The sequence below is a fragment of the Silurus aristotelis genome (assembly GCF_946808225.1).
Source record: "Silurus aristotelis genome assembly, chromosome: 14".
NCBI classification, from domain to species: domain Eukaryota; kingdom Metazoa; phylum Chordata; class Actinopteri; order Siluriformes; family Siluridae; genus Silurus; species Silurus aristotelis.
Window position 1 is genome coordinate 24705780 of NC_139587.1, and position 72089 is coordinate 24777868.

Here is a 72089-nt window from a genome sequence, read left to right on the forward strand (position 1 = left end):
GGTTGTTGAGCACAGAGCAGCCATTCTACACTGATCATCGATGGATCCTCTGTGGAGATCGTCAAGAGCACCAAATTCCTTGGTGTTTATCTGGTGAAAAACTTCACCTGGACACTCAACACCAGCTCCATCATCAAGAAAACCCAGTAGTACCTCTACTTCCTGAGAAGGTTGAGAAAAGCCATCTCCCTCCCCTCATCCAACCATGTTCTACAGAGGGACTATCAAGAGCATCCTGAGCAGCTGCATTATTGCCTGGTTTGGGAACTGCTCCGTCTCAAATCGCAAGACCCTACAGAGGATATTGAGGACAGCAAAGAAGATCATTGGAGTCTCTCTCGCTTCTATCATGGACATTTACACCACATGCTGCATTATTAGCGCTATTTAATCTATCATCTGAGCTTAATTACATCACCAGTGCTAAATCTCATCATTAGAGCAGTACAAACCATCGCTAGAGCACTAGATCTCATTAGTGGAGGTATAAATACCATTACTGGAGTTGTAAATGCTATCACTAGAGGTGTAGAGCCCATCACCAGAGATAGAGATCCTACAGTATTACTAGAGCTGTAGAGACATCATTAAAGCTGTAAAAGTCCATTAGCAGAGCAGCAGATCCCATTGATAGCACCATAGCTCTCATCAACTGAGCTATAGATTCAATTACTGCAGCTTTCGAGATCATTACTATAGGTGGCGGTGACTATAGACTATTAGACATCTGAGTAGATCTAATCACTAGAGTTGCAGAGACCTTCATTAGAGCTGTAGATCCCATATATGGAGCCCAATAAAAACAAATAAGCATTAGAATAAAGCTGTAGATCCCATCACTGGACCTATATTGCTATAGTGTGATGGGGAAATACAGCAGCTGTACCATGGTCAGTGAAGCAACAGAATGTACACCCCAAGTTGTAGATCCCATTAGAGCTCCAGAGCAAATACCAGATGGATAGAGCTCATTAGCAAAACAGCAAATCCCACCACTAGAGCTGTTGGAGCCAAAAAACTAGAGTTGAACTGCACATTCTTACTGGGACTTATCACAAGCTGGAGCAAGCTGCAATACAAAGCAATGGAAGAAATCAGCTTGGTGATTGTAACCATGCCAGCGAATGAGAACCAGACAAAGGAACTGGCCTTGGGCTGAACATGGTCAATATACATGAGACTTTAAACTGCTCTGCTCTGCTGCCTTTATATACTGACTATGAGGGTTTTAATCAACTGAGTATATTTGATATTAGATTCAGTGGAAACACTGGAGGATACGCCTGGACATTTATTGCGGGTGTCATCCTCAGCCCCACAGCTTGCCTGAATATAGCCAGGGACTTCACTTTGTGTTGGTTTAAACGTGCCTCTGATATTCAGCTACTCAAATATATTCTGTTCAATGACTGTCATGTTGATCTAGACCAGTTTTGTTGATTTTACAGCAACCTAGAAATTACTTTGAAGCAGGAGGCACGTGCATCACACTACATGTACAAACTTATGTTTGGTTTTCTGCATTTGGGGTCTTCTGCATTAGGTTTGCTTTAAAATAAAGGAAGATACTATGAAATATATAAAATATTATATCTAAGTTTTTTTTTTTTTGCTAATGCTTTTTTGTAATAACCTAAAAGAGAAGGTGGCATGGTGTTGCTGCCTGACATCTCCAGGGTCTCTAATTTGATCCTGAACTTCGATCCAGTTAATTTCTATGGCTACATTTACAATTATTTAGATAAACTAGATAAACAGCGTTTTCAATCGTTCCTCAAACGTTTACACTTCACTCATTCACACTTAAATGTCTAAAAAAGGCTCCCGTTGCTGTACCCTTCGACTCTTCGAACTGTGTCGTTCTCATTTACTTTCCGGCTCTTCGAAACAGTTTTTTTGCGACCCAAAAATATATGTTTTCAAACGAAAACGTATTAGTGTGGACATGGCCTATAAGACGTTTCACATTTTCTCCCCTGTGACTATAAGCGTTTTTCTCAGATTCACCTTCTGGTGTTACTCTCACCTCCTATATACATGACCCTAGGTGACTAGACTAGAATTGAAACACGTGATCCTCATACACTGTTTAGATGCTGGTTAGATAAAGTGCTGAAAAATTCTTTTCCTGAGCCACGAGGGGTAAAAACATACTGAAGCAATGGGGATTTTTTTTGCTTTCAATATAAAGTCATACAAATAGCACAAGAAAACAAGAAAAGAAAGAAATATGCACTGAGAATAAAGATGGTACACACATTGTTATTCTATTTGTGCACATCTTGGTCAAATTAGCCCTTTGTAAAAAACAAAAAACAAAAAAAACAAGCAAGGTCCACTTCACCACCTCAATATTCATGAGCTTATTTTGACCAGAGAAGACGAGTGCAAAGCCGCCCGCTGCGATTGTTGTTTTTATTTTATTTCCTTTACGAGTTTGTCACTGATGCAAAATTTAACCTCATAATTCCTGAAACAGGGCTCTGCTAGTCTCGGTCACGTCGCTTGGCCCTGAATTCACCACTCATTTAGATACAAATGCCTAATGGTCCTAACAGCCCATGCTTCAATTTACAGCCGCACAAAGATGTGTATCGCAGAAGCTCACTGTCTAGCGCTCGGCAAACGGGTTTTTTTTCTCCAAACATATACCAGAAAATTAGCTATTAAAATGCATGAGAGGGCTCTCAGTCGACTAAACGCCCTGCACATAAGGGGGTATTTACATGAGCATTCTAGGCGACTCGTAAATTCACAGTGAGGTGTTTCGGGATGGATGACATTTAAGGGGACTCCCTGTCATTGAAGTGAACTGGAAAGTGGACGTGTGTCATTGCTGCAGATTACTGGCTTCCGATCCCAATCTACATCCAGAATAAAGCTTGATGTTTTCCGGCGTTAAGCTGCCCAGCTGTCTGGCTATGCATTAATTGACCTCGAATAGAGTGGAGTTGATGGTAATAATATGGCTAAGCATTAAATTAATGCAACATTTCTCAAATGCACTTCTAGAGATGTACCAGTGCCAATTGGATCCCACTTCATGAAGATTTCAGACATTATGCTTTGAGGATAACCAGCCTTTTCATCAATACTGTAAAAAATAAAATTCTACATATGTTTTTTCTCCGATAGCCATAAAGCTCTCGAGTGGAAAAAGAATTCCCATTAACGTCGGAAATTGAATCTTGACAATATCACAGCTGGTGGCTGGGAGTTTGAGCCAGAGGCCGTGATTTCTGAGTGGGAGGAATGACATTACTCTGCTCTCAGGGTGCTACGATTGTCTTGTGATGTAGCATGAGCAGCATATGATGTCTCGCTTCATGCGTTTCAAAGGAAGCATGAGTTAGCCTTTACTGTGACAGTTGTGAAATCAGAAATGACTAGAATTGGGAGAAATATTATGAACAGTTCTGCATTTAAGCACCCATCTCTGAACAGTACACTTCAACACTCATGGAACTACACCAATCAGCCATAACATTATAACCACCTGCCGAATATTAACTGGTCCCTGGCTACATAGAAACCACACACAACAAACTGTGATGCACTGTCACATTTCTATCAGAGCTTCAATCAGAGCTCTTCTGTTGGATTAAACCACACGGTGGAGCCTTCGTTCCCCACATGCATCAATGACCCTGTCGCCGGTTCACCGCTGTTCCTTCCTTGGAGCACTTTTGATAGATACTGACCCCTGCAGACCTGGAACACCCCACAAGAGCTGCAGTTTTGGAGATGCTCTGACCCAGTCGTCTAGACATCAGAATTTAGCCCTCGTCAAACTCACTTAAATCCTTAAGCTTGCCCATTTTTCCTGCTTTTAACACATCAACTTTGATGACAAAATGTTCACTTGCTGCCTAATATATTCCACCCACTAACAGGTGCCATTATGAAGCGATTATTAATGTCATTTACTCACCGGTCATAACTGATCAGTGTATAATGAATGGACATTTGGTGCCACCCAGGTAAAGATGGGTTCCTTTTGGAATCTGGTTCTTCTCAAAGTTTCTTCCTAATATCATCTCACTGAGATTTTCTTTGCTACAGTCGCCACTGGCATACTCATTAGAGATAAACTTATAAGGAACAAACTTATAGGCCCTAATCTTATACATTGCAACTTTAGAACCTCTTTATCTCTGTAATAATAATAATATTTATTTTATACAGCGCCTTTAAAATCAGCATCTCAAAGCGCTTTCCACACATAAAAAAATAAATAAAAAAAAAACACGGGAGAGAGAAGCGGCAGCCAAAATGTGGCAAACATAACATACTATAATGTTTTACTAGCGGGATAGTAATTTTAAAAAGAGTCGATTAGCATGCTAATCTGTTCTATAGCAAGAACTCGGCCATGTTTATATTCATAGTATGTATATGTATAGTATATCAATCTTTGTTGTTCAACAATAAGTCTAATAGCATCCATGTCTAAATCAGCCTATTGTGAGCTGACAGGCTTTTAAATTAGCCATGGCATGGAATTACTACATCAGAATGCAAGGACATTTTTGAAAGCGTTTAAAGAGCAGAGAATTTAGATTCGTTGAAATGGTTTGGGGAATCGTTTGAAAACTGTCACTACACCTTTAGACCACAGACGAAAATCGGAACGGGGAGAGCGGACAACAATCAAGCGGAAAATTTTGTTACAACAATGCAATTACTATAAAAATTAATAGCATATGCATATAATAAACTGGTACGGGGGGCCTGCCAAGTGAAAGTAATGCCGGAGTTGGAACCGAGCCTCTGTCTCTTTGCACCTCCTTAGGAAGCCGAAGCATTTCCTACCATCCCTGGCACATGTATCACATTCACCCTAGCTCCATTCAGAATCCTCTGACATCAATGATTAATGACAGGAAAAATAATTGAGGCAGCAAGGAGAGAGACAGAGGTCGAGAGATGACTGGCAAGCCAGAGAGAGGCTGGGGGCCTAAAGATCTATATCGGGACACATGAGGCATCATTCAGTCATCTGTCTGTCTATTCTCTCTTCTCTATCTCTATCTCTATCTCTTTCTCTTTCTCTCTCTCTCTCTCTCTCTCTCTCTCTCTCTCTCTCTCTCTCTCTCTCTCTCTCTCTCTCTCTCTCTCTCTCTCTCTCTCTCTCTCTCTCTCTCTCTCTCTTCTTCCCCAGGCATTTTCTTCTTTCTCTGTGGCCTTCAGGAGAAGTCAGTCATTCCCTGCGCCAAACACAAGGTGCAGCCAAGGCCAGAGGGCCATGGATCAATACTTCATTTGCTGGGCGAGATTTAATTTCCTTCGCTGTATCAAACTGATCAGATGTCAAGAAGAAAAGGAACAGGATTTGGAGGAAAGCTACACACATGGCCTTTAATTTCCCAGACATTTGAAAGGTTTTTAGAGGGCACGGCCCATTACAAATCCAATCATGTGCGCAAGGTCAAGACCGAAATATGCTTAAAGCCCAAATCAGGTGTCTTTGAAAAGTGTTTTCTCTTTTTGGGCTGCAAAGTTTTGTTTGTAATAAGTTGGAATTTTTTTTTCGAGTTAAGCATTTTAATTACATTTAAGGGCGTCATTTGGCAGACACCTTTATCCAGAGCAACTTACATTTTATCATTTTATACAACTGAGTAGTTGACAGTTAAGGGCCTTGCTCAAGGGCCCAGCCATGGCAGCTTGGTGGGATTGAACTTATGACCTTTTGATTAGAAGGCGAACGTCTTAAACACTGAGCATCCACTTTCCAAACATTAGCATTTCTATAGTAAAAGCAAACACAGGGGTTTGTATGTGTAATTGTTTTCGAATAATATGTGTAAGTCTGTAAGGAGTCTCCAGTGTCAGTTCTTTTGTAACAGTCTGTGTTGCAAATCTTCAGATTTCAGTTTGACAGGTGCCACTGAGCTGATTCTCTATACAATGTTACAAAAGCTGCATTTTTGTCTTCATTGAGTTCATGTAGTGGCTGTTTATAGCAATTATAAGTGAATTAAAAAACTATATATATATGGCGTGAAATTTTAATAATAACAAAAATATTAATGATAATACAATAACAATAATAATAACAATATTAATAATAGTAATACAGGTAGTCATTGACATAAGATGGAGAAGTGTTCCAATGACCCATTGTAATTTGAAAAAATATTTTTAGGCGAGACATGGCCTAGCCTACAAAGGAGTCTTAAAGTATGGTGATTAGTATAGCGTAATATTTCAGTGTCTGGCAACGCCGATTAAAAGGCTAGAGACAAGAGCTAATATTGGGCTTTGAAAAACCAAAAGCGCAGAAAAAATACATAAAAAAACACCATAACAACTGAATTCTGTCAACCGTAGGGGAGAGATGCGTACATCCCGCCCAACGCATTGAACAAAAATTACATTTACTAAAATTTTTTGTAATGCTCTCGTCACCATTAGAACGAAAAACTGTAAAATTAACAATCATAACTTTGGGACTATACATAAAAATTGTAACAGTGTTAAATTCATGAACATCCTATTCTATTATTTTCTATTATAACCTCCACTCTTCTGGAAAGATGTTCCACTAGATTTTGGAGTGTGCTTGTGGAGATTTGTGCTCATTCAGTCAGGTCCTGATGTAGGTGAGGTGAGGAAGCCAGGGGTGCAGTCAGCATTTCAATTCAGGTCAGATCTCTATAACAGGTCAAGATTGTTCACACACTTCCAACCAATGTAAAGTAATGCTGGAACAGGTTCGAGTTTAAGCGAAGGGAAAAATTCTACTGCATCCAAAGACATCCTATACACTCGTTGTCATTTTGTTAATATAAAGCTAGAACTTCCACTTAATAAAGTGCATGTACTGCAGTTCCAGGAAAATATTAATAAGTTAATTATGTCAGGTTCACATGAGCCTTATTGAATAGAAATATAAGTAAACACAGTAAGGCTAATGCAACAATAATCTTATGTGCTTCCTTTGCTGTATAAATCAATCAAATCCACCTGCTATAGTGCAGCAGGGCACTTATTATATAGTCAGGAAATACAGTATCTAGGCCAAGACAGGATTAAGCTTTTCAGCTTTACAATTGACCTTCAACTGTAGGACAAAACATGTCTTCAACAGGCATGACAGGCTTGTGTTCCTAATCAAATTGAATTTAATGGATCCATGGGATTTAGAGGGAACTTACCAAACAATCAATCAATAAGGTATAAAGCAGGAGCTACACCTGAATTTCGCTTTATTATAAAAAAAATATATATATTTTAAAAAACGATTATATGTAGGCTTTATAAGGAGAAAGGTTTGTGGACACCTGACCATGTGCATTTTGAACATTTCCTGTTTCACATTTTGTCCCCCTTTTTTAGTTTTAATAACTTGTCTAGGAAGTACTTGGAATAACTTGTCCACTTGTCTTGTTCCACTAGATTTTGGAATGTGTTTTTTGGAGATTTGTAAAGATCATACAGCCAAAGAGGTGCTAGTAAAGTCAGGTTCTTATGTAGGTGAGGTGAAGAGGCCTGGGGTGCAGTCAGCATTCCCATTCATCCCAAAAGTGTTCAGGAGCTCTAAAGCAGGCTACTTAAGACCCTCCACTCCAACTCATGTAAAGATAAGATCTTTGTGCACTTTTAGCAGCAAATATTATTAAGAAAAAGTCACTGTTTTTAATCAGAATCCAAATACTTTATTTAGTCGACAAGGAAATTGTTAGAAAAGTAAAAGCTGCATTGCGCAAAAATAAGAACTTCAGCACAAAGCTTCTAGAAGGCATGAACGGTAATAGAACCCATGATCTTTGGTTTACGAGACTGACGCTTTCGCACTAGGTCATCATGCCTGGCAGTGCTGCCGCCACTCGTTATTCATTAGCAGTTTCGTCATTCTGTAGATTTTCATTTGTAGGATGTCAAATCCAGACTTATACCACTCACACCATCATATAATGTAAAACAACAGAAGGAACACATTGAATACTTCAGAATCTTGGATGGAACCTAAACAGTTGAATACCCAATGAAATAAAAACAACTCAATGCTACTAGCTAGTTTTAAATACTACACATACTGTAGCTAGTTACACGCTAATCTTTTCTATCTCGATTACCTCAGCAAGCAGAAGCAAGAAATCAGAAGTGAAGCCAGTTAATTAGCATTGATTTCTTACCAGTGGTTTGGGTTTGCCTCTACTGTTTGTTCCTGATGTTAAATATGTTTTGCATGATGTGTTTTCTCACACTAGTTAAACAAAAGATTTGTGCAAATTGTAGTTTTGACACCCCGATATAGTACATGAACATTTTAGACTAATGATAGTAAAATATACGGTTTTGAGCTCATTTATTTTCATTCGATAGGCAACATTTCGGCTGAGCAAAACAGTTTTTTTTCCTTTCATGGTGGTCCAGGGCCATAAAAAGACAATTTACAGTATACCTCCAGCAAGCAATGGCCCTGATTTCAAGGTTTACAAATGTGATGAATGTAGACTGAAGCAATGCAGCAGTAAATCATTAATTTTCTTTTTCTTGCCATCTTGAACCCATCCTATAAATATCCCTCACATTCTTAAAAAAAAAGATGATACTACTGAACTGGAAAGACAGAACCTATTTCTATAAAGTATGGGCTTCAGCTCCCTTCGACACACAACGACTAACAGCGAATTAAAAAAAATAAAAGATAAAACAAGAAATCATTTCGGGACAGCTGGTATACATTACACAGTGGCACCCCGACCTATGATATATCACTTCATCCTTGCGCTATCATAAATGATCTGTAAAGAGAGTTATGGTGGCTGGAAAGGAAATGGTGTGGTGGTAGTGTGGTGCCTAGTCAGAGTTTCAGTGTTTGGTCTTATGGTCACACACTGTGCGATTTTTATCGTCCTTTGCGATTGTTGCTTGTCAGATTGTACGGACATAATCCACGTCACACTTAAAAAGAAAAAAGACCATCAATTTGTAACACGTTCAGACCCACGTTCTCTTGCTAATGGCTGCAAACAAAAAAATCTGTAGTGTTATAACAGATTGATAAAGTGCTTGATAATAAAAACGTCATACAAACGCTCCTTTTCCCCTTAATAACTCAATTTCCCTTCTTGTCAGCACAGTTTTTAGGTATAAGCAAATAAGGTGGTCGCCGACGACACGACCAGCTAGGAGGGCGCCATTGAGCGTCTTGCTACCTCCCTCGCCCTCACCCATTTCAATTATTTACCATTATTCTTGCTGAAGTTTAATATACAGTATAAGTTTAAATGCTTGAATTCGAGCAATTTAGCAATTTGAGCAATTTTGATTATCAAATGTGTTTAACCTTTTTAATGGAAGGTTGCGAATGACTTGTGGTGTGGGGGTGGACGTTGTGGTGGGAGGGCAAAGCCATTGGGAGGGCAGTTGACATCTTTCCTAGGGTGCCAAAAAGGCTAGAAATGGCCCTGGTTCTTGCTGTTTTGTCCACCTGACTCGTTTCAACATTTTCCTTGAGGCGATTCAAAATCAGGTTCATCGCTCCTATTGGTTCTCGGATTGACTGTCATCGTAGAAGTCATGCTGCAGGAAAGAGCCTGAAATCCTCTGACGCCGCCAGAATTTCATTAAAGGAATTTCACAATTAGCTGTTGGTGAACATGTCCAAGACTACAGATTTTCAAAATTTGGCTCAGGTGCGGAAATCACACAGTGTGCATCTGGCTTTAAAGGCGATTGTAAACGGACCTACAAAAGAACCATATTGATCATTTGGAAGGTCAAACTGTTTAACCTTTTTTGCAGGTTTAGTCAAGTGTATTGTTTCAACGCAGACTTTTTTTATATACAGCTTAATATATGAAGTCCTCGTAAACCCTTTCAGGGTCCTACATGCCCACAGTACTGTTGTTTACTATCCATTTCTGCTTTTTTTATTATGATTAGAGAGAGCTTTACTTAATGCCCCCCACTCCACCCCTTATCTCCAGAGTCCATTTCAGCAATTGCAGATGACATCATTACAGTTTCTGCCTATAAGTATTGACCGAGGTCATAGGTCACGGCACGTCTTTTCCCGAGGGGGTCAGCCGGAATGTTATAGAGGTCGAGTGAACAGCAGTGTTGCATCATTTATGGCATGTTTCGGCCTGTTCGCACTCGATGATCTACGGAGAGGTGAACCGACGCGTCGTTATCGTTATTAAACCGGCATCAATCATGAAAAAGCATAAACAAAGCGCTTCACTTGTTGACCCGATTTGCGTGTTGCTCTCAAACGTGGCTCTGCATCTAGGACTCAGATGTGAACCATTTTTGGTGCCAAGAATGACTTATTTATATTTTTATCTCTAACCATAGTGCATGTGTAGCAGCCTGGTTTATATTTTGCTTCTCTCAGATGAAACATTCAGGTCAGAGTAAATTATTTCTGCGTTTCTTTTTTTTTTTTTTTTTTTTAAGTTTTTTCCCCGTTTTTGTCAACCCCAAACTTTAGCTATTGAGAAATTAAATTAATAAAAGCCAAGACACTTTATATAAATAAACTTATTTTTATACAATTTATACAACTAATACAATATTTTATACAATTTATACAACTTAATCAATACTTCCAAGGCTTTACTGCTAGCTGCTAAATACTTACTGTATGGTTTTATCATTGTTAATAATAATAATAATAATAATAATAATAATAATAATAATAATAATAATAATAATAATAATAATAATGCAGTCTATGGAAGACTTTCATGTCATTTCTTTCTCTCTCGTCATCTTCTCGGGATCTTGATGTTTAAGTATTAATAAGTTATGTACTAATAAACACAATCTAATGTGGACCTTTAAAACAACATAAAAAAATCATTTACACTGCAGGCACTTCCTGGATCATACTTTCAAATATATGCATCACTTCTCCACAGGATATCTGCTACTGCATACCCAAGAGCCTCCACCGTATTTTATTTATTTATTTATTTTATTTTAATCTCAAGGAAACTGGATGTGGTTGTATCTCTTTCTTCAGCCATTCACTCTTTGATAAGTCTGTGCTAATGATACCCTCAGATTCCTGTTCTTGATTGTCAGTTAGGGAACATTATGTAGCATGTAGCTCATCCACCTTAAGGGTCAATATTTTGTGAATGCTGAGATGCTTTTCTGCTGACCATGGCGCTATTCTTTTTTGTGTGATTATATCCTGGAAGGTCAGACTAATCGCACAAGTTTCCTCTGACCTCTTAAGGTGTTTCCCTTCACCTGTTTGATGCACCATTCTGTGCAAACTCGAGACATTGTCCTTTGTGACAATTCAGTTAAATTTTTTAGTCAACTTTTAGACATTGTCTCAAAGCAGATATACAGAGATAAAGTGGATATAAAGGAATGTACAAGTTTGTTCCTTATAATTGGTAGTGTTTTACTAATGAACAAGCAAGTGACGACTGTGGCAAAGAAAAACTCCCTGAGATGGCATGAGGAACGGGAATGATGGGAACCTCTTCCTCATCTGGGTGTCCATTCAATCCCAATCCTAAAAATCCAAAATCCCAATACCAAAATGTTTCGGAAATCTCCAGGTCACGCTTTTTCTTAATTTTGATGTTTGGTTTGAACATTAACTCAAGCTCTTGACTTGTATCTGCATGACTTTATGCATTTCCCTACTGCCATATGATTGGCTGATAAAATGACTGCATGAAAAAGCAGGTGTACAGGAGTTTTATATGTACATTCACAGACACAAGCACACACGTTATATTGTTTTTTCAAGGAAATTGAGATTTTAACATCAGAAGTTTCTACATTTTACTGTCTTCATTGTGTCTTCCTTAGACATCATATGGACACCTGGATTTGTTTAAGGTTCAAAGTGAAAAACATGAAAAACATCAGTTTCAGGTAGAAACTCCGGAGGGGGTTGTTTCTTCGTTCCGTAAGAAGATCTTATGCCGTGTTTATGCGCATGTGTCTATACAGTGTATTTATTCAATTTTGACCTTGATCCAGAGACAGCAGGACACTGATTCAATTCAAATTTACTGTCATTACACTTAATGAAAAATTCACCAGCGTCACAACATGCAAGACAAAGTAAACAACGCGGAGATGCACTACAATGACAAACAGAGCACGGTCTGAAAAAGGAACACTGCACAGAGCAGGAAGAAAAGACAACACTGTAAAATTTATTAAAGGAATGCCCCTAACAGCTGGCCTTGTTCCATTATAAGTGAGTTTTGATTCAAATCTGCTTTCTGTTCTTTTCTCACCAGAGGATAACGCGTCAAAATGAGCACACGCTTTACAGATGCTGTATATAGAAAGTTGGCGGAAAAAACTCTGAGGTATTACTAGAGTATTAGATCTCACTCCTATGACAAAAAGGTATAAAGTTTTTTAGTATAATCAGCGACAAAGAAAGTCTAATGTGGCCGGGAATAATGTTTGATTATTTTACACATTCGTAACCATACATAGTACAACCAGCAGTGATTTCTTTCCTCTAATCGTATACACCAAACTGTTCTATTCCTCTTAGAAACGTCTGGACAAAACAAGTCCTCATTTGCCGTTATAATAGTCTTCACTCTTCTGGAAAGATGTTCCACTAGCTTTTGGAGGGTGCTTGTAGAGGTTTGAGGAGATCATTCAGCCACAAGGGTGTTAGTAAAGTCAGGTACTGATGTAGGTGATGTGAGGAGGCCTGAGGTGCAGTCAGAATTCCAATTCATCCCAAAGGTGTTCATCCCAAAGGGTTGAGGTCGGAACTCTATACCAGGCCACTCAAGATCTTCCACTCCAACCCATGTTAAGCATATCTTCATGGAGCTGTATTTGTGCACAGGAGCATTGTCATTCTGGAACACGCATAGTTTAAGTGAACGGAAGATTTAATGCTAACGCATTCAAAGACTTTGTGGTAACAGTTTGGGGAAGAACCACAAATGGATGGAAAAGTCAGGCGTCCCAATAATTTTGTCCATATAGTGTACAGAGTGGGTGAAAAGTAATTAAAAATTGTTAATAAATGCCATATTTCTAATGCAAATTTATTGAAACTTTTACATGTTATTGAAAATTTTACATGTACTTAATTTCATAGGAATGAAAATTTCAACATAGGTACGTCAACCAGTTTCCTCATACAACCTGGAATGCACAGTCTTTAAAGGAAGTAATTTGGGACATTGCTGAGAACCTCTAGAATCCGTTCCGTGCCTTCAAGTCCTCCAATGTGCGAAGCTTTGTCCTGTACACCTCCTTTTTGTAGCCCCACAGGAAATAAATCACATGGGGTGAGACCTGAACTTCTTGGTGGCCATTCATGAGGTTCACGTCGTCCCAGCCAACGTCTTGGAAAATGCTGGTCCAACCACGCACAGTAAGAGTAAAATATGGTGCTGCATTAAAGTGCTGCTTAAAAAAAAAAAGGTTGGCATGTTCTATAGCTATTAAATACTAAAAAAAACAAGAACTGGTGATGTTTTACGTTACAGCAGTTACATGGATGAAACAGTCATTCCATCACCAGTTTCTCTTTTTTATTGATAAAAAAAAAGCTGACACATGAGACTCCTACCATAAAATATTGCCAGCTATATGAATGAGTGTTTTCTGTAAAACCTTTCTGTATTCATGCCTATAAACGTCAAAGCCGTTCTAAAAAATGAATCTGCACTTTCTGACCAATCAAAATCAAGAATTCAACAGCGGTATTTAAAAAAATGCATCGTTTTTAATCATTCATAATCGATCATAAAGAAACACCACACACCACTCTAGAATGCATGTAGGTTACTCGCCTTTCAAAAAGAAACTATGAATTGTTCCTCAGTCACTGTTACATCGAGTGAAAATGGGGCACCTGTGCGTTTTCTCTCCAGCTGTTATATTATAGACACGAGGCATGGTGCATTCTGGGGAATTGGAGTTTATTGATCAGTTTCCTTGGGATGATGGATCTCTTCTCTTAATCATTACTCCGAAGGTCAATGCACGGCCATCTGTTCAATGCAGCCGATTCTACTGTACTGCTCTAAAATACTGGGTTGGTGATTTGCTGAGTTTTCGGATTTTCTTATCCTTTTATTTTTTTAGCTGTAAACAGGTTTTTTTTTTTTTTGTGCATTACGGACAAATATGATTTTGTCTTGAATAATAATGTATTGCTTTTGGCAACCATTAGGGAAAATCTGATCAGGTTCCAGAATATTGTGGGCGCCAGAGTCAGATGTAGACATAATGCAGAGATTCAATTTTTAGATTCTAATAAGATCTAATATTTTGTCATACAACATGGAAGGAATAGAACACTTGGGGCATCCTGATATAGGAAAATAATCAAGGATTTGATAGTGTGATGCAACCTGACACACGCTGGCTTTAATTTTAGAATCCAAAACATCATAGTACACTTGATTAAAATTGTGGCTTATTAATGAGTGACAAATTGTACTTTTTTAACCATTTCTATTTGCATTTAATGTTGTGGAACAGCACAACAAGTGCAATTTAGTGCATCATCACATAAGATATACTGTGAAGTCAGTCATTCTGAAATACTTTTTAGTCGCCATTTGCTGTTATAATAACCTCCACTCTTCTGGGAAGTTATTCCACTAGAGTTTGGAGTGTCATTGTGGAGATTTGTGGTCACTGAGGCTGTTGAGTCCTGGGGTGCAGTCAGCATTCCAATTCATCCCAAAGATGTTCAGTAGGGTTGAGGTCAGAGCTCTATAGCAGAAGATCTTCCACTCCAACCAATGTAAAACATATCTTTATATCCACAGGGGCATTGTCATGGTGGAACAGGTTGGGGTCTCCTAGTTCAAGTGAAGGGAAAATTGCATGCGTATCCAAGACGTCCTGTAAAGTTGTGTGCTTCCAACTTTGTGGAACCAGTTTGTGAAAGACCCACATATGGCTGGAAAAAAAAGATGTTTCAATAGTTTGACTTATATTTGGTTGGGTGTTATACAGTGTTAGAAATGTGCTGAGACTGGAGACTCCTTCTATCAATGTTAATGAATCAGCAAATAGTTTTTACTTATTTATATTTAAGACATTTGGACGACACCCTTACTCAAAGAGACTTGTGACAATGAGAGACGATGATCTCATATATACATCTGATCAGTTGAGGGTTAAGGGCCATGTTGAAGGGCCCAGCAGTGGCAGCTTAGTGGTAGTGGGATTTAAACTCAAGACCTTCTAATCAGAAGTCCAACATCTTATACAACAAGCAACCCTGGCAAACACCGTTATCCAGAGTGACACACAATTATCTCATTTTTTTCAACTGATCCGTTGAAGATTAAGAGGCTTTGCTCAAGCTTCATTGCTGGGATCCAAAGTCACAACCTGCTGATCAGAAGTCCAACATCTTACCAAGCCTCCACTTCTCTATAGTTTATACATTTACAGATGTGACAATAGAAATGCTACAACAAATGCTTTAATAAAAGAACTGGGATTTGTCTTGGAGCCAGAAGTGCTCTCAGAACTGCCATTGCGAAAAAAAGAATTTAACCCTTTGTGTCCAATCAGAATCCAGTACTGCACCTTAGCATATAGTGTATAAACTTTCTTTTCGGCTTCTCCCGTTAGGGGTCGCCACAGCGGATCCTCCGCACGTTTGATTTGGCACATGTTTTACGCTGGATGCCCATACAATACTATTTACATTAACGTATTGATGTGAAGCTGAAGATCCTGAGGCACTTATTTGCGATGCAGTTTTGTAACCGAAACCTCGTAAATAGGAGAAAGTCTGATCCCAGATCAGCACCCTTGTTCCGAGAGACTTCATAAACACGCTTTGTTGTTACAGTCAGTCATCGAGGAGAGGGAAAAAAAGGAAGGAGAAATAGAATGAAAATCCTTTCAGTTTATGAATAGCCGCTCTGGCTGAAGCGAACATCAGTGTGTAAGTGATGCTCGCTTTTCTCAGCAGCACTGTGTGTGTGTGTGTGTGTGTGTGTGTGTGTGTGTGTGTGGGGTGGGGGGGGGAGGGACGTGTAGGAGAGGGAACGGATGGTGCCACACACTTTATAAAGGTTCCACACAGAAGGCATGAAACACACATTGCCGCCTGGTTGCCATGGAAGTGAAACCTTCTGTCAGTGTGTCTTCCCTGCCTCCATCACCCTGTGCTCCTCAAAGAATAGCTCTGCCATCTCTCTCTCTTTCTTTCTCCTTTTTCTCTCTCTCTCTCTCTCTCTCTCTCTCTCTCTCTCTCTCTCTCTCTCTCTCTCTCTTATACACACATATACACACCTATGTCACATAAAAAAAAAAAAACAAGTCTCTGCAGGACAAAGTAAATGAGTGCTTGATTCAATCATGTGTGTATGTGTGTGTGTGTGTGTGTGTGTGTGTGTGTGTGTGTGTGTGTGTGTGTGTGTGTGTGTGTGTCATTTGCTTTTTATTAAGTGATGATTTAAGTGCAGTTTTTCTGATTGCAATCAGTCCTTATCATCCATTTCAATCCATTTTGGAGCTCATTTCTTAAATCCGATAAGAAAATTGGACAAAATAAAGAAAGAAATAATGCAATTTAAACTAAAGTGACACCAAATAATCACAGAACTCAATCAGATACAGACAATGTTTTTTTTAAATACACAAATCCAGATGAAAATCAGCTCCTTTTTGTGTCTGGTTCTTTTTAAGGTTTCTTCTTCTCCATCTCTGGGAGTTTTTGACTGCCGCTGTCACCACTGGTTCGCTCTTTGCGGATAAAGGTATAGGGAATGATATGTAAATTAAAAAAATATATATTAATATTTGTTATCTATTTCATTCTGTGAAGCTGCTTTCAGACAATGTCCATTATTAAAAAAAATTCCAAATAATTTGAACTGAATTTTGATACATTTGTATGCTTTATATAGTAGCAGTTTACCAGAGTGCACATGGTTGTACTTCCTGCACCTTGGTGTATTATCAGTGCTACTGTTGTGCTCTCTGACCCCAGTGGTAGTGCACACTCATTACACTACTGCTCTCTCGCGCTCCCCCTCCTTACCCTTCTCTGCCAGTAGGGAAGTATAGAAGGCCATAAGGGCCACAACTGATGGAAAAGTAAAAATACACGTACCAATAGAAATAAACAAAAATTAAATATATGAATTAGAAAGTTCAAACATAACCCAATATGACATAGTCTTCCTCTAACATGCATGCTTCACAGTGTAAACTAGGGTGGTTCTTAAAATTCACTGATTATTACAAACCATTTTTCTATTGACTCCACCGTCTGTGAAGCAACTACATTGTAATAATATATATTATAATATATATCATAATATATATAATGTAATATTATAATATTTACAATATTTACATAACAATAAGAACTTGTCATATGCATGTCACATGCCACCCATATACATTCACATTTGTCAAATAAAGGGTCACATTTTTTGTGTGATATTAACATTAAGTGATTTTTTAAAAACATCTGCCAAATAAGTGATATTATTATTATTATTTGTTCTTTTACTAGCTGAAGTTAATACGAAAAAAATGAAAGAGCTTGGCAAAGCATTGACACTGGAGAGTCCGCCGATAAATCTTTAATAGGCAGAAAAGATCACTACCATTTAGAACATACACACACACACACACACACACACACACACACACACACACACACACACACACACACATGCGTATGTATATATATATATATATATATATATATATATATATATATATATATATATATATATATATATATATATATAAATATATATATATATTACACTACTATATATATATATATATATATATATATATATATATATATATATATTGAGCTCAGCTGAGGACTGTTCCACATGAACAGCTTAAAGGTCCATGATGTTACTGAGCAACTCAAAAACTATGAGGATGGATTTGGACTGTAATTAATATTTTAACAGTCTACTATAATGGCTAAGGACTGTATTTTGCATGAACAGTTCAGCATTTAAGCTCATATCACTAAACAGTACACATCAATAATGATGGAACGCTAATAAATTGACATTCTGTGTCACCCAGATGAGGATGAGGTTCCTTTTTAAGTCTGGTTCCTCACAAGGTTTCTTCTTCATAACATTTCATGGAGTTTTTACTTGTCACAGTCAACACTGGTTCGCTCATTAGGTTTAAACTTATTGAAAAGTCACTGTTTTTTTGTAGTTACATATTTGAAAAACAGAAAGTGGTAGTTTAGTGGTTAAGGCACTGGATTAATGATGGGAAGGTTGGGGGTTCAAGCCTCAGTATAACCAAGCTGCCACTTTAGGGCCCATGAGTAAGGCCCTTAATACTCTGTGCATTTGTATATTTAGTAGCTATGTGACAAGTAAAATGCCTTTTCTGTCTTGTAATGAAAATATGTCCTTATTATAAAAACAATATTTTTCTAATAATAATGTGATTCATTCCCACATAATAACATGAAGCTTTGATTGTAATAACAACGTTGTTTATATATAAATATATATATATATATATATATATAGCGATGCCTTGATACTTGTCGGCTGCAGAACTCGTCAACTTTGTTACTCATCAGGTTATGACAACTGAAAAAGTGTTTGGGAATGAAATGAAATTTGTGAGTGCTTTGGTCTCACAATAAAACAAATGCACAAAGAGTTTTTAGAGGCTTGTGAACAGCGCCATAGAGTTCCCTCGAAAATGTGCTTTCTGTGAATTTTAAGCCGAAATCATGGGTCCTAAAGGGGGTAAAAAGCCGTTATACAGTACAGTACTGCATAAAAAAACAAAGAATTTTTTTTTTTTCGGTATTTAGCAGTATTTATCAGTATCAGAACAAATTACCGACAAATACCGAGATATTACGCTGTGTTTATGTATGTATATATATATATACACGTACGTATACTTTTTACGTACTTTTTCATGAAATAAATATACATATATACATATATACATCATATATAATATCATAATCATTTGATTGTTTTCTTGTAAGAACTTGACCATCTTTTATTTATATTTATATGCTTTCCACATGTGTAGCAAATTTTCACAATCTGATTTCTTTGACAGAATAATTATTCATAGAATCCTGATCACAGCATTTTGCGTTTTTTACAATCCTGAGCTCAACCAAAAATCTTATCAAATCTACCCATCCTTCACAAAGATATCTTGCTTGTCCCTTTTGGCCATCCATATTGGTTCACCTCCTCGGTTAATAACATGGGTTAGCAGTGTATGTATGAAGAAAAAAAAATCCACCGGGTTAGACACAGCGCCTGTGCTCTTTTGGCCCTTTAGGCCTTCCAGAACCCGGGCTACAGCTCCGTACTCCCTCCTTCCTCGTCTGTCTGTCGCATTTCAGCCGGAGGAGCCTCGGGGTCGAAGGTTCTGCCCTGCTCGCCTCGACCTCCACCTCCAGCTCCACCTCAGCACGGCTCCCGGATCTGCGATTATTAGCCGATTACGGCCGCGGCGGACACTTTGGCGGACGGAGCGTCGCGCGTTTCGAGCTCACGTTTTAGGGAGAAAAGGTAATAGTCGAACGTTTTTTTCTGGGGGAGAGAGAGAGAGAGAGAGAAAGAGAGAGAGAGAGGGAAAAAAAGAACGCGGAGGCACAAAGCGGCGGGTTAGAGGTGGCTGCTCTGCGCGTCCTGATCCAGGAAGAAAAGATCACAAGCTTTCTTTCTCTTTTTTCCCTTTCATGTCGCCGCCGTTTGTTGTTGGGGGTCTCTTTTTTCTTTTTGGAAACATTGTATCGTTTTCGAGTTGCTCGCGCGCGTCTCATCCCGCATCGCTCTTTCAGATCTCTCTCTCTCTCTCTCTCTCTCTCTCTCTCTCAAAAAAAAAAAAAAAAGAGGGGAGAAAGAAAGGAAAGAGCGGGAATCATTAATAGCGTTTAATCGCGCTATGGAGCTCATTGGCTTCTTATATTTTCTCAACAATGTGCAAAAAAATTCATTTCGGAGATTCGTGTTTGACATATCGGGACATTGTTGACACATTTGCGACCTTGGTGCACCTCTGAGGGCAGCTCGAGATCTTTTTCTTCACCAGAGGCCACGCTTAGATTCAGGGCTCCATAATTAATGATGCAGTCTGGGTAGGGGGTTTTGATGATTACATTTTTTTGACCCTTAAACAATCGATATCTGAAATAATCGTGTTTATTCTGCTCTGAATGATCCCCTGTGCAGTGGTCAGCGGGGTCAAGGTTCAAGTTTGGGGCGGAAAGCCGCCTGGCCTCGGCCTTGGGGCTCGAACGCCTGTAGAAGATTTCCCTCAGAATGACCTGGAAGCTAAATTAGGTCAACTATCCTGCAGAGAACATTCCCTCACAATCATATACACTGTAAACAAAAAGGGTACTAAGGGTAACATCATTGGGTATTTTTATTTTTTTTGTCTTTACCACAGAAATTGCGCATGACATGTACCTGTAAGCTAATTGCTAATTTAAAAAAATGCATTGGATATAAAGAAAATTATAATACTTGCCATCTGGTTAATAAAACAAGTCCACATTTGCTTATAAATATATATAATATAATACATATACACCAGATTTTATTACTACCCATGTGCCTGTGTAGTCTCAGGTGGACATTGCTGATGTTCTAACAATAGGGTTCAGTGGGAGACACAAAAATACAAGAACGTGCCATGTGACGATCAGCATTTGTATCGAGAATAAAAAAAAATTCACAAGATACAGTACAAGGCTATTCAGGGTCTCTGCGGTGTCTAAATGGTCCAAAATTGAAGAAAAATCCAAATTTCAGGCCTTAAAAAGTCTTGTCTTGTCCCTGTAACACTCCCTCTAACGCTCATTGAAACGTCCCTGCTGTACTTTAGAATGTCTTCGGTTTGTTTGTTTGTTTTGTTTCCGTGGTTGTCGTAGTCCTTTATAATATAATTTGCTACGCGTGAGACCAACATGCAACAGCCAATCAGCTTTCTGTTACTGGCATGAATCTTTTTAAGGTTGTACCGCAAGCGTAAAACGGATTTTATTGAAGTGCAATTTTAAAAAAATTTAATGTATTTAGGGCTCGGTTAAGGCCGGTTGCGAACGTGTTTTTGACGTCGTAAATTCTTACAAAGTCTTAAATTTGACTTGCAGAAACCATGCTATTGGACTCGGGAGTTTGACAAAGCGGGGCGGCTATCAGGAGTCGAGGCATTTCATTGTCTAGGTCTGGAACGGAGGTTGAATCATTGAGAGAAAGAGAGAGAGAGAGAGAGAGAGAGAGAAAGCTGGACCTTCTGCATCGTTTTCGAAACGTGGGCTCGATCTCACTGGAGCTCCTATCAGGATGTAGTCAAATAGTAACGAAGAATGAATCGAGACCAACAGAGGTTTCGACTGAGGGGAAAAAAATACGCTCAGAATTTCATTAGACAAATAACATCCCGTGCGTCTCTGCGGATGGTGTATTGATTTTATCGGATATTAGATTAGTATGCAATATGGTCGGAGCGGATTTATCCTTTACTTCCGTGCAAAAGGCGTACAAGTGTTTACTGTAAACCTTTCGAAGCTTTGACCCCAAGAGAGTAAATGCAGCTCGTATTTTACATTCGAAGTAAACGAAAGCTTCTGATGTCTACCATACCTTTGTAATTAAGTGCCCTGCCCTGGGGTACATAACTGGGCTAAAAACAGCCGTCTTTTGTACTGTATGTATTTATCGTTTACAATTGAATTATTTAAAGGTCTGATTGATTTTTGAAGCTATATCAAGCCTGGATGTAAGGACTCCCATTTAACAATGTATCTCAGGCCGTCTAAATTGCGGAATCGATGAACACATTGATTAATAATATTGGTATGTATTTAAATATACACTTATTAAACATGTTCCAGTGTTTGTGTTTTCCTTTAACAAGATTGCAAGGAAACAATTTTACCAGTCAGGACACTTTTTTTTTTTTTTTTGTTGATGAACAAAAATCAGCACAAAGCTCAGTGGAGTAAATGCTAAACGTCATTGTTCTTCCTGGTGTGTGTGTGTGTGTGTGTGTGTGTGTGTGTGTGTGTGTGTGTGTGTGTGTGTGTGTGGGGAGATGCATTGGGTTGAGGATAAAAATAGTCTTCAAATAGACCACACTGTTTATCCTAGTCGGTACTGTGCCGGATTCGAAGCTTGTCTGAGTGCCAGACGGTTACGTCTGTATAATTTTTGACAGCGGGAGGAAACCGGAGAACTCTGAAGAAACCACAGATATTCGGTTTTCGTTTTTATTTCTGGTTACTGAGGAAAATGAATGTGCGAGTAAAATGGATTAGACCAATCAGCTGGGTCGCGATGGTCCTGAAATACAGCGATATTCTCATTCTTCAATGTATAATATTTTGTGATATCGATGTATAAAGCTATTCCAGCTCATCCATACTTGCTCTCCTTCCTCCTTCACTCCCCCAGGTGGAGATTTTGGGCGGCGGGCGTTGAGTGATGCCCGCTGCGTGGCACGTTGACCCTGTTGCCCCCCGCTGACTCGCCCATGACCCCAGGAAGCGGCGTAATGGCGCGCCGAGGCTCCTCCCACTCGAAGGTGACCATCACGGTCGACGAGTACAGCTCGAACCCCACGCAGGCCTTCACACACTACAACATCAACCAGAGCCGCTTCCAGCCTCCTCATGTGCACATGTGAGTGAACGTCACTTCCCTGTCTTTTCCCTGTCTTTTTTCGCTCGCGGAGCCGATTGATCCGATTGATCAACACTCAGGAACCGACATCTGGCAGCTATTCGGGATGTGCAGTGCTCCAGGTGGCCTGGGGGTGTGGTATTGTTGTAAATAGGAGTGAGGTGGGGATGGGTGGAGGGGTGATGGTAAAGATTTTTCTTTGGGTGGTTAAATATTTGAAAGGTTTTTTTTTTTTTTTTTTTTTTTGGCTTGGCTTGTACCAAGAAAATAGGTGGAGAACCGAAAACGGGAATCTTTAGATGGATTTTGATCTTTTCGAATTTATTCTTTATAATCAAGCAGAAATTCCGAGACCATCGTTTTATTTTAGACCTTTTGGGTAATTTTATGTCATAATGACGGCGAATAATACAGAATCCAAGTTGGGTGGTTTGAGTCGTTCAGAAGACAATCGTGCACTTTGATTTCTAAAATGCATAAATAACTCAAAGGACAGTAATATTACAGTGAACTATTTTTGAATGGTCACTACATGATATTATACCGCTGTTAAATTCTAAATTCTGATTGGTCAGCAGTTTTAGCTATTAGACAAATACATTTTTGTAATTTTTTTATTGCTCTTTTAACTACCGTAATTTCCATACTATTAAACGCACACAAATATAAGCCGCACCCACTGAATTTGACAAAGATTTTTATTTTGAACATAAATAAGCCGCACCTGTCTATAAGCCGCGGGTTCCTACACTGAAACTAATGAACTTTACACAGGCTTTAATGAAAGACAGTGTCTGTTACACGGCTTGTATCTAAACAGTAGCCTACCAAGAAAGTCATTCTTCACTGTCTTCCTCCTTCCTTTCACAACAATTTCTCTCGAGAGTTTATCTTTTGGCATCGTGGTGCGTTTAAAAATCACCACCGGGGAATCTTTTCTCCCGATGCCGTGCAGCTCAGAACACAGGTGAAGTGTGTGTTTTCATGCCCGGTTGTTTTCAGCGTGACGAATGATTCGCATTTCCTGTAGACAGTCCGAGTGAGCGGCAGGTCAAACGTCAGAGAAACATCATCCATATTTATGATGTGCTGCGGCCCGATTCAGTGGGAGCGCATCTGATTCAATATAAAGAGTTTCATTGGTTCAGCTGAACCCGTTCCGCAATTTCATTGGTCTAATGTTATTGGGCTCAGTTTTTTGGCTTGAAGCTTGTGAAACCGGGAAAAACCCAGGGCTTGGGGGTTGATAATGGTGTCGTTTTCTGTGTGTTTTGTATTGTGTGCGCGTGTATTCAGTATGTAGTATAAATGAAGGAGTCGGCAGTTTTAGTGGTTCAGGTTTGGATTACAGTTTTTTGAATATTGTAGGTGATAACAGGAATAAACACGCTATTGCAGATAAAATGCAAACGTGAATAGATACAAAAAAAACCCCCAGTGTTTTTTAGTGAATAGAACATTCCAGTCGTTAGGAAATTGCCGTGCCGGAGAACGAGGGATAAAACTTCAGAATGTTGCTTCAACCCCCTTCCCCTTAAAACAATTGTCAGCATGAATGCGGTAAAATATCGTCACTGCTTCGGTGTTAAAGGATTCGGATTGGCTCCTGGTTTGGAGAGAAGCATAAGGATTTTTGGCTTCTGAGCTTCATGTCTGATTCTAAATCTGTCCATTGAGATCAGCTGCAGATATGTAGGTTTATGAATTTTTGTATTTATTTTATATATACTTTTTTTTAAGTTAATATCCATGTACATCATAAAATATGATGCCGTCATAAAAAAAAAAAAATATACATCACAGATTCATTCTCCTTTTTTGCTTTCGATATTGAATCAAATAATTGAAATTTTTTAATCACACACAAATGCAGCCATCGAAATCTCACAATACCAAATATATGATCAATTGTGTGAAAGTGCCCAATATATTAATTGAACATGGAAATATTAGGAAATTTCAGGTTAGAAGTTCCTAGGATTTTTAAAGAGCAGCACCCGAAACCTCCTGCCGAACCTCTCCTGCTGCGCTTGAAAAGCACATCGTGATCCATACGAAGTTCTCGAGAGCATAGACAGAATTTCGGATGAAGCGATGGAATACTGATTGTTGATTTATTTTACATCCAGTTTGTTTTAACCAAAGCCACATTGTTAAAAGTCTCAATATTTTGATGGCAAAAAAATGACAATTTTTGGAATATTTTATATTTTGTGCAAAAATATATACATAAAAATATATATAAATAAAAATAAAAAAATAATATAAACATTTTGGAAACAATTGGATTCAATGATAATATTTTTTATTTTCAAGACAAAAAGCGATCGAAGGCAATGGACGCGGATTTATAGTTTCTTGCTATTTTATTTTTTATGACTTATGTGTTTAAGAATCTCGAACAATCCAGATGTAAAATAAGCGATCAACCATCAACCAAGTTGTTTCATCTAATGTTCTGGCTTCACTCTGAGAAGTTCACATGGATCACCAGGTGCTTTTCATAAGCAACAAGAGTGACAGGAACTGGAAGTCTGACTCGTGTCCTTTTCTTTCAGTGTTCTATCATGCACACAATTTTCAGACATTTATTACAGAACAAATCTTCCCTTAACTCAGTGGTTAAAGCTCTGGGTTACTGATCAGAAGGTCAGGGGGTTCAAGCCCCGGTATTGCCAAGCTGCCACTCTTGGGGCCCTTGAGCAAGGCCCTTAACCTTCTGAGCTCTAGGGGCGCTGTATCATGGCTGAGTCTGCACTCTGACCCCGGCTTCCTACATCGCTGGGAAATGTAAAGAACAAATTTCACTGTGCTTTTAAAGTACAAACACACCAAAATATACACTTTATATAAAAGTGTAAAGATTCTTTCTTTCTTTCTTTCTTTCTTTCTTTCTTTCTTTCTTTCTTTCTTTCTTTCTTTCTTTCTTTCTTTCTTTCTTTTTATAAATTTTTTTATTGTCTACATTTCTTTGCTTTCCTTTGCTTTAACATATTTCTTTCTTCTTAGCTTTCTTGCTTTCTTTCATTTTTTTAAATTTTTTTTCTAGCTTTCTTTTTCTTCAGTTTTCCTGCTGGAAGCACACAATTGTGTCAGGTGGATTTGCATTTGGAAGCAAGAAATTTTCTTGTAATTTGTCCCTTTCTTTTTTCTTTTTTTTTCTTTTCCCCTATGTTCTTTCTTGCTTTCTTTCTGTTGTCCACAAAATATCTTTTCACTGCTTTTTCTTTCTTTCTAGCTTTCTTGCTGTCATTTCCATTTTTTCTTACTTTGTTGTCCACATTTATTTGTTTTTTGATATTTCTTGCTTTCTTGTTTTGTTTTTTGTTTGTTTTTTTTTCTTTAGTTTTCCTGCTTTTTTTTGCTTTCTTTTTTTTTTTTCTGTTGTTTTTGTTGTTGTTATTTTGTTCACATTTATGCCATTTGGCAGACGCCCTTATCCAGAGCGACTTACAGCTGAGCAGGAGATACAACTGGCTTTGGATTGGAAGGTTGTGAGATCAAATCCCATGTAAATCACCAAACCATTATTATTATTATTTTCCCCCTAGGTTAGGATTGAATGATGGCTTTAAAAAATTGTGCTCTAAAGGGCATTGATTATATATAAATGTTCTTTCTTTCTTTCTTTCTTTCTTTCTTTCTTTCTTTCTTTCTTTCTTTCTTTCTTTCTTTCTTTCTTTCTTTCTTTCTTTCTTTCGTTCTTTCGTTCTTTCTTTCTTTTCATTTTGTTCTTTTCTTTCTTTTCATTTTGTTCTTTTCTTTCTTTTCATTTTGTTCTTTTCTTTCTTTCATTTTGTTCTTTTCTTTCTTTCTTTCTTTCTTTCTTTCTTTCTTTCTTTCTTTCTTTCTTTCTTTCTTTCTTTCTTTCTTTCTTTCTTTCTTTCTTTCATTTTGTTCTTTTCTTTCTTTCTTTCTCTCTCTCTCTCTCTCTCTCGCTCTCTCTCTCCCTCCCTCCCTCCCTCCCTCCATGTGCGTGTTCCGAAACATAAAGCCGTTTTCTCCTTTTAATAAAAAAAAAAAAAAAAAAAGCAATCAAGTCATCGTAATTCACATTTTGCTTTCAAATTGATCATTAAACCCCCCTGAATAAACTCTGAGTACACGACCGGATCAGGATCGCGGTTAGGGATTCGGAAATAGAAAATTGGTGCGTGGCCACACGTTCTTGAATAATGTATTACTGAGAACCGAAGCACAAACTTGTACGCTGCTTTGAGTCGTTAAAACAAACACACACATTATATAGGCTGAGGCATTATGTATACTGAGTGATCCGAGGCTCGCTCGTTCGGCTCCAGCACCAGGTTTCCGTCGGCGATGTCACCCCGCAAGGTTAACGACGCCGAAGCCACCCGGGAATGTGCCTCGCAAGGCGGCCATCATGTTCCTGTACTTATTAACCAGGAGAGGGGTCAAAGGTCAGCTCAGTTGATTAGCCGTTTAACAATGCCTCTTTGACCCCCGAGGGGGCAGAGCTCAGCTTTTCACCGCCGAGCTTATTGACTGCCGATGATGATGCTCTAATGACGGCACGAGGACGGGGAAGAACAGGAGCAGGCTGATTAGAGCTAAACCTCCTGCACAATTAAAAGCCCTGGAGGGAAGAGGAGTCGGGGGGGGGGGGGGGGACGTGCTGAAGTGGCGTTTTCTTTATCTGCTGCTGGATATCGTGACGTTTGCGGCGTGGTGTCTCTAAATTCTAGTGTTCAGGGCAGAAAGGAAAGAAACAGCAATTAAAAAATCATGACGAATCAGGCTTCGGAGGAATACACTATAGCAAATGTATTGGGACACCTGATAAAAAAAAAAAAAGTTTTTTTTTCTCTATGAATATATACCTTATTACACTTACATCTGAGCAGGAGAGGGTTAAGGGCCTTGCTCAAGGGCCCAGCAGTGGCAGCTTGGTGGTGGTGGGATTTGAACTTGTGACCCTCCGATCCGAAGTCCAATGCCTTCAACCTTCACCATTTCTGTTGCGGTCCACATACATTGCTTTTTATTGTTTCTTGCTTTCTTTTTTATTCATTTATTTTCGCCTTTTTGCTGGCTTTCCTTCTTTATAGCTTTCTTTCTTTCTTTTTTTTCTTCCTTGGTTTGTTCCTCTTTCTGTCCATCTGTTTGTTCAGTGTGGAGGAGGGCTGACTCTTGCTGAAACAGGGAATAATGTATAATGTATATGTACGGTGTATAATTAGATGTGTGTAGCTGCTCGCTCACTTTCTCCGCGGTGACTCGTTTATGAACGACTGATTTATTGCAATTCCCAAGCAAGATCAGCCGCTAATTAATATAAACCACGAATCATTGGTGTCCTCTGAAGCTAAAAGCAAAGCGGTGGTATTAAAGTGCAGTTTAATAATTAGTTGAGATCCCGTAAGCCGCTCACGAGGGAAAACGAGTGATGAGAAACTATAGGCGTAACGCATGGCCGCGGCCGTGACTCGCTCACCCTCGTCCGTTCCACCTGTGTTTCAGTTTTGGGAATTTCTTCTTCAGTTTAGTTCAGTTCTTTTCAGTTTCTTATTTATTGTTGCTTCTCAAAGGTGTTTTTTTTTTTTATATATATATATATATATAATTAAATGTTTAATTGCCTAAAGTGCTCTGTTTTTTTTTTTTTTTCTTCTGTACATTTGTAGTGCTTCAGGTGTGTGTGTGTGTGTGTGTGTGTGTGTGTGTGTGTGTGTGTGTGTGTGTGTGTGTGTGTGTGTGTGTGTGTGTGTGTGTGTGTTCAGTTTAGTTTAGACATGGTGACTAAATCAGCTTCTTTCTTTCTTTCTTTCTAGTTGATGGTGTTTGGTTGCTGCTGGTTGGTTGGTGGTTTTAAATAGTGTTGCTGGGTGGTGGTATTTGGTGGTGCTGGTTAGTTGGTGTTGGTTGGTGGTTTTAAATAGTGTTGCTGGGGTGGTGGTGGTATTATTTGGTGGTGGTTGGTGTTCGGAACCTCAGGTACATTAATGGATCCCAGCAGGGCTATTAGATGTTTTAATTCTCTACTTTCTCCTGATTGTGGACGATAATTGGATTTGGCGTCGTGATGCTGCTCTGCTCGTCTCTCCCTTATTCAACTACTGGCTTTTTATTATACATTCCTGTGTTTATTCGTCTCTCCTGGCTTTTTGTTTCTTTAGTCTGATTTGTCTTTACCTTTTCCTTTCTTTCTTTCTTTCTTTCTTTCTTTCTTTCTTTCTTTCTTTCTTTCTTTCTATCTATCTATCTATCTATCTATCTATCTATCTATCTATCTATCTATCTATCTATCTATCTATCTATCTATCTATCTATCTATCTATCTATCTATCTATCTATCTATCTATCTATCTATCTATCTATCTATCTATCTATCTTTCTTTCTGCAGATTTGTAGTGTATTTGTGCTGATGTGTCTGTTACAGATTCTTCATGTCTCTTTATTCACATAGATTTTTTGTCATCCATTTTCCTGCTGTTGTGTAGGTTGCGTGTATGTGCTGTAGTGTAGGTTGCGTGTATGTGCTGTAGTGTAGGTTGCGTGTATGTGCTGTAGTGTAGGTTGCGTGTATGTGCTGTAGTGTAGGTTGCGTGTATGTGCTGTTGTGTAGGTTGCGTGTATGTGCTGTTGTGTAGGTTGCGTGTATGTGCTGTTGTGTAGGTTGCGTGTATGTGCTGTTGTGTAGGTTGCGTGTATGTGCTGCTGTGTAGGTTGCGTGTATGTGCTGCTGTGTAGGTTGCGTGTATGTGCTGCTGTGTAGGTTGCGTGTATGTGCTGCTGTGTAGGTTGCGTGTATGTGCTGCTGTGTAGGTTGCGTGTATGTGCTGCTGTGTAGGTTGCGTGTATGTGCTGCTGTGTAGGTTGCGTGTATGTGCTGCTGTGTAGGTTGCGTGTATGTGCTGTTGTGTAGGTTGCGTGTATGTGCTGTTGTGTAGGTTGCGTGTATGTGCTGCTGTGTAGGTTGCGTGTATGTGCTGCTGTGTAGGTTGCGTGTATGTGCTGTAGTGTAGGTTGCGTGTATGTGCTGTAGTGTAGGTTGCGTGTATGTGCTGTAGTGTAGGTTGCGTGTATGTGCTGTAGTGTAGGTTGCGTGTATGTGCTGTAGTGTAGGTTGCGTGTATGTGCTGTAGTGTAGGTTGCGTGTATGTGCTGTTGTGTAGGTTGCGTGTATGTGCTGTAGTGTAGGTTGCGTGTATGTGCTGTAGTGTAGGTTGCGTGTATGTGCTGTAGTGTAGGTTGCGTGTATGTGCTGTAGTGTAGGTTGCGTGTATGTGCTGTAGTGTAGGTTGCGTGTATGTGCTGTAGTGTAGGTTGCGTGTATGTGCTGTAGTGTAGGTTGCGTGTATGTGCTGTTGTGTAGGTTGCGTGTATGTGCTGCTGTGTAGGTTGCGTGTATGTGCTGCTGTGTAGGTTGCGTGTATGTGCTGCTGTGTAGGTTGCGTGTATGTGCTGCTGTGTAGGTTGCGTGTATGTGCTGCTGTGTAGGTTGCGTGTATGTGCTGCTGTGTAGGTTGCGTGTATGTGCTGCTGTGTAGGTTGCGTGTATGTGCTGCTGTGTAGGTTGCGTGTATGTGCTGCTGTGTAGGTTGCGTGTATGTGCTGCTGTGTAGGTTGCGTGTATGTGCTGCTGTGTAGGTTGCGTGTATGTGCTGCTGTGTAGGTTGCGTGTATGTGCTGCTGTGTAGGTTGCGTGTATGTGCTGCTGTGTAGGTTGCGTGTATGTGCTGCTGTGTAGGTTGCGTGTATGTGCTGCTGTGTAGGTTGCGTGTATGTGCTGCTGTGTAGGTTGCGTGTATGTGCTGCAGTGTAGGTTGCGTGTATGTGCTGCTGTGTAGGTTGCGTGTATGTGCTGCTGTGTAGGTTGCGTGTATGTGCTGCTGTGTAGGTTGCGTGTATGTGCTGCTGTGTAGGTTTTTCACCTCTGCTTCGGCTTTAGCGTGAAAAGAAAAAGACATTCCCGAATCGAAGGGAAAAATGACACTTTCTCCACAAGTGTAAAAGCGTGTCTGAGCTCAAAGGCAGTTTAAAGGCGTTCGCTTCATTGTGGCATCACGCTATACTGCACGTGTCCTTCACGATGAGAATGAGAGGCTGCTGAGGCACTCGGGTGATTAAAATGCTCTGCTTTCACAGGGTTTGGGTTCTAATCGACACGTGAGCACACGTGTAAAGCTGCAGCTACACGAGTGCCATTGCTCACATACTTGCCTGCGTGCCTTTTGTACATGCGGCAGATGAAAAGATTGAATCACCAGAGAACAGGTCAGGAGCAGAAACGTCTCTGTCCTCCAGGCTTCCATCGTGGCTGAAGATGTTTAGCGATTTCATGGCAACTCTTCTGGGACTCGGGCTGCTCTCTGTGCTGCAGCATTGGAGGTGTTCAAAAATACAGAGGAGCTCTGTTAGGTTCTTTTTCGAACATTCTGCCGTCATCGTGACTGCTGTCATGAGCTGCATCTCAAATACAACGAAACTGCAAGATCTTCATGGGATCTTCTTTTTTTCTTTCTTTCTGTCCTTTTTGCTTCTTTTTCTCTTTGTATTTCCACCTCTTTCTTTGTATATTTCTTACTTTCTTGCTTCCTTACTTCCGTTCATGTCTCTTGTTTTACTGTACTTTGTTTGTTTCTTTGTTTCTTTCTTTCGTTCTTTCTTTCTGTAGTAGCGTGTGATCAGGTGAGGTGTTGCGGGTTCAGTTTGATCAGTGAGTATTTGCCTTGTGACTGTGCTGAATAAACACATGGCTGCAGAAGCTCCTGCACTCAGGAGAAGGAGGAACAATCTAAGTAACACCTCCAGGATGATGAGGTTCACTGCAATAAGAGCCTCAGTGATTAATATAGTATGATAATGTATGAGACGATGGTGAGATTGAGGATGATTAGGAGGAGAATGATAAAGTTGATGATGATGAAGATGATGATGATGATGATGGTAAGGAGGAGGAGAAGGATTAGAAATGATAGTGAGGAGGAGGATGATGATGAGGAGGATATTAATGAGATTGATGATATGAATGTTGATAGGATGGTGATGAGGTGGAGGATAATGATAAGAATGATGATATGATGGTGAGAAGGAGGAGGATGAGGAAGAGGAGGAGAATGATGAGAATATTATGATGGTGAGGAGGAGGAGAATGATGATGATGATGATGATAATGATGAGAATATGATGGTGAGGAGGAGGATGATGATGAGAATGATATGGTGGTGAGAAGGAGGATGGTGTTGATGAGGAGGAGGAGGAGGATGATGAGAATAATATGGTGAGGATGGTGATGATAAGACTAATAAAATGATAGTGAGGAGGTGGATGGTGATATGATGGTGAGGATGGTGATGACGAGGGTGAGGTTGAGTATTCGGTGAAGAGATTCACTCTGTGGTTGTGTTCACTCTGCAGGGTGGAACCCATTCCGTACGACGCCCCGAAACCAGCAGGTCACACGCGTTTCGTTTGCGTCTCCGACACACACTCGAGGACGGATGGCATCCAGATGCCGTATGGCGACGTGCTGCTCCACACCGGTGACTTCACTGAACTCGGCCTCCCGTCTGAGGTGAAGAAATGTAACGACTGGTTAGGTGAGGACCTGCTGATGTTCCTGATGTTCTTCAACCTGTGGCAGCACACACACACACACACACACACACACACACACACACACACACACACACACACACATACATCACACAAACAATCACTCTCTGATACATAACACAATTTAGTTATTTCCTCTTTTCTTTCTTTAGTTCTTTCGTTCGTTTTTTTCTTTATTTAGTTCAGATAACCCAGGCCGACCTTTAACCCTGAACATCAAAGCGTCGGCATTTGAAAGTATCTCAGGACATGTAGCTCAGTGTAGCTCTGTGTTCATGATGCTAAACATCTATACAATTGCAGATTTATGAATGGAATTATTTTTTTTTTTTGGCTTGAGCGCTTGTTTCTTCATGTCCCACGTCTCGTCTCGTCTCAGAGGATTTTGCTGCGTCAGCAGGTTGCAAAGCCACACATCGATTTCTCAATTCATGTAGCGTCTTCACTACCTGCCCGCCATATGGCCGCTTTGCTCCTCTAATTAAAATGCCATATTTAATGTGTAGTGTGCGGGCACACACACACACACACACACACACACACACACACACACACACACTGCCTTCATCCACACACACACACACACCCACACACTGCCTTACACACACACACACACACACACACACACACACACACACACACACACACACACACACACACTGCCTCCATCCACACACACACACCCACACACTGCCTTACACACACACACACACACACACACACACACACACACACACACACACACACACACACACTGCCTCCATCCACACACACACACCCACACGCTGCCTTACACACACACACACACACACACACACTTCCATCCACACACACTGCCTCCATCCACACACAAACACTGCCATCTACATACACGCTGCCTCTGTAAACACACACGCTGCCTCCACACACACACACACGCTTCCTTACACACACACACACACACACACACTGCCTCCCTCCACACACACACACACACACACACACACACACACACACACGTGCTGCTTTCACACACACTGCCTCCATCCACACACACACATACGCTGCTTTCACATACACTGCCCCCATCCACACACACACACACACACGTGCTGCTTTCACACACACTGCCTCCATCCACACACACACACACACACACACACACACACACACACACACACACACACACACACACACTGCCTGAATAACCACTGTGGATTATTCTCTTTCTTTTCTCTCGTCCTGTCTTCTTCCTCACATGAAAGTTTTTTTTTTCTTTTCGCTTTTGTGGAATGTTTTTTTCCACTTTTTGTCTCTTCTAAATGTTTCCCTGCTCTGTCTTTCTCGCTTACTTATGTTTTTTTACAGGATTATTTATTTATTTTAACTTTTTTGATTAATTACCTCTTTTTTTTTCCTAATGCCAAAATTTCCTTTGTTTCATTTGCTTTCCTTTCTTTCTGTCGTTCTTGCTTTCTTTCTTTCTGTCTTTTTTAGCTTTTTTTTCTTGCTTTCTAGCTTTCCTTAATTATTTATTTTTTTCTCTTTTTCATTTTTTGATGTCTTTATTCTTTCCTGTTTGCTCCCCCCCCTTTGTTTCTTTTTGCAGTCGCTTTTGTCTTATTTTTTCTTTCTTTGCTTTCCTTCTTATTATGCTTTCTTTCCTTCTTTTTCCTTTTTTCTTTGCGTTTTTATCCCCTTATCTTTATTTTTCCCCATTTTGCTTAATTTCTCATACTCAGTTTTTTGTTCTGCCTCTTTGCTACTGTTCTCTGGTGTCTCTCCCCTTCAGGTTCTACTGCTCCGTTTTTCCACAATCTCACTTTCAATGCACATTTATTTATAGCTGAATGTGAGATGGCTTCTGTGCACTGCAGAACGAAGCCCCGATTGTGTGGGTTTTCACCTTGTTTTTGATCCCGTCTCATCTCCACCTGCAGGAAGTCTGCCCTACGAGTACAAAGTGGTCATCGCCGGGAACCACGAGCTGACGTTCGACAAGGACTTTATGGCCGACCTGGTCAAGCAGGACTACTACCGCTTCCCCTCAGTGTCCAAGCTGCGGCCCGAGGACTTTGATAACGTTCAGTCTCTGCTCACGAACTGCATCTACCTGCAGGACTCCGAGGTCACGATCAAAGGCTTCAGGATATACGGGACCCCATGGTGAGTTTATAAAATCAGTCATTTCCACTTACATGTCCAGAATCGGGAGCGTCTTTAAGATTTCCACACAAGACCCGCGATTTACGCTAAATTAATTTCCTTTTTTATGCTTTCCCTCCCCCCTTCAGTTTTATGGTTTATGCTTCTGTTTCTGACATGTGCAAGGACAGACCTTTCAGCTGTGGCACTACATCAATAACGGGATGTTTGTCCTTGGTTCGGTTCCCTCTGAGGAAAAATTGAATTAGTGCTTATTTTTAACAGAAAAGCCGAGTGGGAGTTCTGTTTGGACTTCCTGATTATGGACTCGAAAACGAGAGGAAGTCGCAATGGCGTTAAGTCCTTGGCGATGAAGTGGCTATTGAAAATCTCCTTTACTTTTGGCTTTCATGCTTTCGATCACATGTAATAAGCTTTTAAATGGTTGTGTTTTTAAAAGGCTTTTCTGTTGTTCTTAAAGCCTTTTATATACTTTTAATGGCTTCCACTCTGAATTCCAGTTTGGCCTCTTTTTTTATTTTTTTTCTCTCTCTTTCTTTTCTTTTCTTTTTTTTTTTTTTTTATAGATTTCTCAAGTTTACCATGACACATTCAGCCCCAAGCAACGCCGCGTCACTCTCCGCTGACTTCTCGCTATTTTAGCTAAGTCTAAAACAAGCCCTTTATCGGAGCTGCTCTAATCCTGAATTTGACGTTTAGATTATTTAGTTGGGTTGAAAGGAAAGACCCTTTTCTTTCCTTTATTTCCTTTAATTGGATTGAAGTTTGGCTTTTAGAGATTTTCTGATAAGATGTCTCGGCTAATGTTTCTTCAATTATCACAAAAGAAAAGTACTTCTGAGAGGATCTGAAAGCTACTCTGAGAAGGGGAAGTTATAAAGGCCAAAGGGTGGGGTTACAGGTTATCGAAGAGCATACCGTGTTGCGAGATGCGAACCTTTGCCCCCTTTTCTTTTTTTTGACATACAGTAATTTTGCTCCTTGTGTTTAATGCGCTATGTAATTATAAGGTCACAGCCGTGTCATTTTTCCTCCCTGTATTTTGAGCTGAGGGTGTACATACTTTTGCGCTGGTGTTATGGTTTGGATTTTTTACCCTTTAAATGATCAAGCTGATAGTGAAAATGTAAAGAAAATAGTGATTATAGAATAAAGAAAGGAAAAGAACCAGTAAATGGCAATTAATGAAGATATTTATTGTAATATGTATTTTGAAAAAGAAAAATCAGTGGAAAAAGTCAGTGGAGAAGTGACTATATTTCTCCACAGCAAACAAAAAAAACTCTGACCTTTGATTCCATCTGATTTCGGTTTCCATACATTTTGGATTTTTTTTCTTTAAATGGCTTGTTATACACAGACTGAAATCCATCCATAGGACCAGTCACTGACATTTGATATATATAAATGGGGTTTCAACTAACAAATATTTTGATAATCGATTAATCGGATGATTATTTTTCGATTAATCAATTAATCTAATTTTAATCAATTTAATTTTAATTAGATGTTTTGCTTATTATAACTATATCAAACGCTAATTCTAAGTATTTAAGTATAAAGGTTGTACTTAAAAATGCTAAAGCCACATATTGAGTTTAAGTATCTTTAATTTACACATTTTATAGCTTTGCAGATGGCAAAATGACAACCATGCTTAAAAAATCTCTATAAAATACAACATGTAATACATTTTGTTTAAAGAATACACAGCTATTTTGTTCATTTGTGAAGATATATGCATCTAGAATATATAATTAATGAAATTTTGTATAATAATTGAATGAAATAAGCAAATTAAATATACAAATATAAAAAGCGTATAGAGCGTATAGTAAAGTCGCAGTAAATCATGTGTGAAAACAGAAGTTACTGTTGTAGAAGACAGATGCTATAAAAAGAGAATAGAAGGAGAAATGCAGCAGGCTAACAGGCCCCACAACCAGCTGTTATTTGATGTTTTTATGTTTAGTGTTTGTTCGCACCGGTTTAATTGAATCCATCACGATGCCGCGAGCGAGCTGATCGCGCAACCCGATGCTCGTGAGTCACGACAGAGCGGATCTTTCCTGAAGTTAGCAAACAATACACCATTATATACAAGTTTCTGTTTACCATGCTGATGTTTCGACCTTCATCCGTGACACCAGTGTGTTTTCTTTGCACGTGCATCACTGTGGTACTTCCATTCCACACAAGCGCCGATTTGCATAACTTCCAGGGACGGTTTTCTTTGTTGCGTTTAATAGAAAATGCTCCTATTCCTTAGATGACTTGGGACGCACACTTTCCTGCTGCCGATTGACCCTGTACTGTCTGCTTTTTTAGCAAGAGATGGTGTTATCTTGGCATCACACTAACCCATAACATGAGCAGCCCAACTAATTGATAACACCACTCGTTGACAACGAATTTCATTATCGATTTTATTGATAAGTTGTTGCAGCCCTAATATAAACATAACACTTAATGTAAAATAGTACTGAACTTATATCATTATATTAATAAATATAATTATATAAATATTAATTTATAATAAACATAATATATCCCGCATAATATATCTTTTCGTGCAGCGCGCAGTCTCGTTTAAAAACAAATCGTACGTGATGTTAGTAATTCGCCTCTAGAAGCCGCTCTCGCAGCAAACGCGACCTGGAAAAACTATGGGTTTGGATAGTGCAGATTATCCCATCAGTCAATTATCGATACTGAATAATCGGTAAAACCGATGCATCGGTCGACCTCTAATCAGCACAAATTGGACTAAATTGCACTATATGGACAAGTATTGGGACACCTGCCTTTTCCAGCAATATGTGATTTTTTTTTTTTTTTTTTTTTTATTTATTTTTTTTCCTCCCCCAAACTGTTACCACAAGGTGTATTGTACAATTCAATTGTAGAGAATGTCTGAACGCCGGAGCATGGCATATCCCCTTCATATGAACTTGGAGACCCAAACCTGTTCCAGCATGCCGTGTTTATGTGCACAAAGCCAGCGTTATAAAGATATGCTTTGCATGAGTTGGACAGGAAGATCTTGCGTGGTCTGCTATAGAGCTATAAATACTATTGAAAATGTATGTGAACTCTGACTGGACCCCAGACTTCCTCCCCTCACCTACATCAATACCTGACATTACTAACATTATTGTGGCTGAATGATCACAAAATCTAGTGGAACATCTTCCCAGAAGGCCTGGAGTTTACTGTAATGTATTAAAATTTTAAACTTAGTCAAACAGGATACTCAAAAAGAAGCACATCCTAATCATGTGGTCCACTAATGTTTGTGTTGTTTATTGGTTTCAGAGCAAAACCTTGTTTAAGATACAGACTCTGTGTGGCGATTACAGTGGAGACCTTCAGCTGATCCACAGTTATTCAGTTCACACACAATATCCTATTCTTTAGTTAAGCACTCATCCGTCAGCAGGTATTAGGGTTTTTCTCACCTTTGTACCGAGGCTCAAGGCTGTACGAGATTGCCATGTGGGTGAAAAGACCAAGGACGAGACTATGAAGACAAGAGTGATAGCAGCCCGGAGCATTCATTTATGTTTATGGATGGGGTCCAGCGCAGTGCATGGCAAGTTGAAAGCTTGTCTCGTGGGGAGAAAAAAAGGTTAACATTTTTTTTTTTTAGGTGTTTCTTGGAGCATTTTGCTAATCCGACTGTAAACCCTTGCCATAAATAAATCTGTGGTTTGTGAGAGCGACACTGCTTGCAGCAAACAGGACCCGAGATTGCAAGCTGCAAAGCTGCAAGAAATTCTTGCCCAGAAATCCAAATATCTTTGGCTGCTGAAAGGAAATGAGATTCTTGGTTCAGAGCAGGCAGAAGTAGCCATGTGGGGGGAGTGTGGGGGGGGGGGACTCTTTCGGGTCCTGCTTTTTTCCCAGCCTCTCCCGCAGGAAGTGGCCTTTGTTCCTGAACATCCTGCCTCTTTGTTGGGATTGTGGATCAGACGTTGGGCTGACCCAGGCTGCGCTAACCTTCCTGACCTCGGGGCCCCAACAAGCACCGAGGTCATTTCCACTGCCTCATTCTTCTCGGCACAAAGAGCTCAGCCAGGCTCAACTCTCTCGGCGATGCTCGTCTGTGTTGTGGGGCCAACCGATACACAAGCTCTACTAAAAAAAAAAAAAAAAAAAGAGAGAGAGAGATTATTTATCATGCGCTTCATTTCATGGTGGTTCTGACCTTTACTGCTTCTGACCCAGACAAGGCTAATGATTATTCAAACATTGTTGCTCCAGATAGCTTCAATATACCACACATAGATTTATTTTTTCTTCCTAAGGCAACTTGCACTTACAGGATGACTTCTAAGATGGCACACAATAGCATAAGCCCCTTAACGTTATGCCGCGTCTGATGTACAGCTATATAATATACGTTCCCACGAACAGCCCTCTTGATTGGTTCGAGCGAGGAGCAAGCTCTACACCCCGGCTTTCGCAAATCAAAGACTTCCCCCCCCCATAATCCTCTTAGCGAAGCGGACAACGGTCATGTGACCTTGTTTCGCATCAAGTGCAAGCGAGCTTTGTATGGCAAAGCCACGTGATTTATTTTTTTTTTTTTGGTGGTGGTGGTGAGGTCGTTGTCATCTGCGTTGCCATGGAAACCATAGCATGGCTCTGTCTCCTGGAATCACGTATGTTACGGTAACCGTGCCAGCAAAGGTTTCAGGATATCGACGACATCGAGCTGCTGTTAGAGTCTGGATTTTCTCCAGCAGGAAGCCTCAGTATTTTAGCGGTAAGAGTTTGTATTGTGTAAACGAACCGCCGTTCCAGACCGACCGTATTCCCACGTCGCAACCGGTGTTCCTAGGATTGGCTCCGGGTCCAATTCAACCTTGATGAGAAATGAATAAATGAATAATCGCTTGAAATATTTTCATCTATATCGTCCTCACATAAAAGACCAAAGCCCGTGTGTCCGTTTCACTTGTTTCCTTGACCATTATTTCTGCTCCCTGCACCATCCTCATGAGTCCCTTCCATGCGCTTGTAATGAGGATTCGCTATTGTGCTGTGTTTATTCGGGATTCCTTTGCCTTTTGTGAATTGAACAAATCCATCACTCTTTGTCCCTATGCCAGTAATTGGCTTTACTGGGTACTTTAGGAAGCTGTCATTGTTTATTTTTTATTTTTTTCCACCATTGTTCTTGGTTTCTAAACCCAGCAGTAACACCGGTGTTCCCATCCTTTACACTGATGCTTCTGCTGCTGTATGTATGCGTTAATCTAGTCGTGAACAACACCGAACAGGTTATAAATCTGCATTCTGCATGGCTGTAAACCAAATAGCTGCCTCCATAGGCTGCAGGCGTTAATGCATAATTTAACCCAGTCAGCCCTGCACGAATACCTGGCTTAAGCTTTAATTCCGAGAGCCCCGTGTGTGCCTGACAGGTATCCAGATAAGCGATCTCCTCTTTGAAAGTTCCTTCCCTGCAAACCCAACTCATGGTTATTGGACGGTAAATCGTGTGAAGCAGTGATTTAATTATTGATACAGCATTGGCTTTGGAAGTGGATGCACTAGAGTCCTGACTGTGCTTCCAAGACCTGATTAGGAAAAGGATACGCATCATTAGTTCTGATCAACGTTCAAGTGGCTGCGGCGGAGATGGGATATGGCTTTTTGAGTTTGATTAGGTTTGTGTTTCCAGAATCACACAGACGAGAAACGGCAAAGACGTTCTTTCTGAGGACCGAACTGTCTGTGTGGATTACATTTTTTTTTTTTTACGTGAGGCACCCGTGTGTGTGCGTGTATGTGTGCGTGCGTGTGTGTGTGTGTGTGTGTGTATAAAAGTACACTGTTAGCAAATGCTGGTATTATATGTGAACAGTTCAGTCTTGTCTAGACCACCGGGACTCTGTGAATTATGAAGTGGACTTCTGGTCCACCTTGCAACCCCCTCTGTGGCAGAGTCATTTGTCAGGTGTTATCACCTTGGTTATTTTCAGACCTATGAGTGAGGGCTTAGCCTTTATTTCCAAGCAATACATTATTACCCGTATTACTAGTAGCGTTTTCTATCGAATCAAACCTTTTCTACGGACCTTTTAAGGTAGATAATACATTTGGCAAAAAGGTCTATAAAGGTTGACCCTGAAACCATCTGTTGACATACAGCAAAAAAAAACAAAAACATTCAACCAGGCAACAATGTGATTTTTTATGTGACTAGATTTCGTTGTAGAACTCTAGCATCTGGTACAGAGTCTAGCTGATTAGGGTCAGTGCTAAAAGACTGATAGTATATTAAAAGCATAATAATAATAGGGGAGGGGAAACTGGCAAGAAATCCTAAGGGGTCAATTAAAGCCAAAGGGGTTAATACTCAACTCAAGTCAGGAAGCCATTTGCCTACTAGCATTTCCTCAAAGGATTTCACATTTACCAGAGACAACTAGAGCTTTTTAAAGCTCCCTGATTCATAGGATTACTCCTGAATTTTAGATTCTCCAGGAGCTGCCCAGGCTTTTAAAATCAGGGGAAGGAATTGGGATTCTTTAGTCAGGGAGACTCACCCCTGGGCTTTTTGAGTATATTGGTGACAAACCCATGTTTCACGAGTTCAGGGACCAACTCCTGGCTTTTTGTGTTTGGGGGACCAGCCTCTAACCTTTTGTCCTGTGGGACAGATTCCTGGTTTCTAGAGTTTTTAAAATAGCAGAACACCTGGAATAGGAGTTTTCTAGACCGTTTTTAGGAGCTTTCATGTCAAAGCTAAAGGTTTCTCGCGGTCCAAACTTTCCAAATGAATATTAAATATTTTTAAGCGAAATAATCCTAGCTTTTAAAATAGCGGAATGACATCATCTTTTGGACCAGAGGTGACGTTCCACACAACTTTGTATAGTTTAAAAGAACAACGAAGGTTGAAGTTTAATAAGGAAACCTGTTAGTTATCCAACTTACATATATGTTAAAAATGGTTATACTAGTTGCTCGTGATTTTTGCACAAGAGTTTTATTCTAGACTTTTTTTGTGTTTCTTTCTTTCATTAGGCTTCACCACAACGAGCGTGCTGCTTGATGGGGGAGGGGAGTCTCATTTATCAGAATTAGTTTTATTTGATTTTGCAAGGTTGGTGGTTCTTGCAAAAATGTGCACCATGAATAAATTAGACGTTACAATGAATGAAATATTCATTATTCCTCTATAGAATAAACAAGATTCCCAGGTCCTGTGGAAACATGGACCACTACCCCTGTGCAGAATCTATGTGGACAGGAATTCCCAAAGCCTCCACATTTTTCTTTCTTTGTTTCTTTGTTTGTTTCTTTGTTTATTTCTTTCTTTCTTTCTTTCTTTCTTTCTTTCTTTCTTTCGTGTTCTCTTTCGTGTTCTCTTTCGTGTTCTCTTTCGTGTTCTCTTTCGTGTTCTCTTTCGTGTTCTCTTTCGTGTTCCCTTTCTTGTTCTTTTTCTTTCTTTCTTTCTTTCTTTCTTTCTTTCTTTCTTGTTCTCTTTCTTTCTTTCTTTCTTTCTTTCTTGTTCTCTTTCTTTCTTTCTTTCTTTCTTTCTTTCTTTCATTCTTTCGTTCTTGTTCTCTTTCTTGTTCGTTTTCTTTCGTTCTTGTTCTCTTTCTTTCTTTCTTTCTTTCTTTCTTTCTTTCTTTCTTTCTTTCTTTCTTTCTTTCTTTCTTTCTTTCTTTCTTTCTTTCATTCTTTCTTTCATTCTTTCTTTCGTTCTTGTTCTCTTTCTTGTTCGCTTTCTTTCCTTCTTTCTTTCTTTCTTTCTTTCTTTCTTTCTTTCTTTCTTTCTTTCTTTCTTTCTTTCTTTCTTGTTCTCTTTCTTTCTTTCTTTCTTTCTTTCTTGTTCTCTTTCTTTCTTTTTTTTTCTTTCTTCCTTTTTTTTCTCTTTCTTTCTTTTTTATTTTTTTTCTGCCTTTCTGTCTTTCTTTCTTGTTCTCTTTTTGTCCTCGCTCTCTCTTGATCCACCGCTCACCCAAAGGTGACCCTGTGAACAGTCTCTGTTCGTCTTCTCCAGTATCACTTTTGACATTGTCTGTCTCTATCAGTCTTTCTCTCTTATTACTCTTGCTCATTTTCTCTCTCTTTTTTTTTTTTCTCCCTGCCAACGCTCCGTTAAGGACAGCTAAATATTTCACTACATTTTTTGTCTCTGCGAGGCTGCAGGACCTGACATGGACGCTCTCTAGAAGCTGTAGAAGTTCTAGATTGCTACTCTGCTTTATAAATAACCTGAAGGGCCCAGCCTCTGTGTGTGTGTGTGTGTGTGTGTGTGTGTGTGTGTGTGTGTGTGTGTGTGTGTGTGTGTGTGTGTGTGTGTGGGGGGGTCAGTGAGAGTTCACTAACCTGAAGTGCTGAGGTAGCCAAAATACACAATTGCTATGTGAAGGCTCACCGACTGACAGGTTCGACTTCATTTTTTCTTCGTTATGACTGTATGGTTGAAAGAAAGGGGAAAAAAAATTAGATGAAAAAGAATCAAAAAAAGGTCAGCCATTAAAAAAACAAACCATAAATCTGATTTATTGATTTCATGAATTGTGCATTTCTTTACCTGTACATTTTATACGTTTACTATAGATTATCACTCCGGACTCCATAGCCATTGCCCCTCCAGACTCTGCTAGAAGATTTATATTTATTTCACTCTGTCTTATGGCTCAACCAGGAACGTCTCACCTGCTTTTCTTTTTTTTTTTCTTGACATCGCACATCAATGCGTAGCCTCGATCCTTCTGCTACTCCACTGGCACAAACAAAATATCCCTAAAGTCCAGTACGAAATAATTTTTTGAACGATATAAAGCACAGGCTCAAAGCAGCTGCTCACCTTTATTTACTCTCCCATCCATCACACACACACACACACACACACACACACACACACACACACACACACATTCTTTCACTGCTATCGTTCACGAGCCTACACTTTGGCCTGTTCTGTGTCTGTCTTCTGTGCATTACACAACGCCTATAGCAAACCAGAACGTTTTTTTTTCCTCTCACAAAAAAAGGCTGAAATAATACACACACACACACACACACACACACACACACACACACACACACACACACACACACACACACACACACACACACATACACACACACACACATACACACACACACACACACACACACAGACTATTTAAATGTTATAACATTTACACATTTGAAGAAGGGGAAAAAAATCTATATTAGATTTTTTGTAGGTCCCATGTTTCTTAACCTTTCAACCAAATGACCCTCGACGTACAAAATCGGGTCGGAATAAATGCATACCATTAATGGCAGCGCATAGTTTTACATATTTTTAAATTACGGACCAATTTTCGAGCTGAAAACGAAGTCGAGGCTGCGAGCGTTTTAAGGATCTTCAGCGCCATTTTTAAAACCCAAATCCTACACCAGCAATACACATTATTGGTAGGTTTTTAATGCTTGTGTAGCTTCTATTGCTGTTCTGTTCTTGCTGGATTTCATTGCTCATTTTTCCAAATCCATCTTCAAAGTTCTTGAGTTGCTGAGCATCTTCATGGATCTTTTGGCAAGATGTTTAGTCAGATTACCAATTTGTTTTCTTTAGTTGTACATTTTGCTTTTATTTTCTGTAAGTCAGACTGTAGAAACAATTGCAGTTAGGTAGGAATTACTGTTACTGGGGAATTGAAAAAAACGTCCAACCACATATATAAGTTTATATCTATAAGTTATATACATATATAAAGTTTAGTCAGTTTAGCTTTTTTAATAATTTTTTTTTTAGTTGTACGGTTTTCTTTCGTTTTCTTTACTTTAGACTCTAGAACCATTTCCTTGTAGGAATTGCAGTTTGTCAGTGGGGAACTGAAGAAACATTAGACCCACACCTAAGTGCTTAAAATGAAGCCCTTTTTCTCCATCCTAACACAGTGCAGTAAGATTAGCAATTGAATTTTGTTTAGTTGTACATTTGTTTCATTTTCTGTATCCGAGACCGTAGAAACAGTTGCAGGTTGGAAATACAGTAAGTCAGTGGGGAACTGAAGAAACAATAGACCACACTTAACATGTTCGGACCATGTTTTTTTTTATTTCTCAAAATAGAAACAATAGTAGCTGTAGCTAGTGCATAAAATGAAGCACTATTTGATCCACCTTAACATTGTTTATTCAGATTAGCAATTCTTTTCTCTAGTTGTATGTTTTTCTTTCATTTTGATAACATCAGACAAAAGAACCAATTGACGGTAGGAATTATAGTTAGTGGAAAATTGAAAAATTTGTTTAGACTTATCTTTTTTTTTTTCTCTTCAAATGAGACACCACAGTGACTGAAGCTAGTGCATAAAATCAAGCACTATTCGATTCATCCTAAGTTTTTTTTTTTTTTTAGATTCGCAATTTTTTTTCTTTAGTTGTAGATTTTTGTTTCGTTTCACGTATGCCAGACAGTAGTCGCCACCGGCTCGCTCATCAGGGACAAACTTACTTATAAAGAACATATTCACTTTTAATCAGCACATTATCTGTGTAAAGCTGCTTTGAGACAATGTTCATTGTTAAAAGCGCAATACAAATAAAAATGAATTGAATCGAATTGAAACAGTTGCGGGTAGGAATTACAGTTAGCAGGGAACCGAAGAAACCTGTAAAGATGTTCAGAGCTCAACCTGATTTTTTTTTTTTCCTTTACGGTCAACAATTTTGCTTAAAATTAATAATAATAATAATAAAAACAAGAACCAAATCTTGTTCAAGTGTAATTTGAAATAGTGTCTTTAACTTACATTGTTTTTAAATGCAGACGTAAAAAAAAAAAAAAAAAAAATTTGTATGATTAAAACTTTTCCAACAAAAACTGTTTCATTATAATGGCCGAAGTTCGTCATGCTGATCGCACCAAAACTGTGATTAATGCTATTACATGCTGTAGAAGACGTTAGACGGTTTTAACGCGTTGAATTTATCAGTTGAATGGTCTGTAGTCTAGACGTATTAGCTGACTGTCCAGTCTGTTGTACTGCAGGCAGAGCAGGGGGTCCGGAGCCGGACGAGCTGATGAAGGACGCGTGTTTACGCAGCGTATGTTGACTGAGACGGCGCTCCGGCTGCTTTTCTGACGCCGGGTTTGTTTTAGTCCACGATCGCAGACTGACGGCTCTTCCTGGATGTGAACTCGACGCAGACCGCACAACCTGCCACACAGTGCAAACTGGCACAGGGGCGGGTTCGGGAAATGTTTTCTCTTCTCTTCCTTCTCTTCTTTTCTTTCCTGTGTATAGAGGCAGGCAGTGGCGATACCTCGGGAAAAGAGTGCTCCATAGACAATTCGTTTAGCTACAGAGACGGTAGACTAGCTGTTGTAGTTATCACAGTCTTCTGGGTTTGTTCATTTTGTTTTAAAAACAAGTGTGTCTATCTGTAGTTTTGTGCATAAAAAAAGATGTCGCTTACAGTGTTTATCCGGAAGGTTAGATTGTGCGAAAGTGTGCGTGTTTCACACATTAATAAAATCCATACAGTAATCCTTCTTTAAAGGTGAACAAAGGCGCGACCCACCGACTCGCTCGAGGCTTGCTCTTCTTTTCCGTAATTGGCTCTCTGCTCCCGGGTTCTAACGCGATTCTCATATCATTCCGCAGAAAAAAAGTCTTCGCTCCCAAGTCCCTTAGTTCCTCCAGCGTTTGCTCAGCGTAATTTATTAAATGTAGACCTCAGTCGGGTCTTGTGGTCTTCAGGAGACTGCCCTCTACACACCACACACACACCACCCACACATTGTGTTAAAACCCCAGTAAAATGTGGCCTCAGGTCAAGGCGCTCCACGTGCACTAAAGCTTGTACATCAACCATCAGATCGTTTCAGGCAAAATTACAGAGCGATGCGATGGTGAGACGGAAACCGCGTCTGCTTTTTTTCAAAGCAGAGGAGAAATGGGAGAGCCTTTTGATTATTTATATTTATATATAGATAGATAGAGAGAGGTATGTATGGATGGATGGATGGACGGATGAACTAGGAGACCCAAACCTGTTCCAGCAGGGCAATACCCCTGTGCACAAAGCCAGCTCCATTAAGATATGCTTTACATGGGTTGGAGTGGAGGATCTCCTGCTATAGAGCTCTGATCTTAAACCTATTGCACTTCTTTGGGATGAACTGGAACGCTGACTGCACCCCAGGCCTCCTCACCTCACCTACATCAGTACCTGCCTTTACTAACACCCTTGTGACTGATATAAATCTCACACAAATCTCCTCAAGCACACCCCAAAATCTAGTAGAACATCTTTCCATAGGAGGAGCGTATTATAACAGCAAATGGAGACTAAATGTGCAATGGGATGTTCAAAAAGCACGTACCAATCTTGTGATAAGATGTCCACAAACATTTGGCAAAATATAGCCATGTGTGTTTGTGTATCGCATTTCAGTTGCTTTCCTCATTTTGTGAGTCTAATTATCTGGAGCTCTTTTGTGACTAATCAGCATCTTATAATTAATCCATAATACTTTGGACATGTTTAATAGAAACACTTGTGTTTGTTGATCCATATTGATATAGAATTTGAAGTGTGCAGTAGGAACGACAGACTGGGTGGAGGTTGGACTGCATCAAGGATCGGCTCTGAGCCCTTTTCTGTTTGCAGTGGCGATGGACAAGTTGACGGACGAGGTCAGACAGGAGTCTCCATGGACTATGATGTTTGCGGGTGATATTGTGATTTGTGGTGAGATTAGGGAGCAGGTTGAGAAGAGCCTGGAGAGGTGGAGGTACGCGCTGGGGAGAAGGGAAATGAAAGTCAGTAGGCGTAAGACTTGAATGCGAATGAGAGGGAGGGCAGTGGAGTGGTGCGGTTGCAGGTAGAAGAGGTGGAGAAGGTGGAGGAGTTCAGGTACCTGGGGTCAACAGTGCAAATTAATGGAGAGTGTGTTAGAGAAGTGAAGAAAAGAGTGGAGTGGAATGGGTGGAGAAGAGTGATAGCAGGAGTAATTTGTGATAGAAGAGTATCTGTGAGAGTAAAAGGGAAAGTTTATAGGACTGTGGTGTTGTGTGGTTTAGAGACAGGAGGTAGAGCTGGAGGTAGCAGAGCTGAAGATGCTGAGATGTTTGTTGGGAGTGATGAGGATAGACAGGATTAGAAATGAGTTTATTAGAGGGACGGCGCATGTGGGACGTTTTGGAGACAAGGTGAGGGAGATGAGATTGAGATGGTTTGGACATGTGCAGAGGATGGACATGGGGTATATCAGTAGGAGAATGCTGAGGATGGAGCCACCAGGAAGGAGGAAAAGAGGAAGACCAAGAAGGAGGTTTATGGATGTGGTGAAGGAGGACATGCAGGTAGTTGGTGTGAAAGAGGCAGATGTAGAGGACAGAGGGGTATGGAGACGGATAATCCGCTGTGGCTACCCCTTATTGGATGAAGCCGAAATAATAATAAGATTGTTATAGAATACATGATTGCAAGATGAAAAGAGCTGCTCAGTTTCCTCAAACCGGAAGACCGCATAATAATCGCAGTGAAAACGGTTTATTTTTAAATGCTAATTATAAACAAAATGAATGTTTACGGCTGTATAAATAAATACGTGGAGCATTGCCCCGTTGAAATGGTGAAACTGGGGGAACTCGTGAATAAAAGATAAGCGACCATAAACAATGACAAGATTTTTCTCTGTAGTTCAAACGGCGCGGTTTTAGCAGACTTTTTTCAGAGAAGCCTGCAGAAAGATCGTATTTACGATGATGACGTAGAGGAAGTCATCAAGCATTTAAAATGCCACGCTGTTATCACCCTTACTTACCTTACTATCCTGCTTATAACGCAGCAGTGATGGTATACGTACAGTACACACATTTAGTCCATATTTTGTGCTATAAAAACCTCCACTATCCTGGGAAGATGTTTCATCTTCAGAGATGTTTTTATTCTGATGTGTGCTCATTCAGCCACAATGATGGTTAAGTCAGGTACTGATGGTAGGAGAGGAAGTGAGGAAGTCTGGAGTGCGTCAATAGGGTTGAGGTCAGAGCTCTATAGCAGGTCAGTCAAGATCTTCCAATCCAACCCATCTAAAGCATAGACATCCTATAGAGAGGTCAACCGATAGTGGATTTCTTTTCCGATACCGAGAGTTAGGTTGGGTTGTATTTGCTGATAACCTATTAATCAACTAATAGTTTTTAAAATGGATACAAACAGTACTGAACTTTATTATAAAATAAAAAAAAACGGTTCTGAATTATAAAGAAATGAGCTAATAATATAAATATGTATATTTGTATTAATAAATATTTATAAATTGTATAATTATCAAATATAATATACTGCTCTCCGTGCAGCGTGCAGTATTGTTTGTAAACAAAAACCCAAACTGCGCATCAGCGATTCACCTCTAGAGGCCGCTCTCATAATGACAGCCCACCAGAAGGCAGAAAAACCATCGTTTTTATTATCAGTGCCCATTAATTGGTCGACGTCTTTTTCAATACAATTGTTTCCCTTCAACTTTGCGGTAACAGTTTAGGGAAGAATTACATACAGGTGGGAAAATGTGGCTGTCCCAATACTTTTGGCTGCACATTGTCCAAGCAAAGCGAACATCGTTCGTGTTTAGAATTCGCTCTTTGCAGCGCGCTGAAACCCCCCAGTTAATTCCTGCCTCGTCTTTCTATTTATCTTCATCCGTCACTCAGCATTACTTCCCAGCACGTGACCCTGACCTCCCCCCCACACACACACCACACACTAGCAACCTCATCCAAACAGCCTGTCAGCGTGGTCTGGCCTCGATCAGCCCGGGTCTGGACTGGGTTAGCTGTGTTAGCGTGGCCTGTCGGTGGCGCCGTTCCCCAGGGCAACTAAAAAGCTCGCATTAACGAGCTTTAGCTCGGCAGCGCTGACAGCGTGATCAATCGGCCGCCTCCGACGGCGACCTCTGCGCCTCGATCACTGCTCTGGTGATAACCTCTGCTCCGGACGCCGCCGCCAGTGGCCTTGATATCCGATCATCAGAGACATTAGATCAAGTTCTCTTTTGGGGTTTTGGCTACGGACCCGGTGTTACACATCTCTAGACAGATGCACTTGAATGTGATATTTATCAAGTGTGTGTGTGTGTTTGTGTTTCCTCAGGACGCCCTGGTTTAATGGATGGGGTTTTAACTTGCCTCGTGGTCAGTCTTTGTTGGACAAGTGGAACCAGATCCCTGAGGACATCGACATCCTCATGACTCACGGGCCTCCTTTGGGTAAAGCCTACCACATTTATCTTTGTGTGTGTGTGTGTGTGTTTCCCTTTTTCTTGTTTTAGAAAGAAGCAAGGTCATAACATCTTTATAAATATAACACATTTGTTTTAGAATTTATAGACATTTGTCTGTCACATAGTCAAACATTTTTCTAATATCCCAAAAAGAAAATAACAAAATTTGGGAATATCTAAATAAATAAATCCAGTAATTAAAATTCTTTGTGTTAAACTGCCTTTTTTTTTTTTAGGGGTTTCTTTTTTTTTTCTTTTCTAAAAATAAAACCCTTTTTCCAGACACAGAGTATAAACAAAATGATTTGCTGTATTTGTTTATGATTAATGTGGGGGTTAAAGATTAGGGTTAATGTGGCACGTCTAGGATTATGGTAAGGGCTGAGGTCATCAGGTCGTGGCGATGGTTCTTGTCGCGTGTGTGTGTGTGTGTGTGTGTGTGTGTGTGTGTGTGTGTGGGTCATGTGTTTAGCCCTCTGGGAGAACTGAATAGCTCTATAATGAAAAGAATACATGATGATTCTGACCTTGGAGACATTCGGCTCATACAAGAAAGTGCTTTTGTTTGGGTTTTTTTTTTTTTTTTCCCCTGCTTTCTAACAGAAACAGACTTGCTTTTGATTATCGTGATTTGGTTTTACATCACATCAGGTATAAATAAAAGCTGAAGGAGACCTTGTGTACCAACAAGACCTTAAGTGTCGTATTTTGATTTAATTAAAATGTATTTTGGTTTGTAGTAAAACCATTAAAAGGTTGAATAGAGGAAAAAATATTTTGCTGTAAAATATGAGTGATCAACTCACACACACGCACGCACGCAAGCACACACACACACACACACACACACACACACACACATATATATATAAATATAAATATTTTTTTAACTCACTGTTAGGAAGGGACACAGCACTGAGGATACACGTGGTGAAATGTGGCGTACGTTCGACTGGACTGTGTTTTAACTCTATGCTTTTTGCTTCAGGGTTCAGAGACTGGGTTCCGAAGGAGCTCCAGAGGGTGGGCTGTGTGGAGTTACTCAACACGGTACAGAGACGGGTCCGACCCAAACTTCACGTGTACGGCGGGATCCATGAAGGTGAGACTTTGGATTCCTGCACACTCAATAACACTGAGAAATTTTGTGCAAAACACATACACAAAGCAACTACAATGAACTTTGATTTTTCCTGGAAGGTTGCACCCAGAAATGTATTATTTTCATCAGCACCACAGTCCAGACTGTGTTACACAGTAATTTACCAACGTTTACAGTTCTTTACTCGTTAATGAAAGACCCATCGTGGTTTGATCGGTTTATAGTATTGTAACGTTCCAGAATGTTCCAGTTATCGCTTACCTTACAGCCGTGGTTCTCGAAGTGTGGGGCGCGTCCCTCTAGAGGGAAATAAAGATATTACAGGTAGGGTGCAGTAAGAGGCAGGATTTGAATTTTTTCTTTTCTTTTTTTTTTCTTTTTTTTTTTTATGAACAATAAGATTCTTCCACTCAAGCAATCATAAACAAACAATTAGAACATTAATGCAAGTTAATTAAAACAGCATCAGTTGCTTGGTGCTATTTACTCTTAATGATTCAGAACTTGATATTTCAATACATTAGACATTTTTAAATTTGAAGTGTTTCATTACTATATTTTGGGGTGATGGAGAACACGTGAGGCTTGAACCCCCCCCAGAATAGCAGAAAAATGTTTGAGATCGACTGCCTAACAGCACTTGTAAACAGCTCTTCCATCACCTACATCTCCATTTCTCTCTCTTTTCCTCTCTCTCTTTTCCTCCCTCTCTCTCTCTCTCTCTCTCTCTCTCTCTCTCTCTCTCTCTCTCTCTCTCTCTCTCTCTCTCTCTCTCTCTTGCACAAAAAACCCAATGTTTATTTTAACAAGAAAACAGAATAAGTAAACTCCTCTGTCCTGACCAGTTTCCATGCTGAAATTGTTTACAATAATGGATTTTTACATTTATAACATTTGCCAATTTTTTCTAGAGCAACTTACATATGAGCAGTGGCATTTAGGTGGTGCTGGGATTTGAAATTGTGACCCTCCAATCCTAAGTCCAATGTCCAACCATTCCAATTCCATTTCCATTGATGGCATTTGGCAGACGCCCTTATCCAAGCTTACCTACAGGTATATAATTTATACAACTGAGCAGTTGAGGGTTAAGGGCCTCGCTTAAGGGTCCAGCAGTGGCACCTTAGCAGTGCTGGGACTTAAACTTGCAACCTTCGGATCAGAATTTCAACATCTTAACCACTGAGCTTCCGCCAGCTGACCGATAGAAAGCGCCGACGCCAGAGACTCCATCACCACATTAAACGTAACAAACAAGCGCATACATAAACCTAGTGTTTGTTACAGTATGAAGCACTTCTTTAAATACTTCTTTGAAGTCCATTTTCTGACCAATAAGATTGAGATTTCTGCATGTTTTTTTTTTTTTTTTTTTTTTCATTTAAATGATAGCAGCTGTGTTTTTAAGTTACTTGAAGATAATAGACTAAACAAAACAAGTGTAAACAATGTGCTTTCCACAATCTCACAAGCTTCATATCCAACAGCACAAAGAAAATACGCCATTGTTTGCAATTTTGTTTGACGAATAATACTAATGTATGTATATACAATATATGGGCAAAAGTTTGTGGACAACTGAACATGCGTTTGGTGTGGGGTTTTTCTTTTTTTTTTTTACATCCCATTCCTTAATTAATGCCCATTTGCTGTTATAATAACCTTCACTCTTCTGGGAAGATGTTCCTCTAGATTTTGAAGGGTGTAGATTTGTGATCATTCAGCCACAAGGGTGTTTGTAAAGTCAGGTAGTGAGGTAGGTGAGGTGACGGAGGCCAGCGATCAGTAGAGTTGAGGTCAGAGATCTAAAGCAGGCCACTCAAGATCTTCCAGTCCATCCCATGTAAAGCATGGAGATGGCTTTGTGGCTTCAGGTCTTGTAGTTTGAAATGCTGCAGTTTGGAGACACATAACTAGAAAGCTCAGGGTGTCTCAATACTTTTGTTATTATAGTGTATAGAAAACAAAACACATCAAGCATTTACTTTTGTATGATTCCTATCCAACTTATTGAAACTTCTCTGTTGTTCTGCATCTCATCACACAGGTTATGGCCTAATGACGGACGGATATACGACGTTCATCAACTCGTCTACGTGTACAGTCAGTTTCCAGCCCACCAACCCACCCATCGTATTCGACCTTCCCAACCCAGGAAGCTCGTGAAATTAATCCCGCTCCCCCCCTGGTTTTTTTTTTTTTTTTTCTCTTTCTACTCTCCAACTCTTCTTATCTTTAAAGTAATGGTCTTTTGTACTGCTTGTATTTAAAAAAAAAAAAAAAAAAAAAAAAAAAAAAAACGAATGCATGAATATGTAATATTTTTTAAAAATTCAGATCATACCATTTAAATAATGATTTGCTGGAAAAAAAAAAAAGAAGAAGAAAAATTCCAAATTAATATTTATGGTTCATTTGTATCGGTTGCCTTGTTCGGTTTGTTTTAGTCTGTATCTAAAGTGCATTATAAGGTACCATAAGAGGCTCAGCAATACATCTTTTCACAGTTTGTTTGTTTGTTTCTCCTGGATAAGACATTGATTTAAGGATTGAAGTTGCTTGCCTTTTTCCCAGGATGCTTTGCGGTTCTATTTATCGCTTCAATCAAAACATCAATCCGGCTCAAGACATTTTATTTCGACTGGAAAATTCATGGGAGGGGAAAATAAATGGCTGAAGTTTCACGAGGTACTTTGCTGAAAAATCAATAACATCTCCGTTTAAAGTTGTATTTATTTTTTTTTTATTCCTGCAGTGCTCCAATACTATTTTGCGACAAAGCGGCCTCTGTAGGTGGCATTTTTAAGTCGCCTGAAATCCGGGAAGTCGTTATGGTTTCTGTAAGGAATCAGAAAAACCTGACAGAAATATAAATGTATACAGTAATGTGAAAAAAAAAAAAAAAATCAAGAAAGTTTGGACAATTGCTTTGACATTTGGAAAATTATATAATAATATTATTAATAATGGCACCTGTTCCGGATTGTGTTAGTTGAACCTTGATACCGCTTTTTTTTTTTTTTTTTTTTTTTTTTTTTTTTTTTTTTGCCTTTTTTACCTTCAGAGGCTCTTGTTCTACAATGGCGATAAATTGTACAAATCCTTTTTTTTAACCAAGCCAAACTTAAATGTCGCTTCAGTAAGGAGCTGGAGATAAAAAAAAAAAAGAAATCTTTGCAGCTGCTTTGAGCCCATGGTTATTATTACGGTTACGGTTTACTTTCTCATCTCCACCTGGTGAAACGTGTTGTGTTTGTTGTACGTCGCGCAGGAAGGCTGAAAAAAAAAAAAAAAAAAAAACACAGCTCTATATATTGCCATGATGTCATTGGTGCCATTTGTAAATGCCTTGTTTCTATGTTTGACTTTTTTTTTCTTAATTCATCGTGTCATTTAGCTGACTTTATATGCAAATAAAACACCTGCAAGATTTTTATCCCACGATCGTCAGCATTCATTGTCAACGAACCCACAAGGACCTGCTGAGAATTAAAAAATTAGGTCGCACGTTAGATGCGAAGACACGAGGATGTTGCCTATAAGTCAATGGAATGTTTTTGACGGTATAGCTACCGCAATCTATCGCAATTTAGCGATCGTAGAAAAAAGAGTGGTGAAATCATCTAAGTGTTACGTGTGTTTATTTGGGTACTTTAACATGAACATTGGAACATTTTAACATTGAAATTCTAGTTCCGGTAGACGGTCCAAGTGAGGAGGTGAGTGATCTGTACCGACTACAAAAGGACTAAAGTGCCGCTGCATCACTTCCTTTAGGTAAACAAGGGTTAGGGTTATTTCTACACAGCTAAACGGTTTTGTTGGTACTTCTGGTGAAAATTCAGTGAAAGTTTTCTATTATAGACTCTCTATATATGAATATTATTGGTGACCCCGAATAGTCGAAGATTCAATTCTTCGATGGGAGGAGCCAGATTCGACTACCAATCTCGTTGAATCTTCATAGCGGTGTTATGAAACAAGCATCATGCCATTTCGGTTATAACGGGGAGTGCTCAATGTCTGATTTCACATAGAGCTACCAATAAATGAATACACCGTCTATTATGATAATGTCAATAAAATGTAGAAAAGAAAGAAGCTTTGAATAATTCCAACCACCTCATGGTAGATTTGAGTTTTACTTACTATGATCTGTAACCGACGCAGGAGCATCTTGGCGGCAGGGATTTAAATATTTAACGATATCAGGGAAATTCTTCAAAAGTATATTCTGCTCAAATTTCATTCAGTACATGAATTTTTTTTATTGTTTTTCAGTGCGTTGAATTCGACTATAGGCGAGACTTGACCAATCTGATTCGACATGCCTAATAAATACACATGAATTTAAATACAAGTGGATTTTGTTTAATAATTCTTAAATTCTCTTAAGCTGCTTTAACACAATGTCCATCTTTAAAAGTTTTATAGAAATTAAATGTAACTGAATATGGACAAAAGTGTGACCTAACCATAGATTAGTATGTGACATTGAACATTCAATTCCATATTTAGTCTCCATTTGCTGTTATAATAACTTACACTCTTCTGGGAAGATGTTCCACCAGATTTTGGAGTGTGCTTGAGGAGATTTGTGCTTTTTCAGCAACAAGGGTGTTAGTAACGTCAGGTTCAATAGGATTGAGGTCTGAGCTCTATAGCAGGCCAATCAAGATTTTCCACTAAAACCCATGTAAGCCAAAGACATTTCATACAATTGTGTGTCTCCAACTTTGTGGTAACAGATTGGTGAAGAACCACATACAGTACAGACTAAAAGTTTGGACACACCTTCTCATTCAAAGAGTTTTCTTTATTTTCATGACTATGAAAATTGTAGCGTCACACTGAAGGCATCAAAACTATGAATTTACACACGTGGAATTATATACATAACAAAAAAGTGTGAAACAACTGAAAATATGTCATATTCTAGGTTCTTCAAAGTAGCCACCTTTTGCTAAGATTACTGCTTTGCACACTCTTGGCAATCTCTTGATGCCTACTTTGAAGAACCTACAATATGACATATTTTCAGTTCACTTTTTTGTTATGTATATAATTCCACATGTGTTAATTCATAGTTTTGATGCCTTCAGTGTGAATCTACAATTTTCATAGTCATGAAAATAAAGAAAACTCTTTGAATGAGCAGGTGTGTCCAAACTTTTGGTCTGTACTGTATATATAATATATATAAACTTTTGGTCTATACTGTACATATAATATATATACAGTACAGACCAAAAGTTTGGACACACAAGGTGTGTATGCCACTATAGAAGGCCACTCGAAGTTCTTCCACTTTAACCTGTGTACACCAGATCTTCATGGTGCAGGGTTTATGCACAGGTGCATTGTCATGCTGGAACAGGTTTGGGTCTCCTAGTTTACGTGAAGGGAAAATTTCATGCTACTGCATCCAAAGATCCTATTCAATTGTGTGCCTCCAACTTCAGCTCAGTTAACAGTGCTACAATGCTAAATGTTATATTCAAACCAAATAAGGTGAGCATCAGTAAACATCATGACTTTGCATCCCTGTCACTTAACATTTATTTTAAATCCCAGATGATTTTTCTTCCCCTGTAGATGGAGGCATTTGTGGGCCATTTTGTCTCTGTGCCAGCGTTTAGCATCACCTCTGATTGATCAAGTCCATTAATTACCCATCATTGGCTGGATTTAATCTGCCTGGTCGACACGAGCGACCGTGACCTCTCGCGTTCTCCTGGCAGCTGCTATTGATTGTGGGAAATTTGTCAGCTCAAGGAGCGAGACGGCGGGGGTCATGACCCTGCGTGTCCATGACGACAGATGGAGTCCTGCTCGATCACTAGACGCAGTGATTCACTGCTGGGCTGTGTGGAGGGTTGGAGCTAGCAGGCAAAAAGATGGCTCTTTTTTTTTTTAAACCACTTCTTTATCATCTATTTTGTATTCAAATTATTTATTCTTTCTTCAAATACTTAATTTCTTGTGTTTTTCATACACACTATATGGGCAACTAACCAGAAGATACGTATCAGCTTTTTCATCTTTCCAGATTAAACTTAGTCCCCATTTATAGTTATAGTTATAATAACCTCCACTCTTCTGGGAAGATGTTCCACTAGATTTTGGAGTGTGCTTGTGGAGATTTGGGCTCATTCAACCCCAAGAGTGTAAAAATAAAGTCAGGTAATGATGTAGCTGAGGTGAGGAGGCCTTGGGTGCAGTCAGCATTCAATTCATTACAATAAGATTGAGGTCAGAGCTTTATAGCAGGAGATCTTTCACTCCAACCCATGTAAAGCATATCTTCACGGGGATGGATTTGTGCACAGGTGCATTGTCATGCTGGAACAGGTTTAGGTCTCCTAGTTCAACTGATTTCATGCTACTGCATCCAAAGACATCCTACACAAATGTGTGCTTCCACCTTTGTGGTAAAAGTTAAGTGAAGATCTACATCTTCTTCTATCGGCTTCTCCCATTAGGGGTCACCACAGCGGATCATCCGTCTCCACACCCCTCTGTCCTCTACATCTGCCTCTTTCAAACCAACTACCTGCATGTCTTCCCTCACCACATCCACAAAGTACCAACTCTTACCTCCATTCTCTTACACTTCTCCTTTCCCTGCTGTCTCTGTAGATGTCTTCCTACTCTCCTTCTCCTCCTGGCTGGAAAAAATCAGGTGTCCCAAATACTTTTGTATATAATTGATTGATATCAACAGTCTACCACAATGTCTCAGGACCACAGGTTGCATGAACAGTTCTGCCCATCACTGAACACCGCAACAATGATGAAACTGTAATGAAAGGACAATCGGTGCCACCCAGATGAGGACTGGTTCCCTTTGGCGTCTGGCTCTTCTCAAAGTTTCTTCTTCATGTCCTTCCCTTGCCACAGTTGCCGCTGGCTCACTCATTAGGGATAAACATCATCATATGACTTTAGAACTAATTTACCTCTGTAAAGCTTCTTAGAGACAATGTCCACTGTTACAACAGCCCACAGAATTGTCCACAGAATATTGAAAATTGAAAATATGCTGCATTTACAGGCACACGCAAACCAGGATCAAATATTTCAAATAATCCACGATGATGATGAAGATGCTGTTTTAGGACCCTCTGCCTGAATGATTGAGATCTGTTCTATTATATTTTAACGTAAGTCTTAACACACAGCTGGATCTCATTTAACAAAGTAGGATATTTCCATGCTGCTCCGCTCCATGCACGTGTTCAATATGGGGCCAGTGCGCCGATCTCTGATTTATGTCTATCTAGATGTGCAATGCTGCTACCTTTTAAGGTAATTGATGACCCGTGTTCCTTTGCTTCATGTCTTTGTTCCATACATTACTCTGTCTTCTTTGGTTCGCAAGCTCGAGTGTGTAGAGAGCGAAGCATTCGTTCCGGCCCATGTGTTTTGTGTTTTGTCATTGTGTGTTCTGTGTTAGCAGTGTACTACACAGAAATGCTCCAGTTTCTGATTGATTACATATGAATACTTCAAACCCTTTGGGAAAGGAACTGGAACTTCATAAAAAACAGCTTTGGTTTGTCACGTCTGTCTTATGCCAGTGCTTTTATTGTTAGCGTAATTTACATTTACATTTACAGCATTTGGCCAATGCCTTTATTCAGAGCTACTTACGTTTATCTCATTCATACAACAGTTGAGGGTTAAGGGCCTTGCCCAGGGGCCCAGCTGTGGCAGTTCTGATCAGAAGTCCAACACTGAGATTTAAATTCCCCCAATGGAGTAATGACTGTCATAGTTATCGCTCAAGTCTGGTGTCTTGCTACACCAATTGGTTCTTCTCCAAACTGGTACCACGACGGAGGTGCACAATTGTATAGAAGGTCTGTGGATAATGTTAAATTTTTATAGCATTGTTTACAATGGACATTGTTTTAAAGCTTTACGGTGATAAAGCAGATATATTTTATATATTATATGATGTATTTAAAGAAGTGTATAAGGTTGATGCCTATAAGTTTTTTATTTATAATTGTAAGCTTATCCTTAATGAGCAAGCCAGTGGTAAGTGGCAAGGAAAATCTCCCTTAGATGGCATGAGGAAGAAACCTTGAATGGAACCAGAAATCCTCATCAGGGAGGCACCGAATGTCCATTTAATTACAATTCCATCATTGTTGAGGTGTGCTTATCAGTAAGAAAGCTTAAATGCCAAACTGTTCATTCAAACTGTGGTTCTAAGCCATTGTAGTAGACTGTTGATATTAATTACAGTCCAAATCCATCCTCAAAGTTCTTGAATTCCTCAGTAACTTCATGAACCTCCAGGCTATTGAGGTGGAATTCAGTATTCCATCAAATTGTATATTTTCTACTTGTCATTATCCCATACATTTCGGTATACCATAAACCATAAGTCTTCTGTTTACCTCAGTCTTCTGCGTACTTCAGTATTCCATACACTTTAGTCTTCTGTATGCTTCAGTATTCCATACACTTCAGTATTCCATACACATTAGTCTTCTGTATACTTCAGTATTCCATACACTTCAGTATTCCATACACATTAGTCTTCTGTATACTTCAGTATTCCATACACTTCAGTTTTCCGTATACTTCAGTATTCTGTATACTTCAGTATTCCATACACTTCAGTCTTCTGTATACTTCAGTCTTCTGTATACTTCAGTATTCCATACACTTCAGTATTCCATACACTTCAGTCTTCTGTATACTTCATTATTCCATACACTTCAGTATTCTGTATACTTCAGTCTTCTGTGTACTTCAGTATTCCATACACTTTAGTATTCTGTATACTTCAGTTTTCCATACACTTTAGTATTCTGTATATTTCAGTTTTCCATACACTTTAGTCTTCTGTATACTCATTATTCCATACACTTCAGTATTCCATACACTTCAGTCTTCTGTGTACTTCAGTATTCCATACACTTTAGTATTCCATATACTTCAGTCTTTTTTCAACTTCAGTATTCTGTATTTCAGGATTTCATTAACTTTAGTATTCTGTACTTCGGTATTATGAACATTTTAATATTTCACAGACTTCAGTATTCCATACACTGTATATTGTTTTATAATATTTTCTGGACTGGTGGAGGTTTGGTGCGCTGGTTTCCCAATCACATTTAGTAGATTTGATAAAATTCAAAAGTCCTTTTTTGTCATAATATTTCGTCATAGTTTGAAATGACCTAAAGTTTAAATGAAGGTGCTCGAAAATCTGTTGGAAAAAATGACATTTCAATCCCGAGCCAAATGTGAAGCTACAAACATTCTTCAGCCCTCCTCCTATCTCTCCTGCATATAAATCATGGCCGCTCTTGGCTTAGGTTATCGAGCTGATGGACGGATTTTGCTTTGTGGATCTGAAGCCCTTGGTTTGAAGTCCAGACCCAACAATGACTTAATGCTGAGCATCATGGGATCAGATATTGAAAAGTTACGGTTGATCCATGTTATTTTTTCTTTCTTTCTTTCTTTTTTTTTTTGCTTCCTTTGAGCCGTTTTGGAGGGCAATTAAAGCACCAGGCTTTGTTCAGTGACATTTTCATTCAGATGAAATGTCAGTTGTCTGGTTTTGATTTGTCATTGTGGCACTTTGCCATACAAGCACTTACTCTCCTTTTTGCTTGAGTGTGTGTGTGTGTGTGTGTGTGTGTGTGTGTGTGTGTGTGTGTGTGTGTGTGTGTGTGTGTGTGTGTGTGTGTGTGTGTGTGTGAGGGAGACTGCCTCTCTCCATTATGTTGAACACTTACTGCTCTCTCCTCCTTCGCTAAAATGTTTGTAAGAAGATAAAACCAGTCTCCTTCTTTTGTGCACTGCTGCACTCTTTTTACTTACATAATCATGTAGCTCATTTTAATCAGTTGTTTCTGCATCTTTTCTGATGCACTATATAAAAAAAAAAATTACAGTAAGAAGATCGATTGCTCGTATTACAAATTCCTCAAATTATTTTTCCAGAATAAATGTTGTTTAGAATTATATCTTAAAATGTATTAAATCTATTCATTATTATTCTTATTGTGCTTATTATTAATAGTAGTATTAATATTATTAATCTCTTCATGGTGACTGAATGCAAAAAGGACATGTATCGGTATGGAAATATACGTCATGGCATTTTAGCAATAGAGGGGGTGGGGCATGGCGGGATAGGGGGCATCTTCTCATCTGCATATTTATAGAATCTGAATTTTTGCACGGGGGTGTAAAGCATAGGAGCTGCTCCCCCTTAAATTGTGTTGTCCATTGGTACAAGTGAAGTAATAAAATAGAAAATAACCATATGGACAAAAGTTTGTGGACACCTGAGCATAAGATTCGTATTTGCTTTTTCATAATAACCTCCACTCTTCTGGGAAGTTGTTCCCTTAGACTTTGGAGTATGTAAGGGTGTTAGTAAAGTCAGGTACTGATGTAGGTGAGGTGAGGAGGTCTGGGGTGCAGTCAGCATTCACATTTCTCCCAAAAGTGTTTGGTAGGGTTGAGGTCAATGCTCTAACTTAGGAGATCTTTCACTCCAACCCATGTAAAGCATATCTTCATGGATACAACATGCAAATCCAAATGCTATTAATAATCCCTTTTGAAAAGGAGGAGTGTGTGTGTGTGTGTGTGTGTGTGTGTGTGTGTGTGTGTGTGTGTGTGTGTGTGTGTGTGTGTGTGTGTGTGTGTGTGTGTGATTTGCATATACACTAAATCCCAAAATACACATTTTTACATATTACTGCATGCATTCATTGTGGGTTTCCTTTATTATTTTTTTTAGTTTCCTCCCATTTCTGGGAAAAAAAAAAAAAGGTGTTGGGTGAAATATGTGCTGGTATATTTTCGCCTCACACCAGATATTCCCAGGACAGGTTTGAGATCTACAGCAACCCTGACAAGTATAAAATTCCTTTTTATCCTAGTCAGAGTTAAACTGGGTGTTGTGTGTGAGAGAGGAGAACTCTGAGTGTTTATCTCCCTCTTGTGGTGTGCGATAGAAACAACAATTGTTCATGAAGAGAGATTCTTCATCTCATATCTCATATCTAACATCGTGTTGTGGTTTAGGGATGTTTTACAGCGAAGGTTTTTAATTAGAAGATCGTTTTGAAAATGCTATGGTGCCTGTCGAAAGTTTGTTTAGATGTTCAACTCTGTTTTCCTTGAAAAATTCTCCATGATTATGAACAGCTTTATACTTTCTTGGCATCCGGACAGTTAATTTTTTCAAACATTCAGTTGAAATACTTTGCCATGGCTCTTGTAAAACTTGCCAGAGGTGTTCTAGTTGATAATGTTTTTCTTGTGATGCAAATCATCCCAGAGCAGTTCGATAGGATTTAGGTGCAGTGACTGGGCAGGTCATTCAATGATAAATATCACTCCAGCTCACTGTTTGCTCTCTAAATAACATTTACAGAGCTTGGACGAATTGTATGGTGTTGAAGTATGGAATGGTTGCCATGTTGGTTCAGTATTCCTTTCACCCGGAATAAGTCTCCAACATTTGCTGCTCCAAAACAACCCAAATTATTAGGCTTCCACCCCCATGTTTCATTAAATGGGTGAGGATGTCTGCCAACATGCCGTCTCCTGTTCGCCATCTTACATACAATCTTCTATTAGAGGCAAAATTGTCAATTGAATCACTTACCAATTGGTCCAAAAGGGCAATTATATTATTTAATACTCGTACTGTCTATATTGTCTCACATTGTCTGTTTTTGTCTTGTATAGTTCAGGCTGAATGTATGGTGTTATTTATGTCTGTACTTTGAGAGTCACTAACAGCTGGAACCAAATTCCTTGTGTGTGCCAATAAACCTGATTCTGATTATACATGAAAAGAATTGGAACAAATATTTAACCAAGGACCTACATCTTTACATTTAAGAATTATACAATTTTATATCCTAATTCACCTATAGCTATCATATGTCTATACACAGATAGGCCTTAACATCAAATCCCTGTGTGTTGTTCTTCATTGTGGCTCCAAAATATCAAAACATGGATTCAACAACACTTCTAAAGGCTACTGTGGCATCTGGCATCAAGACATTAGCAGCAGATCCTTTAAATCCTGTAAGTAGTGAAGAAATATGATCCATCAGACCAGAGCACCTTTTTTTTTTCATTGCTTCATGGTCCAGTTCAGATGATCCCCTGCCCATCATAGGAGCTTTCAGCAAGGGGTCAAAATGGGCTCACTGACTGATTTCCCAGCAATGTTAGGAAGCTGGGTTATGGTCCCCCTGCTACACAGAGGGTTAAATGCCTTGCTCAAGTTCTCCAAGAGTGGCAGCTTGGCTATACCAGGGCTTAAACCCCCAGCCTTCCAATCAGAAATCCCTATGTGTATCAGCAAGCCAGGTATCCATGACCCCTTTTTCTGGTTTACTGGTTGTCCTTCCTTGAAACACTTTTGGTAGGTACGAGTCACTGCATACCAGGAACACCCCTGTAGGCAGGTGGTGCTCTGACCCAGCCATCACAATTCAGCCTTTTTTATCAAAGTTGCTCACATCCTTATGATTGCTAATTTTTCTTGCTCCAAACAAATCAACTTCAAGAAACTTTCTGTTTACTTGCGGTCTAATATCCGACCGTTGTCAAGTACCAGTGTAACGAGATAATCTTTTATTCAGTCAGTCACGTACTCTGTCAGTACTTTAATGTTATGGCTGATTGGTGTATTTACGAAACAGATCGAGTCTTACATCATTGTTTTTTTTTAAATATATGGAACTGGAACTATGAGACTATTGTCTAGAAATGAAGACATGCTACCAGAAATTATATCTTTGTACGCATCGGAGTATCAGCAAATAACAAACATAATGATTATTTGGTCTTTATAGGGCTTCTTTCATTTTGTTACTGTGTGGGAACAAATCTAAAGCTACGGAGTTTTTCCTGGAGTTGAGGAATAATTTTTTTCTACTGGACGACTTGCAGCCCTAATTATTAACTACAAATGGCAATCATTCAGATAAAAAAAAAAAAAAGAGTGAATTCTTGTAAAAGAAAAAGAAAATTTCCGAACTGACGCAATTATCAGCTAGAAGTGATATTCCTGCTTCAAGAATTTCCAATTTCAGGCTTGACTCTATCTGAAAGTGCTTTAGTCAGATTGGGGGTCATGCGGTAAATTAGTGTGAGGGAACGGCAGGTTTCGTGCGGAGGATGAAGCCTCGGTGGTGTTCAGCTTGAGCGAAGGATAGAACGGAGAGATCGGAGGTATCTAATTGTGCTGAGTCGTCTGTAAAGAGCGCTTTCGACTAATCGGCGATGAGCGATGTCCTGCCGTCATGAAGGCTGCGAGTTAAACTACTGGAATGGTGTGAAAGCGTAAAATAAAAGCACAGCGAGAGTGGATTTTATGCTCACTGATTGTTGTTGGAAAATCCTGATTGGAAAGAGGAAAGGTGGTGAAAAGAAGAGCCACTGCCTAGCTAATATTAGCTAAACAATGCTGATGAACGATAAGCAATTCCTTGTACAAGTGCATCGAGTTTCTATTTATGTTGATTTGTTTCTAGTTTCACAAGTCTACCTGGTTTACTGAGTCTTGATAAAACACTTCTTTGACACTGGACTATTGAGACTATTGTTTACTGTGTAATGCAAAAGAGCAGAAGGTTATACAGAGCTGCACTTTATGCAGAAATGCTGCCATCTAGAGAAACTTGACCTGTACATTCAGTGACGACGGAATTATAAAAAGTTGTGAATAACAAAGACAGAACATGAATTATTTCAACTCGTTTTATTTGAACTCAAACTCAAAGTAGATTTACAGAAATCAACAGTGAAGGTGAATGGTGTGTATTTATCCCTATATGAGCAGCCGTGGCAACTGTGGCAAGGAAAACCTCCCTTAGATGTTATGAGGAAGAAACCTTGAGAGGAACCGGACTCAAAAGGGGAACCCATCCTCATTTGGGTGATTCATGACCAGCAGTTTGTAGGTAATGACACAATATATAAATGGTGTACAACCTAGTAGTTCTTCAATTCAGATTAGCATTTATGTGCCAATGCTAATCCATGAGCCATCTATATTTCTCTCTTCCTTTTTTCCTCTCTCTCTCTCTCTCTCTCTCTCTCTCTCTCTCTATCTCTCTCTCTCTCTCTCTCTCTCTCTCTCTCTCTCGCTACACATTCTCTTGAGATGCCAGTGATCCCTTTCGGCTCTAAGGACCTATCGGTTCTGTCCCAATGCCCTGAAACTCAAGAGAGGTAGTAGCTTAGTGGTTAAGGCACTGTCCTATGCACCAGAAGGTCACAAATTCAAATCCCAGCACCTCCAAGCTAATGGCTAACTGCACCAAAGCCCTTAAACCTCAACTACTCACTTGTTAATCACTCTGGTTCAGGGTTTCTGACAAATACTTTAAATGTAAATGCCCTATTTCTATATGAAATTCTCTTCATTTGGAGTCTACTCAATGCTGATGAAGAGCCTAAAGATCCTTGAGTTTGCTGTGGAGGTTAAACTCAGGAACCATAAGGATGGATTTGGACTGTGATTAGTACAATGGCTTGGGGCTTCAACTGACATTTCATTCAAATGTCCATACATAAACAGCTGATAACCTCAACAATGATGGAACTATGATGATTGGACATCTGGGGTCACCTAAATGAGGATGGGTTCCTCTCAAGATTTCTTCCTCATGCCGTCTCAGGGAATTTTTCCTTTCCACTGTCACTAAGTCAGGTCAAGTAGGAGTTTATTATCATTTCAAACATGTACAGTGCACTACACAGTTATTCAAAACAACGTTCTCCCAGGACCAAGGTGCTACATCAGACAACATTAATGAACAGAAAGGAACACGGAACTACACAAACTTCCAAACTAAATACTAACAACATAAAGTGCACATGTGCGACATTTAGTGCAAACAAAAAGGTACAACATAATACAAGGAGACCGTAAACACACTGACTGTTGAAACAGTCGACACAGCGACACTGTAGCATCGACTGATACGGTGAATGTTTGTATAAATGGAATGTTGATATAAAAATAAATACTGTACATTTAAATCACTGGCGTATACTTATAGAGACTAATTTATAATTTAAAGCTTTATATTCGTAATCTATTCATTTCTACAAACCTGCTTTGGGACAATGTCCATTGTTAAAAGCGCAAGACAAGTCAAATCGACTTGAATTGTAATTTTCCATAGTTATCCTTTCAGCCTTCCACATGGCTTTATGCAGATAGACATCAAGAGCTTGAGGTAATGTTTAACATCTAAATTAAGAAAGAGTGTGATTTCTGTAAAGGTTGTTGGTGCCACATGGGCTGGTTTGAGTATTTCAGGAACTTTTTGGGATTTTCACACACAACTATAGTCCCTAGAATGGGTTTATACAGAATGGTGTGAAAAATGTAAAACATCTCAAGAGTGAGCGGTCTGCCGTCAGAAAGACACTGTTGAAGTGAGAGATCAAAGGAGAATGACTCGACGGAAACACGAGGAAAACCATCTCAGAACACATCAAATCTTAAAGTGGATGGTCTTTGGGAGCAGAAGACCCCATGAGATTCAGTCATGTCAGCTAAGAATACAAATCTGGGGCTAGCATGAATACAAACTGACAATGATTATTTTGTTTAGTGTGAGCAGGCCTGTGGCCATGATAGCAAGTAGCAGCAAGTGACATCAGATGGCATCAGGTGGCAACTGTACCTTCTTTCACCACTTTGGCATTCTTGGTATTTTGGTACCATTCATGGTATTTTATTACGGCACTATTGTTTTTATGTTGTTCTGTAGGTTACAGCTGAGACTGGCCACTAGGGAGAGTCAGCGCTCTATCATTTTCCTATCTAATTCAACGTTTCTTTTTTTTTCTTTGCTTCACGATTTTGCGAGTCATTCTTGCCCAGGGGCCACCATGCTGATCTTCTTTGCATCGTTCCAATTTTAGTATATGTGCTTTCTTTGCTTCTTTGTACATCTCACTTTGGATGCACCTACATTTAAAACATGTACAGGCTTGTAAATCAGTAAAACCTGATATCACTGAAAACAATGATCTCATGATTGATGTGGTTTAGTTTATTTAAATTTCTTTCGTATCCTTTTTCTGGGGTTCTACAAACGCTTTGAGATAAGGATGCACATAAACCTCACAGCTTCCTGGATAACATACTGTTCTACATATAGTACATGACTTGAAGAACTGATTGCAGATAAACTGCAGTGCTTTGTGATGGAAAGCATTGAACTCTTCTCTTGGAGAACCAATGTGGGTGTTGAAATTTGCACACAGAAAAAAGAAAACATTTACTAACATATATATATATATATATATATATATATATACACACACACACACACACACACACACACACACACACACACACACACACACACACACACACACATATATACATACAGAAGCTGAAATGACTTAGAAGAGGAGTGAGAGGGTAAAGGTCATTTACGCTGAAGATCTTCTAAACAGCAGGAGGTCAGCTGTCAGTCAAAAGTACTGCATTGACAGTTCTAATCTGCTAGGTGTGTGTGTGTGTGTGTGTGTTAAATGATGTAAATGTAAATATTAATGATTTAAAATTCTTCGCTACAGTAGTAAGACATGCTGCGGAATTCTCGAATCTGATTGGTCAGAATGTGATGATTCCTTTCATCAACCAGCTGCAAGACAAATCACAGGTTTAAATCAATGTTCTAATACGTTGCCGTTTCTATAGCAACAGTGTGGATATACAGGGACATGTATGCGGATACCTCACATAATCGAAAACTAGTTGAATAAATGTTTTACAATGTGAAAAATATAAATAGATAAAAGGTCAAATGTGTTGTTGGTATAAAACGTATTCATTAAACAGTGCATCGTGATTGGTTAGCATCTCATCACATCAAAATATGGCTTTAATGGACAGAGATTTAGCTCAAGGAATAGTTTGATGAAGAAGTTAATGAACATGAGGTTGTGAGATTAAAATTTTATAAAGGAAAAAGTCCTGGATTTTATACACTCTATACAAAAGTTTGTGGACACCTGACCCTAAAATTCCACATTTAGTCCACATTTCCTATGTGCTGATTCAGCTATAAGCGTGATAGTAAAGTCAGGTACTGATGTAGGTGATTTAAGTAGGTCTGAGGTAGTGGTAGCTCACTGCTTAAGTAAGGAATTAGACTTTGGACCTTAAGGGCTTGAGTTTAAATCCCAGCACCACCAAATCAAGCTGTCCTTGCTGTTGCCTTGAGCAAGGCATTCAACCCTCAACTGCTCAGTTGTAATTGTAAGTCTCTTTGGATAAGGGTGTGTGCTAAATACTGTAAATGTAAATGTGTGTAGTCAGCATGTGAGCTCTGAAGCAGGAGATCTTCCACTCCGACCCATATAAAACATTTCTTCAGGGAGCTGGCTTTGTGCACAGGGGCATCATCATGCTGGAACAGGTTTAAGTCTCCTAGTTCAATTGAAGGTCAAATATAATTCTACACAATCTAAAGAACCATATATACCAGGAAAAGTCAGCTATCCCAATACTTTTATACAGTGTGTTTCAGATTTCAACCATTTGGTTTTTTTTTTGCCCACAAAATTCCTGATGTATCTGATTCATGCACCTGACGATCCTAAAGCATTTTATTTACACGGTCATCGCACGCAAATATAATTTTATTGCCATCAGCTTTGGCTGATTTGATTTGCACTTAAACAACTTTTTATTTTCCGCTAAACACTCATCTAATAATGAAACATTCACCACGATTGCCCTCCATTTCACCACCTCATTTCCAAACCCGCACCCGCCCCCTCTCTTTTTTTCCTTTTACGTACCGCTCTAGACCTTTTTAATCCCAAAAATAGCTTTTTGGTAATTACAGGCCTCGGCGGTTTGTTGTGTGACCAAAACAATTATGAGAGTCTAAAGAGTAGGCTAATTAAAAGGTAATTTTATCTCATCAGATCACCACCATCTCTCTCTCTCTCTCTCTCTCTCTCTCTCTCTCTCTCTCTCTCTCTCTCTCTCTCTCTCTCTCCTGAGCTGACTATGGGGTGTGGCGGCCCCATCACTGCTTGATGTTTAAATGGGCCGATTGCAGAACACATGCAGAATGACAGGAATTCCTGCTGAGATGATTAGCGCTGCGCTAGGCTAACTGGCTCCATTTGCTCGGGCTGCTGTCATTAGCGCTTATGCAAAGAAGGAGCTGTGCTTCTCACCTGCAAGCACACACACACACACACACACACACACACACTGAGAGGCCAATTGGGTGAGCAGGAGGGAGGGTAAAAGACAGACCTCCACCTAACACCCCTGCCCCCTCCAATGTGTGTGTGTGTATGTTTTTGGTGTGTGCCCGCTAATGTCCTACAGAAGGTTGTTCACCTTAGCAATAAGTCGATGACTTTGCCTCATGGTCTGCTTTGCTGTGACACACACACACACACACACACACACACACACACACACACACACACACACACACACACACACACACACACATTGGCCATCATGCCCCAGGACACACACCCCTGAGTGAATGGCCACAGCTGGTGCTGTTACCCTGAAGTGACCACACACACACACACACACACACACACACACACACACACACACACACACACACACACACACACACACACCGTTCATGGTTGCAGACTTTGTTGCTAAATCACAAGGACACAATGTTGCAATGTTGACACAGTATTCTATTATTATTATTATTAATATTATAATTATTAATTTAATTTAGTTCACTACAGATGCTCACTATATTTATTAGAACAAGATGTTGTAATGGAATTCACACAGTGCACTTACCTTTGAGAAAGCATTTGGGATTCAGCCACAGAAAAGAGTCCCTTACATGCAATATAATTTTTATACTGTATATTTATATATAAGGAACATTTATTTGCTGTAAAACAAGTGGTGGACAGTAATGAAGTAAATGTAATTCATTACTGCACTTAAGTAGCTTTTCCGAGTATCTGTACTTTACTGAAGTGTCCATTCCGGGTGACTCTTACTTTTTATTCAACTACATTTTGTGAAATCAGTCGTTCCTTTTTATTTATAAGTGAATAATACTGAATCGGTGTGTCTTTTCACGTAACCTGAGTAGTTCAAGCAAGAATCTTGTGACAAAAATAATAATAGGAACATTATAGCCATAATCATATCTTAGTACTTTGGATACTGCACTTTAACTCAAGTGAAAGTTTAAAGGGACAATTTTACTTCCTACTGTATCTCTACTTTAACTCAAGTACATGCTTTGTGTACTTCGTCCAACATTATTCAAAAAGCATTGGATAATCTTATAAATATTATAAAATATTACAAAACTATTAGTGAAAATTCATTCGAGCAGCTCTAGTGAATGTTCTTTCACACCTGGCCATGTGTGTGTGTGTGTGTGTGTGTGTGTGTGTGTGTGTGTGTGTGTGTGTGTGTGTGTGTGTGTGTGTTTGTATGTGTGATTCCCTTTTTAAGTGTAAAAACTCCTGTCTGTTCACATTACTGCTGCATCCTCATCACTACTGTCTAATTACCATACAAACAGCCTACAGAGCTCCCTTTCTCTCTCTCACACACACACACACACACACACACACACACACACACACACACACACACACACACACACACACACACACACACACACATTCACAGGTAGTGGTGTGTGTCCAAACAGCATGTGGCAGGTCAGGACTGATCACCGGGGGTCACAGAGGGTTCCAGAGCGGCCGTTCGGCCAAAGTCAACACATCAGCAACAGATTGTTTCTGACACGAGAGCTTTACGGTGCGAGGTGACGACAAGGGCTGGACCTACACTCTGCAGAAACCCTACGAGAAGACGATAAGAACTGTGATGAGACTGTAGTGATTGTCGGTTCTTGTTTTTGAGTAAATACGTTGGTGCTTAATTAAATCAGAAGTCCGAAATGAATGAAAGTATTGCCTCGAAATATATTTTGGCAAATCAATAAAAAAATCTATTACTATGAACAATAGCTAATGAACATAAGCTATGCCACAGCAAAAGAAAATGACTTACTACACATTGAGCAAATAGACAAACAAATGTGTAGAAGTCACCTGATAATGGAGATAGATTTCACTGATACAGAGAGCTAGGTTGGATCATACTTGGCGATAACTGATCAAGTGATATATATTAAATTGGATACTCCAAATAGACTTTATGTAAAATAGTTTTGGACTTTATTAAAAAAACAACAAAAAAAAACATATACTGTATATATGTTTTTTTTTGTTTGATTTGGCACATGTTTTTATGCTGGATGCCCTTCCTAACGCAACCCTCCCCATTGATCCGGGCTTGGGACTAAGAGTGGCTGGGGTTGGTTCCCTGACCGGGGATCGAACCCGGGCCACAGCGGTGAGAGCGCCACATCCTAACCACTAGGCCACCAAGGAATATATATATATATATACTATGAATATATAAATTCAATGCTCTGGCTACTTTGTGAAACATTTACAAATGTCCATTTTAAGCACTGATTACATTTATGTAAAATGTTAACGCGTTACATTAAAATTCCATTTGTAACATTAACCGAAGTTAATAACTGCTTAGAAGTGTTGTTTATTGTTTGTTTGTTCATTTCAAGATTTACTAATACATTTTCTTAATGAAGAAAAATTTTCAATTTATCTGTTAACTTTAGTTAATGCACTGTGGCTATGAATATTTGGAGATAGTTTCAGTAATCAACTGCCGATTAATTGACAAAACCGATAAATTGTTCAACCTCTACAAATGAGAACCAGATCACAAACACTGAAATAGCATTTATGCTTATTAATCTCTTCAAGCAATGATTTAGTGGAAATTCTTTTTAAAATAACAAGACATACACTATATGGACAAAAGTATTAGGACACCTGACTTTCCAGCCATATGTCGTTCTTCCCCAGACTGTTACCACAAACTTGACACACGTTTGTATCGAATGTTTTTGAATGCTGTAGCATGGCATTTTCCCTTCACTTCCCTTTACATGACAATGACCCTGTGCACAAATCCAGAAGATTTGGTCTACATGGTTTGGAGTGAAAGATCTTGAGTAGCCTGCTAACACAACTGAACACCTTTTGGGCTAATGTGAACACTGACTGCACCTCAGGTGTCCTCACCTCAACTACATCAGTACCTGTCTTTAATACAGACTTTTCCTTTCGTCTGCTCCTATTAGGGGTCGCCACAGTGGATCATCCATCTCCATATCACTCTGTCTTCTACATCTGCCTCTTTAAAACCAACCACCTGCATGTCTTTCCTCACAACATCCATAAACCTCCTTCTTGGCCGTCCTCTTTTCTTTTTTTATTAGAATGTGTGCACACAAGAATTCC

The 72089-nt window shown here is 39.4% G+C and overlaps 1 protein-coding gene across 1 annotated transcript; it reads left to right on the plus strand.

Moving 5' to 3' along the window:
* The first annotated feature begins 19158 nt into the window (after positions 1-19158).
* Positions 19159-54134, plus strand: mpped2 (metallophosphoesterase domain containing 2b). Its single transcript, XM_083561148.1, has 7 exons — positions 19159-19487; positions 22380-22607; positions 31990-32171; positions 34107-34332; positions 49462-49577; positions 50580-50693; positions 52741-54134. Exons 2-7 carry the CDS (start codon positions 22459-22461, stop codon positions 52857-52859), a joined length of 906 nt encoding a protein of 301 aa, XP_083417274.1. The 5' UTR covers positions 19159-19487; positions 22380-22458; the 3' UTR covers positions 52860-54134.
* Positions 54135-72089: the final 17955 nt, after the last annotated feature.

Excerpts from the sequence above, each read along its gene's own strand:
- mpped2 (XM_083561148.1), top strand. The coding sequence starts at position 22,459 with ATGACCCCAGGAAGCGGCGTAATGGCGCGCCGAGGCTCCTCCCACTCG. Across the intron at positions 32,172-34,106 it reads GAAATGTAACGACTGGTTAG|GAAGTCTGCCCTACGAGTAC; the intron begins GTGAGGACCTGC and ends CTCCACCTGCAG. Across the intron at positions 34,333-49,461 it reads AGGATATACGGGACCCCATG|GACGCCCTGGTTTAATGGAT; the intron begins GTGAGTTTATAA and ends GTGTTTCCTCAG.